Genomic DNA, 72,089 nt, shown 5'->3' with positions numbered 1-72,089 from the left:
TTTGCAAGAGCATTCAATCTTCAACTTTAATATTGAGTTTTGCACCTTCTCTCTATCGGTCGAAACAAAAACGGAGGCAGAATTTCATTTCACTCACCGCTCGAAAGCGGATTGCAAAAGGCCGATGCCATGGTCAGTAGAGGAACCAACGCTAGATATATCCCCAGGATGAAGGTCTTGGAATGTGTGGCGCCGTGTGGACATGGGTGGCAGATAGTCGGCAGTTGCTACTCGATCAAATTACTTATTGTAGTCGCGCCGCAGGATGCACAAGTGCCATTAATACAAATAAAGTGACACAAATACAACGAATGCCATGGCATAGACCGCACAGCATGGCTACTGGCTGGGGAATGACTTGGGAATGCCTTTCGGGGGCTTCCAGGTACGTAAGGCATCTACTATCGCCTTGCCTGAACCTGCGATTGCTATAACTTCTGCCACTCAGTGCTGCAGATTTAGCCAAGTGGAAGACTAATCTCTCTGAATTCGGACGAATTGAGGTATTGGGGGCGAGGTGGATAGCAAACGACCAGGGCAGAACGGAGCGTTGCGTTGCGTTGCTGTTGAAAAACTTTGAACAATGGGCAAGAAAAGTTTTTGCAGAAAACTAGTCCGTCCGTTTGCTTGGTGTGAGGCACGTCAACTGCGAGCAAGAACAACGAAAGCCATTTTGCTAGCCAGCGGGTGGTCCTGATTCTGGTCCCTGAGACCATCTACTTCATTCCCATTCAACGAGGCGTGAAAATAGCAGTAGCAGAATTTAGGCATAGATGTGAGGTGAGAGTTTTTGCGCTCTCGTTTTTAGCAATTTGCATTTGAGCTTTGGGTAAACATTTCGCATAAAACAAGCGCAAGAAGAAGAAGAAGCCAAAGAAAAAAAGGAATATTGCCCTGTACCCTTGACCAGGCTAAATATAGTTAAAACTGATGAGAAGGTCAGTTCTGGGACTATTGCTTGAGGGCTGCTTGCTTGGACATGTCCATGGAATTGAATATTTGCCCTAGGCTGACTGTCAGTTAACTTTCTTGGCCATAAAATGTCAAATGAGGGTAAATTAGCTAACAAAATTTAGACCAAACCAGGGTAAGTTTCATAAAATATTTGCAATGAACTGAAATATTTTGAATCTGTAAAAACAAGACAACATTTGGCTAAAAGTATTATAAAATGCTTGAATTATAGAACTGTTTATTCGGCAAAAGCAAAGGAGCTTCAGAGCAAATATTTGAAAGCTTTAAAAATCGTATTTGAAAAAAAGAAATGTTTACTAGTTCGCACTCTAAAAAATAGTCTTGCCCATAGCAATAACTTTTTCGCGTATACAAATGTTATATTAATGTTTGATTCTTGGTAAAAGTAGAGCATGCATTTTCTTGCGAAAATTGTTTTCGTCTAACCTAAGGATGCACAATCAATAGGTTTGAAAATCGTAGTTAAACTTATTTAAGGTATGTATTAAATAGTTGGAAAAGTAAAAAATATGAACATTTCATAGTAAACATTTATTTATTTAATTGCAGCCATTGTTATGATCTGGAGGCGTCCATATAAATCTTCACATTGAAAATGGGTTTCAGAGAGAAAGGAAATGAAACTCAATTACAAACTGTTTCAAATCTAGTTTTGCCATGAAGGTTTTTCTTCCATTTAAAATAAAATAAAGAACCGCTTAAACAAAATATAATGCTTAAAGAGTTGCGAGGAAATTTTTAAAAAATATTGCATATCAAACACAAATACATACAAATACTAATTACTATCTAATCTAATTACTGGTCGCTTATACATACATATCTTGTGTTTTCAAGTCATCAATTTATCCAGATTGTAATTGTAATTGTTATTCCAGTTTTTAATTGGCCATTTTTAAACATTGCAGTCTGCCCAAATAAGTAGACTATAATTTCTGTTGTATCCTTAACATTGTCTATGGCAGACAATCTCTCTATTTCTCGTTGCCGCTCTCCGTTCATCTACATATAGATTGGATCGTTTCAGTAGGGCGCACAAAATATAGTCCCAATTCAATAAATTTTCAATGTGTTGGCATTTAACTTTTGTGTTTTTACTCTTTTAGATGAAATGGCCATTTCATCTTTGTAAAGAAATTTGTAAAAAATATAACCTAAAAGATTTAACACATTTTTTGTATCCCTCTCGCTTGGCGTAGCAAACTGAAGCAAAAGAAGTGTAAAACATATTTTTGAACAATTCGTTTTAATTATAATTCATTTATGGCCAAATATAAGGTATAAATAATTCGTTTAATCCTCATAAATTTAGCTTGATTTTTGGTTTCTCTTTTATTTTGGTTGTTTTGTTTTGTTGTCGTTGCTGCTGTCGATATTTTACAGGCCGTGGCTCAGAAATTTATGTTTGCGCCTGTGCGCCAAGTCAATGAATTGCAACAAATTTTACTTGCCCCGTTCCCTGCAACGCTTCGCTTCAGCAACTTGCGGCTTGTTAGGCAGCATTTATTTATTTATTTATCGCGCGTTGCCTTGACAGTGTAATAAAGACACAAATGCTTTGGCTTTCGCTTGGGTTGGGTTTGGGGTCGGGGTCAGGTGTCGCATGTTTGCCATGTGACTTTTTCTCTTACTTGCCTCGCGGTGCTTTTGTATGTATGTTTGTGTGTGCTTGTGGTTAAAATTTTTAACTGGTAAAGTCGCAGAGTAAGTAGAGCTGTAGCATGTAATGTGTAAAAGGTGGAGGAGGAGAAAGAGGAGCAGGAGGAGAGTAATACTGCCTCATTTGGATTTATGTTGTGTTACGGATTTTTGTGGCCTATAAATCGTAATTACTTTAACGCGGCTAAATGAGTTTTTGGCCAGAAGGCATTAGCCCCTGCCTACGGATAATTTGTTGTGCTTGTTTTCTCTTTTTCTTGATCCAATGACTGTAGTTGCTGCTGCCGCTACTGCTACTGCTGCCACTGCTACTGCTGCTGTTGTTGTAATGGCCATAATTAAAATTGGTTGTTTTCTCATAATGTGATTGGCTTGACTGGGCTAAAATGTCCATTTGTCGGTTTGCCTACTTTTTCCTTTAATCAAATGACATATATCAAGTGGCCGAACATTTGGCGATTTATAGATCATCCAGCTGTTGTCTTTGACAAGTGGTTTCTAATGTTTGAAGCTAAATACCTCACACAGTTTCCCTTTACCTCAACTGCATACATGTACATTTCTCTTCACTCTCAGAACTAAACAAATTCACACTAAACAGTACGAAAACACGGGTTAAGAGGACCGGTAAGTTGGTTGTTGGAGCGGGAAAACACTTCAAACCTCTCAACCCATCATAGACTGAATATTTGTAAAGGGCCGAGTTCAAGCATGCCAACATACTCTGAATGGGAGGAGGGGTAAAGTTACGGCCCCCATTGCAAATAACATTTTGCAAAATCGGCCGCAATTGCCAAACTAGCCAAATTAGAGAATATGCAAATGCAAGCAACATTCACACGACGTGCCAGGCAAACAGGGGGAAGAAGCAAGTGAGTGACACAAAACAGTAGAGCGAGAAATAGAAAGAGAGAACAAAATGAGAGCCCATCGACTAGAGATGAGCTAAAAACCAAAAAATCACTTTGTGCTAGTTAGGTAAATTTAATTGCATTAAAAGTTGATCAATTATTGAAGACTGAATGCCTTTGCTCAAATATTTTATGTCTTCATACATATCAACTATTGCCCTTTGCAAAGTATACAGAAGCAGTCAGTCTGTTTGAATATAAAAACTACATTTATTTCATTTAAATTATTAAGTTCATGTTCACTTTATTTAATTTTTCGCAAAATTTGATTGTTGCCTTATTTTAATATTATTTACTATGGCAAACAAAAATAAATCTTTTGATATTTTATGAAATAATAATGGAAATTAATCTTCTTGTCAGAAAATGTCATCTCTAAACTAAAGTTTGAGTATTTGTGTTATTTCATGGTCTCAGGCTCTGTCACAGTCATTACCACCATCATCATCATCATCATCATTATCATTATCATCGCATCGCCCTTAGTAATCGGCAGTCATCATCTTATCGACCCCGCGCCACTTCTGACTATCTGTCAGTCTGTGGCCCTCATGACAAACAGTTGGTAACTAACTAGCAGAGGCATTTTGCAGAAATAGCTATAAGAGAGCCAAAGAGTAAGGGAGTAGAAACAGCCATCATCCGCATCATCATCATCATCATTATCATCGTCGTCGTCATCATGTGAACTCACAGTGGCAAAGGTTTATAACTGGCTGATGTGGTTCGTTTGTCGTCTTAATCGAGGCTGAGAACTTTCTGGCCAACATCCATTTTGTGGCAAGTCCCTGACCCTGTTGGTGTTGACATGTGGCCCAAAACCTAAATCTAAACTAAACTAACTAAAATAGCAAACACATTCGTCTAGGTATTCTTGTGTGTTTATATATATTAAATCTTGTCGAAAATTTCACAAATTGTGCAATTAAAAGTCAATTGCTTACACTCACCTGTAAAATTGAATAGATTTGTCTTAAAATATTAACTTGTTTAAGTTAATTATGATTTCAGAAATTCTGTTTGAAATTTTGTTTTGCAGGTCTAGCATTTCATATTCCTTTTGGCAATGACAACTTCTGGTTTGGCAAAGTCAAGGCTTAAGCATCCGGTTCAGACAGTTATAGGGCTATACGCATATGGTTGACTCTGTCCAAAAAGCGATTTTCTCCATAAATCCATGGCCATGGGTCCATGTGCGGGCACATGGCCATGGGGCCATGGGTCTCGACCTATACTCCGCTTTTGGCCTTTAGAGACACAACCACCAACAGACAGCCGATTGCATTTGGGTATTGGGGATTAACGTGGCTGAATCTGTTAAAATGAAATCCGTTCGTATGTTGCTGCCGCCGTCGTTTGTCGTCGTCGTCGTCGTCGTCGTCATTGTCGTTGAGACCCTTGTTCAAACTGTCGCTGGTTACAGCTCGAAAAAAAAAATAAAAAAAAAAAAACAGCAACAAATGACAAAAAAGGCATTTGTAGCCATAAAAACACTGCAATTTGTATTTGAAATTGCCGCAAAATCCCAACAGCAGAAGCAGTTCGCTTGAGTTGAGCCCAGTTCCAGGCAGATGAATATGTATGAAATTGACGTTCTCTTCGTCGTCGTCGTCGTCGTCGACGTTTTTGAGGCCTGTGAACGGCAACGGCAATGGCAATGGCGACTGCAACAGAGTCTTTCGGTTCTGCGTCAAATCCACTGGGTGTTGTTTCTGAATGAGACGATGCCATGTGAATTGGAGTTGGAAATTGGGCATTGGGCGAGAGTTCCTACTGTGGCTTCTATTGCTTCTGCTCCTACTCCTGCTGCTGTTGGTGCTATTGATGTTGCTTCTGTACATACACCAAACGCGTTTTGACGCTGCGTTTGCGTTGCGTGCGTGTCAGCTTCAAATTTGAGTTTTGCTCTGTGTGTATGTATGTGTTTTTGTCGATTTCAAGGTAAGCGATTTGATTGGAGTGAGTAGTGGTATGAGCTATGTGCAAAAGGTAGTGAGAAAAAGTGGAATGGCTGGGATATTTTTGGTAAAATGTCTGGGTTAACCCTGTGGTAGCATATTTCATCTGTTATGTATGCTGAGGTATGCTTGGAATTTTTAAATATTTTTAGCTAAAGGTCATTGATTTAAGAAAAGAACTATTAAAAAAATAGTCGTCATATTTAAACTTTATTTTGAAAAATCTTAAAGTCAACTCTTCGAAAGATAATGTTAGTTATGCCATGGGAAATAGTAAATCTTTAACTCTTTAATATTATATTTAAGTTTTGTTCACAATGTATTCGACTAAGGAAAGTCGTGTTTTATTACTCGACATGACAGTTGGGTTAAGTATAGCAAATTTTTGTGATAGTTTGCCATGAAAATTGAAGTTGAGGTTTGAAGCTGTGCAGTCTAGCAGCTGTTGCTATGCTTTTGTATGTATAAGTAAGATGAAAAAGAACCACAAACAATAAGCTGAGGCATGACTAAGACGAGAACTAAGACCAAGCTCACTCAAACTGGACGGGAGTGAGGAACGGGAGCAAAAATATAGACGAAGCCTGACACGCATGTTGAGCATTAGAATGAAAGCGCAGCGCAAACCGCAATCAATATTTTATCAAAGCGTTGCTAAAACTGCACGAGGATTTTGCTCTTCAAAAAACAGTTTTCTTTTTCTATATATTTTTAAGCTGCCCTCTTGCTTGTGGGACCAAAGAGACGGTGAGGGATTTGGGTAGAGCATGGTGATCTACTATTTACTATTCATGCTAAGCCATGGCGTGTGCAAAAAAAATAAAACACAACCAAAAAGAAACTGCAAACAATGAAAATCTAGAGCCAAGAAAACGGGCATGAATAATAAAAAGAATTCAGTACCCCAAAGGCATAAAAAAGAGAGAAATAGAATATAGTATATAGATAAAGAGAAGAAGTTAGGTGGACAAAGAGAAAGAGAGTGAGAGAGAGACTTTGGGATAACATTGGGCAAACTTTCATTAAGCGGCACAGATTTCTTTAATAAATGATTCGAAACGCAGTCTGGCCATGCCATCAATCATATTGCAATCAATTAATTTAGCCTTCAGCAGAAAGATGAAGCAAACAAAGTCGACTACTGAAATTGAAAGTCGAATTTGAATTTGATTTCCACATGCAGCAGGAGTCCAAGTCAATTGCATTGATTTTGTACAAAAACGAAAAGCCCAGGCTAACGAAAAATAGAGAAAACCGTATAGTAGGACTAATACATGGACTTTAGGCATTGACTGTCTCCGTCTCACTGTCCTTCTGTCTCAACTGTCTTTTGCAGCACATAACCAAGTGTCAATAAACGGATTTTTTTTTTTTTGGCAAAACAGTTGGAAACTCAATAATGTCTATGCCTATGACTGTGAGTGTTTCGATGTCTGGATGCTTCATCTGGTCCTCTGGTTGTCAAGGTAACGTATTTCTTCTTAAGACCTGAGTAAAGTTAATTAAGGCAAGTGAGGAGTGAAATGGTATTGTAGTTCGAGAGAGTACAGAAAACTTATCTACCTGAAAATGTTTGTGACAGAAAAGTCAAGCAGCAGTAACGGCAGATGACAATTAACAAAAAAATCTGAAACTGCAAATCCTAAATAGGTCATTTATTGGCAATTAAACGCCAAAGAAAGGTTCATCTTGAAATTGAGGAGAATCTAAGTAAATTTATTATCTTACAGAATATCTTTCTATCTTTTTTTTCTTTTAGATGAACATTTTAAAAATAATATTTGTTTTCGATGCCATCTCTTCATCTCAATGTCCTGATTCTGTAGATTTTATTTAAAATTACAATTCGAGTTAAAGATGAATTTAAGATTTATTTATTATGTGTCATGGTTTGACTCTTAATCAAATAAAGCCCTCATATATGTAGGTCTAAAAATATCATAAACTGTAAGCTCAGAGTTGAAATGAATTTCCTCGTTTTTAATTTTATTACAACACACACACACACACACACACACACACACACACACACACACACAGAACTGGAGGCCGCAAAAAGGTTTTTGCAATTTTTAACCTGTGATTTAGCAAAATCACTTTTATTTGTGAGTGGGCATTGCCACTCATCTTCCTTAACTGACCATTTCGGTCAGTTGGCTTGTTGACCTGTCCGCCTTTTTGTTTTTGCCTTGCTCGATGCCATTGCAGAGTGAACCGCAAAAGTTTCAAAGCCCAGTTATTTGTGTGGGGTGGGAGGAGGCGGGGTACTGTGAAAATTATAACTACTCTGGTTGCCACAATCTACTCATCGCTTGGCTAAGCTCTCTCTCGCAAACGCATATACACTCATTCCACTTGGTGGCCAAAAATTTGCTTCTGCTGCTTCTCATGCTGTTCCTGTTCCCGTTGTCCAAAAAAAAAGGAAAAAACAGAAAAAAGTAGGCTAATGCCACTTTCGAGTAGTTGGCCACAGAGTCTCGCTTGTGAAGTGTGTGGCTGCAAGTGCACTTGTTACCAATTAAGCTAATCCGTCAGATAATTAGTAACATAACACACACGCATACATATATATACACTCACACACACACACACACACAAGGATGAAAAGAGCGTAGTAGTCCTTCAGGCAGCAGTTGCTCCTGGTTGCCTGCCTGCTCAGCCTCGGCACATGCAATTTATAGCCGCACGTGGTTGTTGCATGTATCACGTGACACTTGATTTCCGGCACAGTTGGCTCCCTTCTGCCTAACCTCCCATCCCCTGTACAGTGTACACCCATCGCCTGCTCCTGCATGCTGTTTGCTTTGCTTTTCTTTTCCGACTTTTCTAATTTGGACGTTGGCACAACATGCAATGCCATCGTCATCGTCGTCGACTTCGTCGCGAAAATTTGTGGCTGCCACCTTATTAAAAGCACCCAACAGCTGAGCCCTCATCCCGAACAAAAACTTCAAGCACACAGCGAAAAAAGAACATTACAAATGACATTAATGAGAAGCCTTGATCCAAAGATTGCTTCTGCTTGCCTATATAGAAACTAAGGCTTCTGCGATGATCATCTTCATGTAAGTCATACCAAATATTTTCCAAGATTACTTGTAAATATTTTGTTATATTTAGATACCTCATATAACATAGACAGATTCATCCATGCATATTGAGGTACAAGTATTTAAAGACTTTTTCTTCAATTTCAGTTTATAAATACTTAAAAAATTATATTAAAATTAATCAGTTTATTACCACTTTATAAATTGAATTTTATTAGGATTTGCAATCGACTGCCTAAATCCTTTGAAACTCTTAACAAAAATTCGTTTTAATAAATTTCATAAGCGTCTTAATAACGCCTATCTATTGTAAAATCACTTTTTCTTAGAATGAATTATTATTTTCTTCAAGTGTTGTGGCCCTTCTCCAACTGCTGTTTTAACCAAAAACTTTCATCCAATGATATCTTACCAGAGTCAACAGTGAATTTCTATTCTAGGCCACTTTTCGTCTTCGTCAACTCTCAGCAAGTTGCAAATTGGCTGGCAAATGTCGTTGCCTGCTTTTAGGCTGCCTTATTAAAATTTCAACGTGTTCATTTGCCTGTAAGTCATCCACGGGAAAAAGAGAGTGAGAATCGCAGTGGGGTGAGGGTCCTGGGGACGTAGGATTGGCTTTACTTGGGCTTGGATAGCCTGGGATTAGGTGCAACAACAACGAGTTAATGTTTGATTTGCCTACCTAACACACATGGTTGCATTTTCGTGGCAAAACCGGCTGCCTCTTCTCTCTTGGGCTACCCTTTAACATTTTGTTCATCCATTTTCCCCAAGTTGAGCAGTTTGCTGCCTAATATTTTTCGCTTAATTTTGAAGAAGTTGAAGTAGAAGGAAAGAAAATTGCAAATTACCAGTCATAGTGAGATTTTTTCAAGCGAAAAATTAATAAGACAGGAAAAAAAAAACGAAAATTGATAAAAACGTGATTTTAGTTTTCATTATTGGGTGGAATGCATGAAAAAATACTTTTAGAGTATGAGAACGATTAACTGACATATTTTTTTTTTAAGTGGTGAGGGGGGGTAAGGGGTTCATTTTCCTTTCTCTTAATAGGTTAATTTTCCATCTTCTTGGTTAAATCAATAAAAAATTTTATGTCAAAGAATGTTTATCTCTAAAGAGCATGTTTTTCTTAAATATAAAATTTGAATAGACTTATTCTTTTTCTTATAATTAATCGTAAAATTTTGTTTCCTATTTAACTAAAAATTTAAGTTTTCGTTTTTATAGTTTTTTTCTTTGATGTTGTTATTTATATTTATTTCAACAAAATTTTCCACCCAAAAAAATTTAATTTCACGATGATTTGCCTTTCCATTTCCGTTTGCCATTCAATTTCTAAAAATAGACAAAAAAAAAAAAAAAAAACAATGGCCAATTTTCTGTCTAGGTATATGCCTAGTCAAGATTTCGCCCACCATCTCTTCCATTGTTGTGATTCAATTGAAATCCTGTAGTCATTTCGCAATATTAAGTATACGCCCTAGTGCCCTTCGTTTTGATTTTGCTTGTGGCCTGGCTTATTGTTAGCTGCTGGGTTAAATATAAATATCAATTTCGTTTTTGGCTTCTGAAAATCCAAGGAAAGGGAGGCCAAAATACGAGAAGGGGAAAAAAACTAAATGCTTGCCACGTCGATTGCCAGATCAATTGGCAAAATAAAACGACGTTTTGGTAACTACTATGTGTGACTCTGTGTAACGGTTTCCGCACCCTCACCCGCACCCGCATCTCATGTTGTATTTCTAGTCAAGCCACAACGCCCTCAAACAAAACAAGTTGAAGCTTTGTTGCTGCTTATCTACAGCCCCGATTTGTATTACACTCGACCCTTCCCCTCTCGGCATTACGTTTTGGCAACATTCCCAGAGAGAGTTTAGTCCCCCGTCTCCTACTTCACTCACCCACATCGTTGTGGTTATAATTTTGTGGTCTTTTCCATTTTGCGGTCAACTCCAATTGGGATTTAATTTGTACTTCTTTGTTGTCGTTCGTTCGTATTTTATTGTATGAAACCAGCCAGTAACAACAGCAACTACAATGCTCTCTGTGGCATTCGCCTTCGATGCTTTGCCATCATTTTCAGTTTTCTACCCCACCCTCCCTCTACTCACTTCTTTTTCTATGTCTTCTTTTCCCTCCGCTCTTACCACTTCCACTTATTGCTGCCTAACAACGCGCGAGTTTTTGAGTTTGAGCCCCGAACCGAAAATTCAATTTTTGTTTTGGGGAATATGTATGTGTGTATGTGGTTGTATGTGTGTGTGGAAATGCAAACCGAGTTTATCCACTCGAACTGTTAATGGGCATTTTGTATTTTATTTAATGTGAAAAGTTTGTGCTGAAAATATTTTTGCGGCCCCATTCTCAATTGTATAGAGCAGTTTCTCCACTTCTTATCGCTGGTCGGTTTGTGTTGGTAAAATCTGTTCGAAGTGAAAAAGTTTATATTGTAATATTTTAATATTGTTCGCCTGTAATTCAAGCGATTTAATTAGCCATTAGGAGGACATTGAAAGGGAGCAGCTTGCGGAGGGATTGGTGGGGTGATTCAAATGGAATTGCACTTAGAAACAAATTAGAGCAATGCTCTTCTCTCAAAGTGGAAATCTGAGTTGGGTAAATTGAAGAACAACGCCACCGGTTGTAGGTGGGGTGGAGGCAGTTAGGGTAATTAGAAAAAGGAAAGAAAAATTATTGTCAAGTTCTATGAAGGAGAAATGTTTAAGATGTCAGTTAATGAAAAGTAATTAAAGCTTATAAAAAAAAAAAAACAACAAGCAATGAAAACAAAAGCAAAGAAATAATTCTCTTTCCTTTCTCTTCCTGCTTTCCTTTTTTTTCCAATTACTTTTAAGTCTTCTCACACCTTTATGATCCTCCTTAACTCATCCCTTTCGGTTTTAACTTTGGCCTTTCTTTTGTTACGACTTTGTTGAAGTTTCTTGTTAGTAAAAATTAAGGGAATATTATAAAAATGCCAACTGACTTTAACATATATTTAATTGTGTTAATTAGTCGAAGGGCGAAAGCTTATCTGACTTTTTTAATGCGACATTTGATTATCATACATCTGACAAAATATCTATCTGACAAATTTCAGTTTTCAAGTCCAATGACACTGTGTTTTAAACCTGAATCTTATCCCATAGTAATGATTTATTACTTCGATGCCGTTAGAGTTTAGATCATTCACAGTATGTAAGCTATTGCCATCCAGAAGTTAAGATGAATACAGAGCAAAATAAATATTTATATAGGTGCATTTAACTTAAAACTAGTAAGTACTAATTGAAGAGACGTAAAGCTAGCAAGAAACCCATAAAATGGAGTCTTAAAAACTAGAAATAAATCAAATACATAAAATAAAGCCATCCAAACGATATGATGACTGACGAAACTAATATACCGTTGACGATTTCTTTACTACAGTATAGAGATAGCAATTCCATCTCTATTTAGGAACCTAATAAACGATTCATACCCAAATGGATTGGGGTCATTGTTAGGAATATTTTAGCTTAAGACCGTACCCTTGAGTGGTTCTGCTGTTTATTCATCGTTCGGTTGCGTCTCCAAGAGATGCAGTTTGCTATAGGGGCGCTGTCATATGGGTCATAGTCCGATTCAGTAAGCACCCATGTTGAATAAATCTTTGTATAGTGTACCCACAGGGTGCTTAATTACATTGCATTCGAAATTATATGGAAGAGGTTAAATTTAAAGGCATTGAATTTAATGCACTCTTGAATTCAGCTTCGTCTTGTTGATATTTAGAAGTGACTTTTAATAATTCTTGTCATAGAATGTTTATATTAACTGATATAATTTTCACACTAATTAGATAAGCTTGAATATGGAAACATTTGCAGCATTGCAAAGACTCATTATGCATAATTTGTATCGCGAAACTGTCAAATGCGTGGGTCACATTAATAATTAGCTGAACAACAATGACGAGCATAACAACAATAACAATTGTAAAATACAATTGTTTGGCTTGGACCCCTCCCCATATTTCCCAAACCATTTATCGTTGTCTCTTTCTAGCTAGCGTATGGGACAGCATCAAAGTTTGGCCTATAAATCGTATCTCAGCCAAAATTTAAATTAAAACCAAATAAATTAAACGCCTTTCATTGAAGATTAATGGCCTTAAAGCAGCAGCAGCAAGAGCGTTTTATGCCGAGACGTGAAGTGAAGTGAACTGAAGATGGCACAGAGACGAAGTGGATAAAGTGAAGGCTGGTGGCAGCCTGCAGCGTCTCCCTTTGTACGCTTGAGTGCGAATTTCATGGTTGATGGATTTTCAGTTTTGGTACCAGATCCTCGCCTGGCCTGCCCAGTTTTGGCCTCTCTCTGTTGGCCTGGCCCAATCTTTCTCAGTGACTTTAATAGCAAACTATTATTTGATTTGCTGCGAAATCTTTAAGACGGCATGCCAACGCGTTGCTACGTTTCACTCTTCAATCCAAGTGCGACTATTACGACACGTTCGCAATTCAATTTCATTCTTTAACGGATTCGAATGGATATTTGTATCACGTGCTATTAATGGCTTGAGTATCCAGCTGAGGCCAAATAGAGCCTGAAGCGTCTAGTAGTAGTAACAGTAAGTTGTAAAAAATGTGAACATAAATTTGTGTAAATTAAATGGTTTTCATTTTAAACTATTAGTTAAAAGCTTTTAATTTCACTTGGTTTCACATTTTAAAGTTTTTTTTTTTTTCAAACTGCTTTTGGTTTGAACATAGCTTTGGGCCACAGAAACAAAACTGTTTGGTAAATTTTTACAGATTTTTAACAGAAATTCCCTTTGGACTTTTGGACTCATCCAAGAGCAAAACGAGAAAGAATCAATTGAATGTGGCTGACCTCTGGCATGCTAAAGCTTGGATATCCTTTTGATTTTAAAAATCAATTTTATAAATAATCATAAGATTTTATTCTAAAGAATATAATGATGTCATTTTTAAAATTGTTAGTGTCTTTTGTTAATATTACATATTATTGTTTAAACCAACACCTAATGAGGTTATCTGTGTTGACTACTTTGAACAGATTCTCATAGAAGAAGCAAAGGAAGGCTTTATCATATCTACTGAACGAGACTATATATCTCTCCAATAAATGATATTGCATTTCTTTATGCATTGCAAAGTTCTCTACAAATTACAGTAACCCTAACTTTCAGTAAGAGTATCAAAAAAAAAAAAAAAAAAAGAAAAGAGAAATCTGTTAAAATAGTTTAACCCAATTGCAAATTGAAATGAAGCGAACAGAATTTTTTGAAAATTAAAATTTTACATATGCATATTGGTTATTTAATATTGATGTGAATGAGAAATAAAAAATTTTGTGGAGTGAAAACTTGTTATTTGATTTTTCATGGTTTCTCATTCCTTTTTGGCGTTTGGCGTGCATTCTAAACGGAAAATTCCCAAGCAACACATTGTGAAACTTTTACCGAAAACTAATCTCTCAAGTAAACATTTGGGTTTTTCTATTTTGTTTTCGTTTTCGTTTTAGTCTTAGTTTTTGGTAAGGCAGAATATAGATTTTAAAAATAGATTGCCAAGCCATTAAGTTTTCGCCAGTCTTGCCTATATAATCTCTACCACCCTTCAAAAAATATAAAATGAAACAAAAAAAAATCCACAACTTTATCATAGAGTTTTAAAGGCAATGGATAGGGGGAATATGAGAAGAGAGAACTTGTACTTGTGTAGTTGGAGCAGCTGCTTCATCTCTTCCATATGCTTGCAGCAAATTGTCAAGTTGCGGTTGCGCCTTTGAATTATGCAGAGAAGAGACACAGAAGACACGAGAAAGTGGAGGTGAGAGAAGGCCAAGTCCTGGCATCCTTTGGCATAGCTAGAGACGAGGAGAAGAGCAAAAGGGGGTCAGGGGAATTCGCAATAAGAGGAGCGGATTGAGAATGCGTGGCAGGGAAGGGAGAAGGTTAACAATTTTGAGAGCTACAGCCAGCTGAATTTATATGCAGCTTAGTTGCAACCCAAAAATTCTACAAATTTTAATAATAATGAGCTGCACACAGACAACTGAACAAAGTGTGCACCAACCAGTGGCTGAGCTCAAAAGGGATACCAAAGGAGTTTCCAAGAAACAAAAAGTATTTCAAAATGATAACCTAATTAATAAATTATAAACTGAATGCAGTTAATACCGAATAATTAATACCTATCGAACTCAGTGTTGACTTTATATAATGCTTAAAAGTATTTTGACAAATACCATACTTCCTTAAGATTTTACCTTTAAAATAACTTTTTTTTTATTTGATTGTATCTAAATCATAAAATGGTCAATATTATCATTTTCGTGACAAATTACAAGAACTTATTTATAAGAACGTAATTGCTATTATTCGTGTGGCTGGGAACAGATTTTATGTCCGAGAAAACTTTTCTTTAAAGCCACATCAGTCAAACCAATTAAAGTATTGCCTTTTTCCCTAAAACTTAAGTAAGCTAAATTTAGAAAATAACGTCGTATCAAATGTTTCAGAAGGTACAATTTTTCAGGATTAATTAACTTAGTCACTTCCTCTGACTCTCTCTCTTTTATTGTACTATTTTATACCCTTTTTTGAACTATTTTAATTAACATATGCTTGAAGACTGTATGAGATGTTTATCATTAAAAAAATCTTCTGCTAATGATAAAGATTAACCTCTTACCGAAACCCCTTCTGGAAATCTGCTTAAGTACGGCTTTCCCATATACATGTATGAGTGTTTGTTCGCTTGTGTGTGTGTGTAGACATGTGGTGCTAAAATAATAAAGCACTACGTAACACACACACAGACACACACAACACACACTCATACACACATTTACACAGTCTCACATATTGTTGAAGCTAGAAATTGGATTGCAGCTGACGCTAAGGCAGAAAAAATAGCACTGCTATGCCGGTGTTCCCTTCCCCTCATCTACCCAATTCCAAACCGGGCTCAAAACCCTCCTTCTACCTCATAATAATATTATGTTGCAGCTGCCAAGGTGCAGGGCAGGGCGAGATCATTGCAACAACTGTTTGAACAGCGAACGGAAGTGAAGGAAGCGTGGAACGTGGAAGTGGATTCATGTGCACGGCAAATGTGGCGACGTGTGGTCGCAAATGATATTAACAATTCATTAATTAACCTCATTTCGTTTGGGTTATGATGAGGAAAGACCTGCAAAAACGATGACGACAAACCTGTAGCAAGGTCCAAGCAAACTAAGGACGAAAGTGTGATGCACAGGGCAAGCAACGGCGGGAGGGTGTCCAAAAGCTTGGGTAACCAAACGTAAGCTCCTCTCTCTGTCATTGTTCCGGCAGCAGCAGCTGCCCCTAAAGCTTAGTCCATAGTGTGTGAATATTTATATAGTTGGTACAGTTTGGCTTCACCCCTTCCCCCGCGTATTTCCTGTTCACCAACAACTTCAAGCCCCTTTCCACAACTGCTTAACGCTAAGTTAACTTTGAGCTAGTCATAAAACTCATATGCGATAAAAGGGATGTTCTGCAAAATGTCCAAAGAGTGTAAACTAAAGAAGTATTTAATGTGACATGAGAAGAAATTTGAAACTAAGACTTTGTTGAAATTGAGCTAAATGAGTTGAGTCAGAGAACTAGATACCCTCTTCTTGTATGGCGACCTTGAATCGATTATTAAAGGTTTCCAAATATTCCAGATTACTTTTCATTGTCAGGCTGCAAATTTGTTTCATTTTGGATGAAGCATTTTTTATTTATAATAGAAAATGTTAAATAATTTCATGTGAAATTTGGTTGGAATTCATGTTGAAACCTTGATATAAGCATTTTTAAGCACCAAGGAAATGAAGTTCCCTATAAAAACCAACATCTCATCCTGGCCTTAGTTCGTCATCTTCATCATCGTCATGATTATCATAGTCAGAAACATCATCTCTTTGCCTAGTTGCTCTGACATTTTAAATAATTAATGCATAATACATACCGAGGACAGAGCTGAGCTGAGCTCAACTGAACTGAGAAGCAGAAAATGTTTTACTTCAAAAAATGTTTGCTACTGTTTAACAAAAATAAAACAGGGAGCTCAACTTTCAACTCAACAAAAACTGAAACTCTGTCAGTCAGAGAGCCCTCTGACATGGCCATGGACTTACACACACACACACGCAGACACCACCATAGAGACCCAAACTACAACTCGGACTCATTCGTGCTCACGTTCTCATAAATAAAGGAAATTTTAATGTTTTTACGTAATTATGGCAAACCAATTAAATATTAAATAACATTGCGTTAACTAGTTTGTGTTACCGCCAAGCTATGCAATTGTGGATGGGGGAGCACTGGGAGTTCTCTGGATGGTTAAGTGGCAAATACTTCATTTCCCCATCAAGAGAGATATAGAATAAGAGGATAGTAAGTGGAACCAGTGAACAGAAGAGGTACCAAGAGGTGACAAATCAATCAGCAAATCATTCGATGTAATAAACTGAAGGCAGGTCAGCAAATCAACTCAGACAGACGGCAATTTCCGTTTTGCAATTGCCATTGCATTGAATCTGTGGTGGGGGCACAGAGGGCGTGGCATAATAAAATGTCTGATGCTCGATAAAGCGACGAGGCTGCTTAAAGCACTCACTTCCACACACACACATACATACAGAGAGATGGAGCTTTAGAGCTTCCAATTGAATTCACAAGAAATGAAGGATTCAGACACTCCCGACCAGGAAAGACACCTCTCAGAAAATCTAGATAGATGCATGGCTAGCAAGGCCACCCATTCGGGGCAGTTCTCAAGAGCTTGATATTATCACTTCCTGGACATTATTTTGGTGCCATAGGCCAGAAGGCTTAAGCTCTCTAAATGCCAAAGCATCTCAAAGATGCTATAAGTAGGATTTGCAATGTATCTGTATCTGTCAGATGAACCGTAATCGAGGGTAGCTTTATATGTTTGTAAGCGAATAGATTACTTTGAAAGAAAAATGGATAAGTCAGGATAGGTGACACGCAATATTCAAAATTTTGTTGCAGATTACTATTTAATTGTTATTGCATTTAGATTAAACGAATCGTTAGTGTATAATGCCTTTAGACTCGCGCCAAAAGAAATACTATTATCTTATGGAATCAGTTAAAAAACCACAAAACGTTTTGTTAATCGAGTGTTCATTTTTCCTTCGGCTTACAACGATTGTTGAAATGATTCAATAATCGATTAAACCATTTTGGGACCATCAGTAAGTCAATAAACTATTTTATGGTTTACATTTTTTAAAAAACTCTTCAAACACCACTCGTTGTGCAGACTGTGTTCTTGGTGGATTTACCGACAAACTTTCGAAAGAAATTGCACTTTGACTCATGCTTATTACAATAAGCGAAGCTCCTTCTTTGTTCTTGTTGCTGTTGGTGCGGCTTTTGTTGTTGCTGTTGTGGGCGTTGTTGTTGCCACCTGACAAGTCAAAAGTGGTTGGCATTGAAGGACTCTTTCAATCTGTTTGTCTGCCTCGTTTTTCACTGCTGCCACCTGCTGCCCATCAGGTAAGGTATCTATTGCCCAGTCGAAGTCAAGTTTGAGCCTTGGTAACAAACGTAACGAACGGAAACGGATATTGCATACTTATGCCGAGTGCAAAATGGCAACGAACAGAAAATCAGACACTCAAGCAGACTGCGCAACGCCCCCGACAACCCCGGGCACTACCCCAGAAAGGACACACACAAACACACCGGCCGTATATATAGATATATATACATATATCTATATATATACATACATCCGTATAGAGTAATCCACACATTTGGAGTAAAAGCAGCAGCTACCAACAAACTTTGTGAATAGGGCTTGTAAAATCAAAAGCCGATTAGATTCCATTTCAATGAGCAGCTAGCTGGTTGGTCATTTGAAGGGCGTGTCTACGCCCTCAATTCCTTTGGTTGCTCATACATAGATACAGACACAAACACACTTATAGGTACAATATCCACATGCACTCGGAAAGCGGTTTATTGCTGTGCGATGCTGCTGCTGCTGCTGCTGTTGATGATGTTGCCCACCTTCGATTCATATGTATATACCTGAAAAGCAGCTTCTCGAGTACTCGAGATGGCCGCAGCGTTTGTATTAAGCGTTGTTTGGCGGAGAGGGAGGAAGAAAAGAAGAGAGGGACTTAAATTGAATGAGAGGTGCACTTTAGCATATGCATAGTTATCTGTACCCACTACTTGATTAGTTCTGATATTATACTAAGCAAATCATTTGAATACATACAAGAAACAGCAATTGCAATGCCTTCAAGGTAAAGTGTAATCGGGAAATTATTGGACAAAATAGTTAGAATGTCTATGCAAACATTGAGGATAAGCAAGAAATCGGGATTGAATTCTCAAGGTACATATTAGGAATCATATTAAAGATTATGAGCGTTGAGTTCCTAGAATTAATCAAAGATTTTTGTTTTTTTATATACACATGACTTGTTATGTTCTAATCAATTTTTTGAATATAACATAATTGCTCTTATGCTTTGTAAAACCATTTGACCGGGGTAGTCATGGTCGACTCTTGAGCCAAAGATTTCTGCTACCTTGGGTTTCATTTTCCCTGTTTCCCTCCTTAATTCGCATCTGCAATGCTCAGTCATGTATAAATTTGCCAACTGATTTGAGTTTGAACTGTGGTTCCCCCTGGAGGTCTGTAGCTGGATGCGACTCCTTGGCTTTGCTTTTGTATCCATCTTTCTCCCTCCTTCTCTTCTCGCTCTCTCCCTTTGCCAGTTTGTTTTAATCAGGGTAGTCGACCAGCGAGCTAATCGTTTATGATTTAGTTTTGATTTGCTTAGTTCTATTTGTGTGGAAATTAGTAGGATGTGGGAATAAAGTCTGTTAGGATAAGGAGGAGGAAGTATGTAAAAATAGTAAATATATGTATATACTAGGATGGTTGGAAAAGGGGAAAGGGGAAAGGGGAAAAAGACGGATCGACCCCGGCCAAGCCAAGCCAAACCAAACCAAAGCCAGAGCCACCGCTGCTGTGTGTTTTCGACTATAAAATTAAATTGCAATGTGGTAGAAAAGTTAGGAGCAATGCCCAGTTCAGTAACAGCAGCAACAACAGGAAACTATTGCTTACTGCCCCACATTACACATTTGGCCAAACACACAAACACACACACATACTCATTGATATATATGTATATAGAGAGGAAAAACTGCAGTAGTGAACAATTGTTCAGCGCATATCATTTGGTTAAAAGGATTCGTTTTACTCTTCGCTTACATACATACATACAAACTGTATCCTATATAGAGAAGAGAACCGCTGGACGCAGCTCTTTATGTGGCTCACTATATATCTCTATAAGAGTTTCACTCCGTCTGTGTGTGTGTGTGTGTGTGTACAAATCAACTAATCTGCTCCCCACGGCAAAGTTACGAGAAGACCGACAATTATATCCGCTCTCTGCTCACAATTTTTGCATGTCGTAAAGTTTGTAGTGGTGCCCAGACCCTCTTTCTCTCTTGTCTCTATCTCTATCTCACTCTCTCTCTTCTCAATCCTGGTCTCAGTCTACTACTTCGCCATGTTAGTAGTTGGTCCCAGCCGGTGCTCTAACGGGATTGTACCAGCTTTATACGAGCATATATGCATGTGAATGTTGGTGTTTAAGAATGTTCTTTAGATATTCTCGAAATGCTCTTTCTTCTCGAAAACGAAAGGAATCATTAGTTTTATAAAATAATTTCTTTAACTTATTACACTAGTTGAGAAAAATGAATTACATGAAATTAAATTGTCGAGAAAGTCCAAGGAAGATTTTTCTTAAAGCTATGTGTGATTTTCGAGATTTAAATTTATTTATCTATTTAAATTTAAAAAGAGATTTTTTTTTTATATATATTCTTAGAGCATTAAAGATTCGTTCGACAATGAACTTTTATGCTCTACGCAAATGTTGTTGCCTACTTTTCAGGAGCTTTGCAATGTGGCATTTGTATTGGCGTTTGCATGTGTCTGTGTATGTCGCCTTTTTCTGAGTGTGTGTATGTGTGTGTTTTTTGTATCTATGTATTTGTATTCAATGTCTGTGTCTGTTGTGTCGAGTGTGAATCTGCCCTGGCATTACTGTTTGTATTGCAAAAGTTGTTGTAACTTCGTTAAAATAAGCACTCTGCTAGTTTGCCCGTTGGTAGCTTTCCGTCTCCTGTCAGTGGGTTGGTCTTAGTTTTTGGATATTCGGACGCGGCGGGGTTGCAGCAACAGCAATGCAGCAGATTTGTCGGCGGTTTTTGCCATTACAGTTACAACACCAGTTGCCCCAGCCCTTCTACTCAACTACAATCTCTACCCACTGATAGCTGGCATCTGCATTAGTAATAGCAAGTGGCGGGTAAGTGGGCAAACGGTGGCAAGGCAAATTGGGGGATTTAGATTTGGCTGTACGTCGCCAGCTTTGACAGCAAGAGCATAGGCAGAGCTCGAATCTGTTTTTTTTTTTTACACTCTCCCTCGTATGTATGTATGTAGCCATGTTCAGGATATAAAGAGCCTTCGAGGTAAACTCACCGTTTGCGTTTTTGCTGTTCTTCTTATGTTTTTTTTTTATGGAAAGGGCGTGGAGGGGCTTAGTTCCTTTTAGCGCATTGGTGCAAGCTCCTTGGTGGCTATTAAATTGCAGTTCCTTTCGCTTTCTGAAACAATACCGATACATGCAAGGGAGTCAGTTTTACACACACAGCTCAGTTGAACAACAGCCATTCCCTGTTCCTCTCGCCCAGCCGACAAGTTGTACTTAGCGGCATTTCCTTCCGCTCAACACGGCACACGGAGAAACGAAATGGCGAAACGCAGAATGCAGCTCGTTTGCCAAGCGCTCTCTCTGAAATGCAATTAAGTCGCATCGACATGCAATCTCCGGCGCAAGGGGGCTATAAGGAGAAGAAGGGAGAAGACTCTGGAGGCAAATGGAGGAAGGGAAGGCCCTCAAACAACACACATGCTTCGCGGCCACACACATCAGCAGAAAAAAGGGAGAAAAGCCCTAAAAGCGCTGAAAGGTTTCAGTTATCCTTTACACAAAAAAGAAAAAAAGACCCAGCCAAACAACCTCTTGTATTTCCTTTTAAATGAAATTTGATTGGGCGAAGTTGTACATACCCTTAAAACTATAAAGATTTCAATATGTATATAAAGAATCATGTCATAGAAAATTTATAGCAGAAAACTTATTAAAATACCATTTTATAAACAAATTATATAACCCCTTCTATTCAGACCTTAACCTTTTAGTTTCAACTTAAAACGGTTGATCAACCGGATTTATAAATATATTATAAAAAATCGCGAATTTGCAATATTTGCAAAAGAAGGATCCAAAAAAACTTATTTAGGCAAGGAATAATTGAGTCTTTCCAGTTTGGTTTAAAAAAAACAGTACAAAATGCACAAAAGATTTGGCAACAATTCAATTCTTCATTGAATTTTGCATTAGAAAAAGATTAAATCATTATCTTTAGTCGAATATTAAAGCTGATTTGAATTTGAATTTGAATGTATAAATAAAGTGCTCATCAATGTAGAAGATTTCAATATGGAAATTTTAAACTGCAGGAAGCAAGCAACAAAAATAAAAAATTTTATTTTGTTATTGAATTAGAAAGCTTTCAATCAAGTTTATTATGAAATGCTATTAGCTTTCTTTTTTATTCTTGTTGTTGGGGTCCATCTACAACAACTACGACTCGAATCAAATTGGGCGCAAAGAGTATACGTAGAGCAAAAGGCCATGTGCAGCTGAAAGGAATGCATTCAATGGAACACTTTTACCCTGCCGATAATCCAATTATGGCTTGGTCAAAGGTTTGAAAAGAAACTTCCTTTATGTACGTACATACATACATATATGTATGCAGTGTATGTATGTATTTAGATGTATGCGTATATATGTATACATACGTTCTGTATCCTTTTCTTGTAGTTTTTCTCTTGTTTCCACACACCTGAGTCTCACACTAATACTTTCGCTCTCTTTCGCCTTCTTTGCACATAATTTTCAAGAGTTTATTTGCCAGAGACTTGGGGGAGAATGAGAGCCTGGGCATTATTATCAAGTTTCATTGGCCCCTAAACACTAAAATGTGTAAAAGGGTCGACAGGAGCAGAAGGCTAATGTTTGAGGTTCACCGCAGCTGGTAGAAAATTTAATGTATCCATTTAGGCCCTCCCATAATGAAAAGAAATGCTGGTTTTAATATTTCTAGCATTTTGTATTTATTTTTGTTTTTGTTTTTTTTTTTTATTCAATTTCATTTATATCAATATCAATTGGGTTTTTTTTTTTTGTTTCAGTTTCGTTTTTTTCTTTCATATTTCACTACTTTAATCTCTCCTGTGTTGCTCGATTTTTATTTTGTTGCTTTTGCATAATTGAAATTTTCATATAAGTGTATATATGTTATATATATATATATATCTGTACAATATTGTTTGACAAAAACTGTCTCAAACGAAAATTTTATATATATGTATATATATATATAATATATATGAAAAAAAGAAAGCGAATAAAAAATTCAACTAATGGTAGCAACCTTTCATGGCCTGCAGCCTTTTGTTTTAATGCAAAATTTCTCATTTATTTTATTTAAATTTGTTGTTTTTCCTTTTCTCTCATTTAGTTTATTTATTCAATATTTTTATTAATATTATTATACTTGTGCATTTTGCATCATCGTCGTGTAAACAACTACAATTAGTATCACGATTGTCATTGTTGTAACAAAAAAAAAAAAAAAAACCATACATAAAATTAAAACGACAGACAAAAAAATCCTCAAAAAATGCTTGAATAAAAAAATATTACGAGAGCAGAGTGTAAAGTATGTTTCGATTAGTTTGTAAAACAAATTTCAAGTGAAACGCATCTATTAATCCTTTTCATTGCAATAGGGATAGGGATCGGTAATGGGGATTCCAACTATATCTGTAGTTGACCGTGTCAAAGTTTAACCAGCTACAGTTGGTTAATGGTTAAGCCAAAGTGTCCATTCTGAATGCTTCACTAGGCCACTTACTTTAAAATCTGCCCTCGTTTATATTTAAAAAGAAAAGAGTTGAACAAAAAATGTAATAAATTTGCATTCCATTCAGTTGGAATGCAATTCTCTACCGCGCATTTGTGAAACGATTATGCTTTTCATTATGTTTATATTATGTTTTATGCAGTAGTCGTAATTTATTTAATTTTCTCTTGTAGTTTTATTGCATTTGTTTTTCACTTTTTAATGTTTTTCTTTTTTTTTTTTTTTTGAATTAATTTTTCTTGTTTTTCTTTTTGCCCAAACTGATATGTACTTATATATGTGTGTGTGGGTGTGTGTATGTTAAAAATTGACTGCCTGCAAAATGTTGTTTAGTTTGTTGTGCAATGTTTCTCTACATTTTTCATTTAAAAAACAATTTTTAATTGCTATCCAATAGATGTGTGAGAGGGTTCATACATATATACCTATATATATTTATATATATAATTCAATATGTTATTTTTTTTGTTTTCATTAATTATTGGCCTTTCATAATAATCTTTCTCAGTTTTCTCATTTTCTAAAAATATTTCATGTAAACTATTATTAACAACTTATCCATTCTAATTGATCTCTAGATATACATATGTAGATGCAAAAGTGTTCATTAACTACGCTCTAGATGGTGTTTGGATGTGAGTGTTTGTGTTTGTGTGTGTGTGTGTGTCCTTGTGTGAGTTATTAGGAATCATCATATGTTCGCCATAGTATGTATCAGTGTATTTGTGTTTGTGTGTAATCAATTGCATTAATTACTATTAATGTTGGCCAAGACATTAGCGCCATGCGGTAATGCGGGAGGTGTTTTGCAAATAGGTGTTAGTTGTTATTTAGGCGCCATTTAACAATAAAGTTCAACTCGCAAGTTCAAATTAGTTGGGTTAATTAAGCATTAGTTAACATACACATATCATACGTAATTAAACGCATTGAACAAAAAAACAAAAAAAAAAAAAACAACATATTGCTAACATTGCTAGAAATCGATTCTCGTATTGTGGCAGTGCTGAGAATGGAAATCAGAAAGAGATAAAGAGAGAAAAAAGAACAAAACATCCGCATGACGCCATTCAATTGCAAGTACTTTACTAAATTAGTTATAGATTTTATATATATTTTTAAGTATATACTATATAAAAACTTATTAATTACGAGTGGACATAAACCGATTTGCTTGTTGCTTATTGTTGGGTTCTTTATTTATATTTTAAATCGTTTTCTGTTATTCATTTCATTTGTTTATTTATATTTAATCCCAAAAATTCGTGGCTACCGATTAGTGATTTAATTTATTTATATTATTATTATTTTATATCTATGTACAATATCATACAAAATTATTATCCTTACTTGGCCGGCAACTACAGCCAACATCAAAGGGTCATGGTCATAAATATGGGTAAAATGATGGCCATTAGAAAGGATAATAAGAAAATGCGTTGACCTGAACTGCTCAAAGCACTGGCCTGGCAAAGCAGATCCTCGGGAAAGATCTCCAATATGGGCAGATGGCGTCCCGACGTCTGATCATGGCAGGTATTGGCACGTGCTCGCTATATAAGAAATAAACAAAAGCATACATTTTATCGTTTAAAATTTATTCATGATTTGTCAAAACAAATTAAAACAATCTTCGTCGAAGCGAAGTTTTCATAGACTTGCAAAGCATTAATATTAGTTGATAAATTTAAAAAAAAATTATTTTCAAGTCGCTAAGATTTCTCTCTATATAAATCCACTTAATTCATTTCTATTCAATTCAAATTTGTTTCTTTTCTTTTCTCCAATAGAATTAAATAATAATACTTTGCAAGCCTTTATTATCATAATATTGAGTATTAATTATAAAAGAAAACGTAATAAAGCTTACGCGCATATCGGCAACCGATAGAGGTAACTTTCGTGCAATAAATCAAGAGTTGTAAAGTTTTCGTTTAAAAATATATATATAGATTTTGTTTTTTTTTATAATTGACAAGGTTTAAGTGCATTACTCACCTGTACCATACGTTTCAGATCGTCCTTTTGAATGACCTTAATCTGGGCTGATTCCCGCAGCCAACGTCTTAGCCAATGGCCAAACCAGACGAGGCCACACTCACACTCCAATGGATTATGCGACGTGATAAGTCCACCCATTATGCTGCGGGTTCCCACCGTGTCCCAATAGCTTTTGTTGGGATAAAAGCTATCTGCAGCCAGTGCATTGATCCGATTGTGCGAGATGTCAATGGATAGATGCGGCACTTCACGGAGGGCGTAGAATATGCCTGGCGGCAAATCGGAGATGCGAGTGTGTGAGATTTTCACCTGCAGGCGTTGATTGTGAGAGAGTCCAGTAAAAGCATTGGGCGAAATGGTTTGCACATTACTGCCATACAGTTCAACCAATTGGAGTTTTGTGTTGTTGGTTAACTTGGCCAACAGTTGGTGTCCAATATTGGGCTCTAAGCAGTGTACTGTTAGTTGTTGTAGGCCAGGAATTCTGGATACAATTTCACCTAGATTAGCATGCGAACTGGCATGCAGTTTACGCAGTGAACGGAGTTTCGAGAAGGCCAATGGATTGACCACCTTGACATCAAGTATATTTAGTTCGGCGAGATGTCGGAGACTTAGGAGATCGTGGAGTGTAATGCGACGTAGTGGATTGTGAGCCAAGTCTAAGACTCTCACAGAGGGAGGTAAATGATCGACCGCACAGCTGGCATTGATAAGTTTATTATGCGAAATGTTGACATGACGCAGATGACGCAGTGAACCCAATGGAGATAGCTCCTGCAGATAGTTTCCACTAACATCCAAATAGGAGAGTAGAGGTAACTTTAGTGGTGGCAAAACATAAAGGCCCATGTGATGTAAGCTCAATTTACGGAGACGCGGTGTATGGACGAATACCTCTCTCAGATTGGTAGTGACCAGGGGATTTAGCGATAGATCCAGATTGGTCAGGTTATTAAGAAAACTAAACGTATTGTCCGGTAATATAGTTATACGATTACGTGCCAGACTTATATCATAAAGGAACTGCGAGTTGATAAACATCGAGGCATCCAGATATTCCAAATTGTTGCGAGACATTTGTATGGATCGTAAAGTAAAACCGATATCCGTAAAAGCAGGCACCGGCCACACACTAAGTTGATTATCAGAAATATCTAAGAATTCCAATCGAGTATTCATAAAAACCTCTCTTGGCAGAGCTTTCAAACGGTTCGAGCCAATGTGAAGTATTCGAAGTTTTCTCAAATTCGAAAACTGTTCTACTTGTAGTTGATCCAGCTGATTATGACTCAAATCCAACTCTTGCAGGCTATTCAAGCCCTGAAAACTTCGACGTCGCAATGAACTCAGATTATTGTGTGATAGATTTAAGATTTCCAGAAATTCCAAGTCGCCAAATGCATGACTCTGCAATGAACCCAAGCTGTTGTGGGCCAAATTAAGAAATCTCAAAGTATTTGCCAAATTCATAAAGCTATCTGACTTGCTTATATGGTTATGACTTATGTCCAATTGATATATGTACATATAACTGCTTAGTTCATCCTCAAAGTTCGCTAAATGATTGTGACTCACGTTCAGGCGCAAGGGTGTTGTGGTATTTGAGACATAGTGAAACGACTTCAGTGAAAGTGAACACAACTGGTTATGCATTAGATCTAGGGCAGCCAAGTTTGGTAAGATGGTGAAAGCCGCATGCGAAATGTTAGTCAGACGATTATGGGAAAGATCTATATAGCGTAGGAACTCCAGATTGTGAAATGCGTGACGAGCTATGCTCTTCAAATGATTCGATTGTAGATTCAGCGTTTGCAAATCTCCCAGGTTGTGAAATGTTTGTGGTGCCAAATGTTCCAGCGCATTATACGAAAGCTCAATTTCCACTAGATGACTATGGATGTCGGGTTGGAAGAGACCTTTGGGCAGCATTTTTAATTGGTTGAAACTCAGATTAATGTAACTCAACTCCCTCATTTGGGCAAATGATTCATTTGAAATGGTTTTCAAATTATTATTATCCAAGCCCAACCATATTAGCTGCGAGAGTGGTAACAGAGCTTCTAAGGGATCCAATGACTCCAAACTTCTGGCGGGAAATACGGCAAAACTTAGTTCTAGTATTTTGAGAGTTCTGGATACATTCTCAAACACCAATGGATGATGTATGGTTATGTCATTGAAACTTAGGCTAATCTCCTGAATTTGTTCCAATCCAGCAAATGAACCCAAATGCAAATGGGTTATTTTGTTATTCCTCAATAATATTGTCTGTAAATTACTGCCCCACGAATCCACGGCAAATATTCCCTCGGGTATATCTGTTATGCAATTGTAGCCCATATTTAAATAGGATAATTGTGTATAATTCTTGAGTCCCAAGACTGGTATCATGGTGAAATTATTTCCCACTCAAACTGAGTACGCGTAGATTTTCCGTAAATGTTGGCAAATTACTTAATTGACTTATTTGGTTCGATGTCAAATATAAATATTTTAGGCGATGCAACGCGGAAATGGCCACTGGAACTGCGGTCAGACGATTTCTTTCCAAATCCAAATACTCCAAAGTCTCCGTGAGACCCTCAAATGCCTCTGGATGGACTCTACTGATGGCGTTAAAGGCCAACACAAGATGAGCTATGCCCGTGGCCTTGAACACAGCTGGCGGCAGTTCTGTTACAAAATTCTGTTCCAGATTCAATGCCCTCAGATGGACATCTGAGTAGTTCTGTTGAAAGTAATCAGACTCCAAATTCTCTATACAATTCTGACCCAAATCTAATCTCTCTAAGTGCATTCTAAGTGGTCGTACTTGCAGCTCCTTCCACTGAACACTTTTAATCAGATTATCCCTGAGACTCACAATTCTCAGTTCGGGCAACTGCTCAAAAAGTTGCTGAGGAAATATACTTAAGAGATTACTGGACAAATCCATGGTGACCAATGACCGGGGAAGATAATTTCCAGCCACCTGATATATCCGATTATTGGATAGATCTAACCAAAGTAACTTCTGTAGTTGATCAAATGGTCGCCCTGTTGTACGATCACCAGAACTGGCCGATGGTGAGTAGATTGAATTACTCGTATCTCCACGTGTTTGCACAGATGTCAAGCTGGAGGGTTGCGATGTGCTATCATTGTGTGGACTAACAATTTCCATTATGCCACCACCAGGAGCGATTTCAGTTATATCATTATTGGACAGATGAAGCGAACGTAGTGTATCATGTTGGGCTTCCCAGTTGCCATCCAGGTTGGTTATGTGATTTCTAAATTAAAAAGGAGCACAGAAATTTATCAAATGGGAATCTTTAAATTAGATAATGTCGAACTATTCCATAGGTAGGGTATTGAAAAAGTCTGATATATTGGGGAAGCAGTTCTTTGATACTACCGTAAGCAAAAAAAAAAGTGGTTTTAACTTAGTTTTTTTATTTATAGTACTTTGACATATTTAATTCTTTTCCCCAGTTTGTCTCTTAGTCAAATAACCTTAATTTTCCCATTTTTATACGATATGCCTTCAAAATCAAAACAATATTTGTATCAAAAAAAGTAAATATAAAAACAAGTAAGGAATTCTTTACAGTGGTTTATGAACTGCTTCTGCACTGTGGTCAAGCATTCTTGTTTTACATACACTTGAACTGGATTTCGCTTAATTAAATTCCTTTTATACTGAAACGTGCCGACAAAAGTTTCATAAATATACACGTTTATTGACGCGAATGAGTCTTTTTTATAAAGAGTTGTGTTACTCACCGCTGTGCCACTAGCCTAGTAAGTGAATGTAATCTCTGTAGGGCATCCAATGGCAGTTGTTGCATTTTATTTCCTGAGATGTCTAATGTCATTAGAGAGTGTGTCATCGTACTGAAAAGCGTAGTAACAAAACAGAAATGAGTGTGTGTGGAAAGTGAGATATAGAGAGAGAGATAGAGGGAAATGGTTATCAAAATTATATAATGGTTAAAGTTTTCACTAAACTTTTGCAACTATCAACAGTTTCCGCTGCTGCTTGTTGGCTCGCCTCCCCTTTGGAACCGTCCTTTGGTTGTATTGCCACCCCTTTGCAAATTGACGTGCTGCCTGCCTTTTGACATATCCTAACACACAAGTCAGAAAACAAATATTTAAACTTAATTAACGCGTCGCAGTCCGACCCAAGCGACTCCGAAAACCCCATTTTCCAGCTAACCACCAAACCACCACCAAACACCCACCCAAAGCTGGCTAACATTAATAGTTATACACACGCACTACAAAAACAAACACACATATATAAAACACACTCACACACACACAAAAGAGCGAAAGAGAGCGAGAGAGTGGCATAGAGGGGTGTAGCTTGGGAGCGACCTCAATTATGAAAACCACGAGGTTTTCCAAACAAGGCTTCAGCCTCCTTCACCTTGTTGTTCTTGCCGTTTATGTGACGAAGAATCAAACGCAAAACCAAATTTTTGTGGCTCCTTTTTACTCTGACTGCCATTCTGTATTACTCCTCTTTCTCATCCCCATCTTTCTCTTCTGTCTTGCTCTCCTTTCTCTCCAGTCTCCATGTTGGGTTGGCGGCTCTCTTCGGTTGGTGTTTTGGTTTGCCATTTGCCGGTAGTTGTTCTGGTTGTAGCCTTTGTTGTTGTTTTTCTTGTGGTCGGTAGTTTAAGTTGCGTGTGTGCGTTTTGCTCTCTTTCTAAGTGTGTATGCGTCTGTGTGCGTGTGTGTGTGTTGTTGTGCACGTGTATGTGTTGGGGTTTTGTCATCAAAAGGTTCCTAGTAAATAAAGGCAACGTTTGGATGTACTCGACCATATAAACCGAGGGTTGTCTCATAAGTAATTAAAATTATAACAAAAATTTTTGTTTTTTTGTGGTCTTTGAAATAGTTTTTGATGGATCTTGAAAGGGTTAAATTTTAGCTACAAACATGGGCGTAGGCGTAGGCATGGGCGTCAACCAAAAACTATTTTCAACTTTAATAACATTACAGAGATAGGTAAATATTGTATTTAGGTCAAAATGGTAAACGTGAAAAGTTAAGAACTTTGCTTTTATTCACATTCACTGAACAACGTTTTTCTTGCTTTAATTGTTGAGTAACACAAAAATAAGTTGACTCCTTTAAAGTTCTCATAGAGGTCAGTTTTTTCTTCAATATTAATTAAACTAGCTTTGACTGTATAATGATTGGATTGCTTGGTTCCAAAGGAGAATCCTCAAAGATGTCCTCCTATGTTCATCAATTCGAGTTTCAAATCATGTCCGTTAAAATGATTTTTACACAGAACATGTTTAAATTATTGTGTTATAAATGAAATAATTCCGTAAATTCCAATACATTAAAATGTTCCTTTAAGTTGGATAGTTAAATGGATTTTAATAATAAATACTACATTTTTATTATATATTTAGTTGTCCTTTAATAACTTACAATAATATAAAAGTTAAAGATTAACATTGATCACTTCAACAAAACAAAAATTTAGAGTTTTTTCAGAGGATTAATTATACATTTTATATGAAAAATATAATAAATATAAATATCTCGTTTAACTAAAATTAATATAGGGAATTTTCTATCTCCCTCTTGAACATATGTGTTATGAAAGAGTATGGGTATATACATATATAATTTTGCAGCCCTCGTTTGTATAGTTTGTATATATATCCACTCTATATATAGGGGCAATCAGAAATGTGCGCATTTAACGGCACTTTGCAACTGAAACACGCAAGAAATACGCAACATAACAAACAAAAAATAAAACTGAAACCTCACGCACATCTACCTTAACACACACATAACACTCTCACATATAGAGAGAGCGAGAGAGAGAGGGGAGAGAGTTAAACTTATAAATACATATGCTATACGTACATACTTATGTATATAATTTAGCAACATTGCATTGTAAATTATTAATTAACAATTTTTGAAATACATAAGTATTTGAATATTTATGAGAAAGTTTTTACATATTAAAACACTCACACACATCAACATGCTCACATACATAACATAAATATGTTCATATTTGGCTTCGTGTACTCAACTATGCCGTATCATTTGCCTTAACAGGATGAATGCAAATTCTTGATGTAATTAACAACAAAAATGTTGCAATTAGGTAAATTGTAACTTTAGCTAGCTACAGAATATCATATTTAATTACATATATAGAAAAGTTTTTGCAAACCATAAATCGTCACTGATGTCTATATTACATACAATTTCCATGTTGTGTAATATTTTTGCTCATTCAAACTTGGTTAGATTAAACTTGTTTATTCTTTTTTAATCAGTCAAGATATAACCATACGAAATGCATCAAAACTTTGCTGATTAACAGATGCCATAGAAATGATGTGTGTCAGATTACGTTGCATAGTGCAAGGGGCAGAAAGCAGTAATGTTGATTGCCACATAGTTATGTGTGTGTCGATACCCTTTTATCTTAATTCATTTGCCAAAATATTTTTACAAAGTCGATGGGAATCGTTTTTGCTAAGATATTAAAGATAAATGGATGGCGAATATATTCAAAGTTATTAATTGCCCTGGCTGAAGTAGGGTATTTAAGAGTCGATAAGCTCACCATGTAAGTTGGGAAAAGTTTTTTAAACCACATTTGCCAGGTTTGTGAACATTAATTAGTTTGATTTAAGTTCTTAATGTCGAGAGACTGTCTTTTCTCGCTGGTTTTTTCTCTCACTTTCAAACTCATTCTATTTACTTTGCTGTGCGCACAAAACCGTTAACGGGCATCCATTTAACTTTCCCCAAAACGTACTCTGTGTATAAAAGTGGGCCGAATGTGGTAAGTGGGCGGGGGCGGTCTTATGGTCGGAATGGGCGTGAACTGGCCTGCATTGGTATGGGTTTGCTCTTTGTGCTCGTTAAAAAATTTCGCGTTTCATTTCATACCAACACAAAAAGAAATAAAATCAACAACAACAAGAAGCAAAAAACTCATGGCTGCCAAATGCGGTCTACTCACTCACAGACGTTAAGTGAGAGAGAGAGAGCGAGAGAAATGTATAAGAAGAGAAGGAGGTGAGACGCCGGTAAACTGGAAGTCACAGTACCAGTCATACGTTTGATGCGCTGAACGTGTGTGGGTGTGTGTATGTGTGTGTTGTAAGTGTGTTTGTACTGTCATAAAAAAACGGCTGACGAAATATATACTTATGTATTCACTGTACTACAGTCTGCACAACATGCATATTTTTCCACAGAGTATTCCATTTCGAAAAGGGTGGTCTAATGACTATGTGGAACAAAAATAATGGGAAAAGTATGGAGAATATGTGTGTGAGGGTGTGTATGTGTGAGGGCATATCAGAAATGAAGAGTCCTTTATTTCTTGGATGTAAAAAAAACTTAAGCACTCAGAAGCACATGTTTAACGAAAATTTTTCTCTTACTGCATTTAATAATAATAATATTAAGCAAATAAATAAACACTAACTATTTCAAGAAAGATAAGCTTTTCCAGAGTACAAACTATTAGCTATTATCGTCGAAGCTCTTTGCTCTACTCCATTAATTCGATATCATACACTTTGCACAACTAAATACACTTGCATATATGCCTTAAGGTTTCTCATCAGCTTAAAGTCAGGTGACTCTATTCGTACTCGTTATTCTTTTAATAACATTGGATTTGTTTTGGATATACCCTTGAAGCTTTTAAACGTTATGGCAACATTTTTTATTAAAGTTTTAGTTCTTAACTAGTTTAAGCGTTGAAGACTTGCATGTTGATGCAAAGCTTGAGTTTGAAAAATATAATAAATAATTCTATAAAATGTTTTCAAAACTCTTCTATACTTAAGAAGATAATTACAAATAAGAAACAGCTATCGAAATGTTAGTGATTTTGTTTTGGCGAACTTTACTTTAAAATGTTGTAATACAATATATTTATTTTGTGTAAAAAGTGTATCTTTTGCATCGGCGTCTATAAAAATAATTTCTTGCACTCTTTTGTGATTATTTACACTCAAACAAATAGCGCTTGAAAGTTTTTTCTGGGCTTCTTTTTTTTCCGCGTTTCATGCGTGGTTTGAGTGTGTATATGAATGTGTGTGAGTTTGCATTTCCCGCTTGCATTTTCAGCCTGAGTGCCCTTGCCAGGACCCTCCCCTCTAGAGTCGATCCCCTGCTACCGCACCCGCTCCCTTTGTTAAACTTAATTTTACGCCTTTTTTACAACTTGCAGGTTTATTGTATGTTTGTAAAAATTTATAGTATACAAAGCCCCTACCGCAAAGCGGGTCATTCATATGAACACACACACGCAAAACCCAAACGCATGTGTGTATCTGTGTGTGTATGTAAATATGCAACATCAGTATCATGGCTCAGCACTTTTACCATCATTTGCTATTTTGGGCACAACTCACCTGAAACTACGTTCGGAAATATCCTGAAGTTCATTGTCGATTAGCTTGAGTGTCTTTAGTCGTAGGCCCTGAAATGTTTCATCATCGACACTCTGCAGATGTGTGTTGGACATTTCGATATAGCGCACGCTGCTATGCATGAACTCTGTGAAAGAAAAAGAGCAGAGATGGAAATCAAGTTGGATATATTGGATATGGTCCTAACCGCCTCAAAGTGATGGCCATAACAGTTTGCCCCGCCCAACACTCTGACCATTTCCCATTCCCCCTGCCAAAGTTGCCATCAGTTCATCATTCAAATTGATTTTAAACGGCATTTCGAAACGCTTCCCCATAAACGGGACGCATTCTGCTCTTCGGTCTCTAACGATGATGGCTTTTGTTTTGGCAGTTTTGATCGTCGGCGCGTTAAAGCAAATGGGTCATCAGCGAACCACCAGACAATGGACTGACTAGAAGAACAACTTCCCCCCATTGGCCCAGGCATTTGATTTTTATGCGCGTTTTCCGTCAGGGCAAAGGACAGAGACACACACCGACCTACCAAGAGCAATTTAGAAACGCCACTTTATATATATTGGCATAGACAACAGAGGCAACATCCAAAATCGACATCGACATCTTGATGGACTCAACAAGCAGCTCAAGAGCTGAACTCGACTGGACTGGACTAGAGGGGACAATTTATTAAATTTTTATCGAGGTTTGTAAAAAATTGATTTAGCCAGTTGAACAAATACTTAATAGAGTAAACTCTCATGTGATTGTTGGGGTACTATTGAGTAAATTGTTGAAATAATGAGAAAAAATTTCTAAAATATCCCAAAAAGTATGCTACAAAAGATTAATTTCAGAAAAGTATAGACTAAGCTAAAAAAGTCTAACCACTAAAATCAGGATAGTTTTGTTATTAGAAAAGCAAGCAAAGAAACGCAAATCAATCAAAATAGAAAACACTTCAAAAATAAAAGGGAAATTTTTCATGTGGATCAGTTTGAGTTGATTAAGTAACCTAAATCTGTATTAAGGACTTTATTGTCAAACCACAGAAAGTAATAATATGTGAATAAATAGTTATATAAAGTGTTAAAGTAAAAAAAAACAACTTTTTTTTGATTTCAAGTAACACCGATTACCGTGTAATTTAATAGACTTTTTTCTTTTTGGTTTTTTCTTTTTATTTTAACTGCCTTTGCACACATCAAGTTGATATTTAATTATTTTGCCATTCAGTTTGAAATTGCATTTGTGTGGGTTTGTCTTTTGCATGATTTTATTTTAAAAACGTTCATGGCCAAATCAATCCCAACAATTCATTCTCACTAAAGCTTTTCACTTTGACTTTTCCGCTACACGCAGAGCAAATGTATCCATGAGATACAGATACGAGCCACATGCATATTGTATTTGTCCATTTGTGTTTATGTGGCAGGCTGTAGGCAGACAAAAACAGGCTGCTAACTAAAAATATATATTCCAACACCGCCAACAAAACCTTACCCAAGCCCCAGCAAACAAAACCGAACCCGAAAAAAAAAAAAAAGTAGGAATGACAATTCAGAAGGAAACAAAAATACCAAAAAAGAAAAAAGTAAAACAAAAACCAAAAATGACGTGAAAAATAGAAGAAATTTTTCAATTAAAAGCGAAAAGTGCATTTTCATGTTGCACGTCAGTCTCGCTCTGCCGCAGCACTTTTTTTTGCCGCCTCCAAAAACAAGGAGGGGCCACGCCACTCGAACAAAAATGTGTTGTATCCTGTTGTATCTATAAAAGACAGAGAGAAAGAGAGAGCGAGCAGTCGGGGGGACATTCTTAAGGTAAGGTCAGGCCATAATTTAAGTTGACAACCATGACATGGAAATTCCCTTTGGACAGCAGCCATCCTTATAATCAGGCTAAAACACATGGTCATATCCGATTATGTGTGTGAGTGTGTGTATATGACTGAATGTGTTTGTGAGAGAGAATGTGAGGGGTGTATTTTTCTGTATGTATGTATGTACATATGTGCCATGAGTACCAATTCCAGGCAAAAACCCGCCTTGGGTAACCTATTCCTTTGAGGGCTTAGGGCTCAGTGTATTCCAAGGACTACTTCTGGTTCTTGTTTAATTAACACATGCTCAACGAATCGTAATTTAATTGCTGCGTTGATGTTTCCCTCGGGCGGTTTTCGAGTCACTGCAATTGAAGGACATTACAAAATGGGGAACGTTGAGCCAGACCAAGAACCTGAGCAAAAGAAGTGTCAAAAAAAATTCCATTTTGAGGCTGACAGAGTTTTTCATTAATTTTCTCTCTGACAGATTTTTAAATCTTTGGAACCCTTTGGGACTTTTGAAGCGTTGCGAACTAGTTGTTGGAAGTAAAATGAAGACAAAGTAAATGCAAGTGCAAAAGAAAAATCGATTTTCTCACGATAGTTCAACAAAACAAAAAATAATAATAAAGTTGAAATATATATATGTATATATAAAACAAAAGCAACTTTAATAAACACATTGAGGTAAATCGCAATTTACATGTTGTTAAAAGATATAAACCATTATTCTATATAACGATTAATTCTAGTTCAATCCGATTTCAAACTCCATGTTCAACTTTTGTGAACATGTTTTCAATTGATAAAGCTTAGGCCTGTGTCTAACAATAACGACTGCTAATTGGTAAAATCAATGGCAGGAACTACATGAATTCAGTGTGTAGTAATGCAGAAGCATTTCAATTGTTAGAGCCTTTCACTTTGCCACTCAGGGGCATGTACAATGTAAGCCAAAGGCGCTGATTGTTTCCTACATCGCCTCCACCACAAGGAACTAATGTTGAAAAGACGCGGATGAAATGGAGGAGATACACTTTAATAGAGAAAGTAAGTACATTAATAAAGACGACGGTAAACAATTATAATATCCAAGTTAATACCAGAAGAGAGATAACGTTATGAATAAGTTAATTCAATTCAATGTTCAATCTGAAATTTTGATTATGATAATATATGTACGTATGTATTCATGTAGATAGGTAAATGCAGCTGGTGGATATATCATAATGTTCGAATGCTACTCCCTACCACGTCCACCCAGGATATAATTCAACTATGAACCTTGCGGCTGTTCATATACATACATAAATATCAGACCGCAAGTAACTTCTACAATAACAAACAGTTGTATATATATATACACACACACACATATATGAGCACCGAGAACAGCTTACATCTTAATTACATATCGCATATTAATACAATATTAATCATACGCCCTGTTGACACGCGTGCTTTGACCAAAGAAGGAACGTGTCCACTGCCCAGCCAGAGTAAACTGTAATATATAAACTATATGTGTACGGGTGTGTGTGTGTGTGTGTGCATATCTAAGATGGCTGTTTGTTTGTTTGTGTGGGTTTCTGCTGCTGCTGCTGTGTTTTGTTATAAGTGTACAAACCAACACAACATATGGCGTTAATAAACTTCTAGCCATTGCCCCCGCAGCCCTATAACAGTGGGTCACAAACACTGGAAATAAAGTAGCAGCTACTCCCCCTATACCCCCACATTGTCCATTGTACGTTGTTGGCTTGACTATTTTATGGCCTCAAGTCAATTCTCTGACAAATGCCAAGCATATTTATTTATTTACTCTTCGTTAGCCCTCCCTTCGTCTGCTTATTCTAGCGAGCCATCATTTCACTCCTTGCTGTGCTGTCGTTTTGCGTCACTTGCCAAGTGTTTATTCAACTTGGCCAACATGCCAAGCAAAAAAAAAACACAAAAAGTCTATATAAACAATATAAACAAAATGGAGGGGCAGAGAGCGAACAACAGTAAAAGTTAGACGAAGATGGACACAGGCATGCCAAGATGCTAAATTAACTTTCGTCTCAGCTTTATATAAATAGACCAAACCAGCACATAAAATTGCAAAACTTTACACAAATATACATATGTGCATGTAAATATTCATATGTACTTGAAATTTCTCACATATAAAAAAATGCTCTAGGCAAACTTTGCACAATAATAAAAAAAAAAAAAAGAAAACAGCAACACAATATTAATATTTACTTTTGTGTATTAATTAAATTCAATTATTTATTCATTATCAAAAAACAAAGAGAAAAAAATACATTTGTTCAATATGAATTTCATGACAAATAAACAATTAAATCAAATATGTCTAAAATACATAATAAATCAATTTAAGCGTGCGAAATTAATAAAGTATGCTAAAATTAAATGATAAATTTACAAGGTCTTTAACGAAACTCAACTCAGTCGGCTCTTTAAAATCGGCTTTAAAAACACAAACAACTTTTGTATAGTCCCATTAATATAGCTTAAGAGGAATATAATTGTAGTACAATATATAAATACTAACAAAAAACCCCTATAAAAACCAAAAAATATGGAATTCTTTTTTAAAGTCAGTCAGAAAAACTAATAAAATACTGAAAAATATTTTATTGCTAATTGTATTGCTGAAACCAATTCGTTCACTTCAACACTATCCCATTTAAACAATCGACATTCTTTTATTTAAAAAAAAAAATATTTATATATGTATATAAATATTCAAAGAAATGTCAACTTGAATGCAGAAATTTATATTTTCAATTTTCTTGACGACACAACGCACAACGAGATTGCATTGAAGGAATGTTGCAGTCGGCAAACTTTTGGCAATTAGCAATTCTAATGTGCAAACAGAGCGACAAAGATGGCGAAACACATAAAAACAGTGAGAGAGAGAGATAAAGGGAGATAGACGAAAAAACACTTTGCTTGACAGGCTGGCTAATTGCGTGCCACTCTACCCTGCATGGCTCCATCACCACCTCTTCTTCTGTCCCATGCTTGTCCACTTCTGTCAGCATGTGGTCCTGAATCGAAATGCAACCAACGTGTACTATACGCAAAAATACACAAAAATATGCATGAGGGATGTATGAGGAGTGAGGAGGCATCTCCAGGGATGCCAAACGACAACTTAAAAAAATTCATTAAAAATTCCCCAAAAATTGTACACACACACACACAAGCAACACATGCATATGTATGTCTGTATGGAATACTGACAGAAAAACATATGCATCATTCTGTTTCTATTTCTACATCTCACTTTGTGTGTCTGTGTGTGCTAAATTTAAACTTAAAATTTCTATTGTAAAAATCCAAGTCAAAAAATGTGCACTTTAGATTTATTTTGAATGTTTTCATGTCCTTTTCTCTCTCCATTTTGAACATTTTCACGCTTGCTCAGCAAGAGGCCTGTTAAGAGGGGGCCAGAAACATTCTTCGTTCGATTCATTCGTTGGCAATTTTCATGCCGAAACTATTTTCCCAACGATGAGGACGACAACGATGGCCGTTTTGCAGCACACATGCCGCACGTTTCCTGTGTCCTGCCATCCTGTTTCTCATTTTCCTTTCCTTTTTTGTTTGCAACACTCTCGTCGATTGGGTATAGTTCGTTTGATTAAAAGTTGGTAGCTAGTAAATGGATAAGCCTTGAGAATTGGTACAGCCAGTTTATAAGTTTTATCAATGCAATAAAACTATAAAGTTTGGTACGCATAAAAACTCTTGACTTGGCCAAATTATTCAACTGCAAGCCAAAGACTTTAAATTAACATTTTACAATCATAAGACATCTAAAGGCTTATTAATGCTTTAAACCAAAATTTAAAAAGTGTATTTAAGCTTCGTATTGATCAAAAGAAATCTCCCATATTGTTTTTGTTGGTTGACTGCTGCTGCAGGACACAAACTATATGGATATAAATGAATTCAGCTCGACTACCAACCCATACATCCTATTACACTGCCTTTAGTGCCTTTCCTGAATGCTTGGGCAAAACAATAATTTAGCTGACGTAATCTTCATCAACACACACATACAGACACATAAGAACATTCACACACGCACACACACACACACACACACACAAACTCTCTTGTATTAGAGACTTCAGGACTTTTGCTGTGGCAAAGAAAAAGGTAGCCTTTAGGCTGTTGCTTTGCTAAATAATAGGAAATTGTTAGAGAATTTCATATATGAACGTATAATACATATCATTCTAAGTGACTTTCTTATCGTAATATTGAAAGCTGCAAATTTAAAGCAAATTAATGTTGATTTAAAACTTTGAACATTTTAATGTCTTAAATTTCAAAATGATCTAAATATCTACTTAAGAAGTAGAACTTGGCCTTGGGAAACATACTTTAAATTTAAGATACACATTAAGTAACGGTTTTTCCTATAGACCGATAAACACAACTTGCTCTTAAGGTGAGCTTATATTTAGTTTAAAGTCAATTAAAATAAGTATGTAGATAAAAAACTTCTGGCAATATGCTCGTATAATTATACGATGAATTCCATTTTTGTCATTAACAGAATATACCTATATTGGCCGTAACTTCTAGCATTTTAACTTCTAATTAAAAGACTTTAAAGCAACTTGACTAAAGATAGTTAAAAAAAAGTTAGATTTTGTCGGTGTATTGTCTTTTGGATGAAAATATTGTTTAGAAATCTCTTAAAATTGCATATTCACGTGAAAGAAAGCACTAAAGCCGAGAGCATTTCATTTTGGCGCAAAGATGTTAAACCGTCTTTTTTACCTACTGAAACTCTTGTCCATAAGCCCGACCTGTCTTAAATTTTCATCACTTTTTCATATAAAAACAGTTACCAAAATATTAGCCAATTCTTCACAGATGTGATCAGCTTTTCGAATTGAGTAATGCCAACATTCATCAGAAAGCCAATAAAAATTCTCATGATACAAAACTTTGTAAGACATATTAGTTTTTGTTTTTTTTTTTTTTACTTTTGGACAGCCAATGCAGATGCAATTTAAAAATTTTTCAAAAAAGAAAATCGGTGGATAAATTACCAATGCGGAAGAGTCACAAACCGAAATGGGGAGAAAGGGGGAATGAAAAGAAACCCAAAAATAAGAAGAGCCAACAGCAAGTCCAAAAAAAGCCAAGTCAAAGTTTTCAATAGTAGCTGCCTCTCCTATATCTCACTGACTTTCTCTCTGCCCCAGACTATCTATCTGCATATCCTTCCTTGTTGTCATCTCACTCTCTCTTCATCTCTGTCTTTCTCTTTCTCTCTGCATTTGTGTTGCCTGCCGATGTCTGGCCAATTTTTGTGTTTGCCAGTCAACAACTTTGTTTATTATTTTGTGTTATTTTTTTGTTCTTCCTGGTTTTTGGGTTCTTTTTTTTTTTTGCATTTTTCAACTTTATGCGGTAACTTTCAAAGGCGGCGGTGGGCGTGTCAGTCGGTTATTTTTGTTGTTGTTGTCGTTATTTTCATTTTGCAATGGTAATATTTTCGGCACGAGAACCAAGCCACAGCCCAAGCAATGGGAATGAAAATGGAAATGGAAAATGACAATGGAGCACAAAACTTGCCATTCATTACTTAAAAACTACAAAATTAGCGTGGAATTTGCCACAGCAATCGTTAAAAACTTTCTGGGGACGAGGAAAGGGAATGCAACAAAGCGATGGTTCGGTGCGGGAAAGGCGGTGAAAAAACTTTATTTTTACAACTAATTGGCAAACTTAAATATAAGATTTAATTTTGTTGTGGGTAGAGCCCGAGGACAGGGACACAAAACCACACAAAAGCCGTTTGAGTCTTCATTAAAAATGAAGTAAAATCAAATAACAATGTTACGACTATTCAAATACCCTGCGAAAAGTGAATTAAAGCCACATTAATATACATTTTGGCAGTGTCAAACGAAACTCATCAAATGTTCAATTAGAAACCATTTTTTTAATAATTGTCAACTCGAAATTAAACACTGTTTGAACTAATAACAACAAATTCGATTAATTATTTCTTTAAAAAGTAAGGTAAGTAAACTTCTTTCTCATTTGTAAGTATCCTACTCATGATTTAAGTATACCTTGTATACCTCGCATGTTTTACAGGGTGTAATTAATTTTTTTCTTTTGGTTTTTGTTGCCAAGGGGAAAAAGTTGTCATTTTCGGTTTCATGTTTCGTTTCGGTTCAGCACAGTTCAGTTTTGGTGCGGAGCGTTTGCTCGACTTTCAATTTATGACCACCAACTGACGATGAAAATATTTGCCACATAAATAAACGTGCGACAAGTTGCCTAGGACATATTGACAAGGAGGAATGAGAATGAGAAAGCTAAGGGAAAGAAGGTAGATAAAATGGTTGTGGAAGCGGATGGAGCTGTCGCTTACCTGGAAACTTATACAACGCCACCTCGTTGCAATTAATCTCAATCAGCGTGCTTGTCTCGTTGGGCAACCCGGCACACTGGCACATCGAGTTCAATGGACAAGCATAGAGCACATCCTGCTGTTGAGAGCCCAATAAGGCTGCAGATCCTCGACCAACTGCTGGCAATGGCGGTGGACCACGTGCCAATATACGGGCCTGGGTATTTCGACGTAGCCTTTGACCACTACCACCACCTTGTCGGCCACCATGCCCATCTCCATCACTGTCACGACCACCTCCGCCTCCGCCTCCACCATCAAACTGCCAACAGTGGGTTGAGCTGACCAGGCACCAGGATATCAACACTAGATACAGGTGCATGCTGCAAATAGATAACATAGAAAGCATGAGAAAGGTGGAAAAACTAAACAAAAAACTGAAGAGTAAGTGTGACAGAGAATAAAAAGAAAATTCAGATGGTGAAATCTCAAAAAGAAATCCATTAAAACTTCTCGTTTACGTATAGGAGACACCGTTTTGCCTTCACTTGGAATTTGTTTATTTGTTGCTGCTTTGCATAAATCACACGTTAGAAAGCAAATGAAATGGCATAAAATTAACGTTAGCACACACGCATCAAACAAAGTCCCCCAGCCCCATTCTCCTTTACAGTGGTCCGAAAATACTCTTTAGTTAATTAATTTTATCTAAAGCCTGTGATTAAGAACCATGTAAACAACTCTATGCAATAATCTTAGGTTTCATGATGTCAGTGGTCAATTTTGGGATAGCATATTGTAGGTGGAAAAGCTATTTTTCTAATAATAATTGTTTACTAACAATAACAATTGGCATCAACTGATTTCCAGCAATTAGATTGAACCAACTAGGTATAACAACTATATCCTAAGAGGGCAACCTAGGTGTTTCTTACATAGCTTAAAACCTAACCTAATCGTAAACAAATAAATTCAGTAAATTTATTTTCATTTAAGAACATTCAAAGTGTATAATAACTTTAATTGTTCTCCAAATAATGGAAAACTGTTAAAGCAATAGATACCCATAAGAAATCTGGACTCAGTATCGTATACAGAGTCATTTTCTGTAAAACACAAAGTTATTAGCTTTGTTAAAATGCTAGAATTATTATTAGAATGAAGAACTGACCTGTCTGTCCTTTTTGTACTGCTTTTGGTGTAATATTCATACTATGTAATTTACCTTAATCTGGCTTGAAAGCAAGGGTTGATAAGGTGTAGATCCTTTTTAGATCATTATTGGCATAACTTTTAGTGATTAAGTCTCCGCGTGCACTTAGATTCGATGCATCACTTTTTTTTTTTTATTTTTTTTTTTTTTTTTTTTTTTAAAAAAAAATTTTTATTTTAAAAATTTTATTTTTCTTTCAATTAAGTAAACAAATGAATCGTATATTTTTTGTTAAAAGTTTTATTTGGAGTAATAATGAATTTAATTACTTCAGGGAAAACATAGATTTTAATTCGTAATTTAGACCTTTCTGAACTTAACCAATGGTTGGTTACTTAGTTTAGCAGTTTCTTTTATACGAAGGAATTTAAATTATTATATTTTTGAATTTTAATTACTGAAATTTCATTGTGTATATGAAAGCTTATTACCAAGGTATTGAGGTTAATTACCTTCGCTTAAATCATTGTGTGTGGGGGGAAGTGAATTTCCTAAAAGCCTGCGACAACTCATCAAATGAGTCGCAGTCACACACACCACTCACTGTGGCACTTTCTCAAACAATTCCTGCTCACACACATGGCCATGCCTAACCTTTAAAAAATATAGTAAGGAGGACTAAAAAGATACTTTTCCCCTACAACACATAGAGAAATGTGGCATATAAAAATGTTTCATGACGCTAGATGTGTGATGTTTATTTGACACGCCAAAGTATATAATAACAAATAAAAACTTTGGCATACCTAGACGTATTGAGGCCGTATAAGGAGATGATTACTACAAATAGAGAGCTGCTCGGCTTCAATCAATACATATAAAGAATGAATGGACTCGAATTGAATTGAATTGTGTGAGTGCTTGCTAATACTAGGGTGAAAATGTGTGAGTGTGAATGTATATTGCTTCTCATAACTCACAGCATCCAACGAAAAAAGTGCGAATGAATGAAGTATAAAACCGAATGAAAATTTGCTAACACAATTCGAATTCGAACTCATTCGAGTTATAGCTTAAAATTTTGTACAGTCATTCCGTTTGTGTCGTTGAAAAAATTCTCTGACCCATTGGCTTGGTGGAATTTCATGGCCATGTTTTTCCTAAGCCTTTATAAGACAAGTTGCAAAATATTGTGTATTCCAGCCAGCCACAGCACTTCGAGCGAACATTTTCCAACGCTAGGGAAATTTGATTTCAGAAAAGACGTTGTCTTATTTCTAGTAACTGAGAAAATATAAATAAAATTAATTCTTGCATTCCAATATAAAATAGAAATAAATGTAATAAAATATATGCAAAAAAACATAACAGTTTACATTTCATTGGTTTTTGTGTTTTTCTCTCTTTGACTTTTCTAAAATATATAATAAATGAAATGAAAAACTACTTGGCATACCTAGACGTCGATTCGAAACCAACTCGCTTTTCTTTGCCTGTCAGGATTCATTCATTTTTTTGAGTTTTAGCTTTGTGAGTATGGAGGCCTGTGCTAGAGCACTCACCACCATACTTTTCCTCGGACTCGAACTCACTCAACTCATTTTGAGCATTGTCAATTTAATATGGTTTTTTGACTACTCATGCAGCTCTCTAACTACAAATGCGACAAGGACGCCGACGACGACGAGTACGGCCCATTAGCACGATTGTTGAGCTTTAAGACTCCCGGTGGTTTAGATTGTGGGGGATACCTGTGCACATTACGACCGCCCATAAAACTAGAGCCACACAAAAAGAAAAAAAGAAAATGTAAAGGATAAAATGTATAAAAAAATAAAAAAAAAGTCAAACTTAGAGAAAAGTAAGGCACGGCTTTTATTCACTCTCTCTTCAACTCACTCCCTCACATATGTCCCCAACTTATTTAAGTTGGCTCAGAAGTTTTTGGGATAAGTAAAATATATGTTATATATATTAATAAAATATGGCCATAGACTATGGTTTCGATAACAGTAAAAGAGGATTAACTTTGGCTGTCTGGCAACGGTGACTAAACTAAAAGTAAGGCTACTTTTGGCAGATGTAAAAAGTGTGAGAGTCAAGTATTTAACTTTGAAATGCCAAAAATTACTTAAATTGAAGTCTCAAGTTTAAAGTGTGACCAAAGTATGTCAGTTAATTGGTTTTTAAGCAATTCGGTCGGAACATCTGTCAAGTAGTCTACTGTCTTTGACCAAATAAATTTTCTTTTGCTAAAAGTTTTCAAACAGTGAGGAAGCAAATCATTTCGTCATGTCGAATAACAATAATAATTTGCAATCTGGAGGCAGATCTGATAGAAATATTATGAATCTCACTTTGGGTAAGCGAATTTTAAAGAAATTCGAATTTTAAATTAAAGCCACCAATTGCCTTTAGACGAATACTATGATCGCTATGTGGTCCCACCGGCAGGCAGGGGCAATGGATTCATGGCCCAGAATAGACGTCACTATCATCGTACACATTATTTTAGTCCTGGGTATTTCAGAGAGCGTTCATCCCGTCACTCTGTTCCAAAGCCATCGACCTCATCTCAGCAAGATTGTGCTGATGTAGTCGTAGAAAAGGAAGCCAAGGTGGATCAATGCGCCCCAACTGCAGAAGAACCACAAGAATCTATTGGAAAATAATTTCTACAGTTTGACAAGAACTGTCACATTTTGCATTTATTTTTCTTGGATGCTTTTCATAATGTTGGCGTTTTAATAAATTCCACTCATATTCATAAATCTCACTCGCTGTGCCAAATTTCATGCTGTTTTCTTAATCTTTAGCTGTCATTTGCCATATGACGAGTGAGACGAGGCAAAAAAAGCAATCTTCAGCTTCAATTACCGCCCAGCACTTTTACTGATTGTTTTTCATTATGTTGATGGTGACAAATCGAAGTCTTTGACCATGTAAAACAAATGATACATCACACAGTCGACTTGCCCTGGCCACGTTCTGTATTTTTATCAACCTTTATGCACCTTCCTTCCACACATATGTATACACACATACAAATTCACAGTCAGGGACAGAAAGTCAGTCAAGTTAGGATGTTGGTCGACAGATGAACAAGAGGAAGAATATAACGAAACGAAACAACAACAACAACAAAAACGACAACAGAAAAAAAGCAGAAGATAAATATGTCGTAAAAGTTTTTTATTTGCGTTTTATTTTTGATACAGCAAATGACTAACTTGTTGGCTGACAGACAGGCAAACCGACATCGCCTAGAGCCAATGGAAAAAGGGCATGGGCATTATGGCAAATGGTGGAGAGACCGATGTCTGTCACGCACACAAGACCCAAATGCGGGTAGCAAGAGGTAAGACGGGCCGTTGGTGTTACTCAGAACTGAGGTACTATATAATTTGTTTGTTTCTCTTTTTTTAACAACAAAATAATTATGAACGAAAAATGTATTTAAGGTTACACAGATGCGACAACCCGTTAATGGAAAACTATATTTTATTATTATAAAATAATGACTAGAGGCAATAGTTTTCAACATTTCCACATTTTGTGCTAGATGGTGTGTTGTCAATTGGTTTTTATCTCGTATTTTTAAGAGTAATTAATATACTTAAAATATTATTTATAATGTTCATAAATTAGCATGGGAACTCTTCTCCAACATTGTCAAAAGAAAGGTTTTTTTTAATATATTTCAAAATTTCAAAGCAAATCATTATATCAGTTTAACGGATCGCAGACGTCTTTTTAAACGTAAGTTAAAAAGTTGTAAAGGTTTTCTTCCTTTTTATTGTTCGATAGTTAGATAGTTTAGTTATTGATAAATTGTTTCTTATCGTTCAAGATAAGCAAAATACCTTTTTTCGTTTAAGTGTATAGTAAAAAGGCAAAATACAATACAATGCCCTTGTCCTTCTTCATACTTTTCTCGCTCTCATCATTGCGCCAGCATTAAGAGAGAAAAAGATTGCTACGAAAAGGTCAACAACAGGCACTGGCGACCACAAGTTTTTATTACGCATATAATGCCAACGATTTGCCAGCAAAGAAGTTGGCTCGGATATGGCTTGGGTGGAGTTGCTCCAGTGTTTTTATACTTTTAATTTTTTATGCCGGTGACACAGTGACATGAAATGTCAACGAGCTGCAAAAACAAACAGCAGTAGAAGCAGCAGCAACAAAACCAGTAGCCGTCTACCCAAAAGTCCTGGACTGAAGTCCTGCCAGCCAGCATAAATATGATGAACGTCCGTTGGGGATGTCGACTGTTACTAGTTGCCTGACGCAAAACACCAGTGGCAGAATTCTCCTGCTTCTGCTTCTGTTTCTGCTTCGAGTGCTTCTCTACTCCTGGAGCAAAAAGAGAAAAATTGTGGAAAAACGTAGCATACATTTGGGAGCCGTTGGCTGAGCTCTCCCGCTCTCTGTCTCGCTCTTTCTCTCCTGGTTGTGTCGAAAATTTGCGAGTTTGTGCGATAATAACATATGTAAGTTGCTTCCCTGCTTGCGTGTGAATATTCGAGTCTATGGCATGGGCAGGGTTTTAAATTTAGCCCATAAGCTGCCGGCAAAGAAAAACGAACTGTGGGGTTATATAATATTTTAAAGCCGCCGCTCAGACCGAGATCAGAACTTTAAATGAACTTAGCGCAGAACTCTGGGCGTAAAATATATTTAGCGCAGTCAAACATGAAAAAGGAGATGGATCAGTGTGTGCGTGTGTGTGTGGTGTGGTGTGTGTGTGTGTACCTGGATGTAGGCGTAAAGTGAGTGGGTTACTTACAGGATACATTTGAGTTAATCGCCAGCAAGTCAATTAACAATGTGCAAAGTTCACGTAAATTGTTTACCCTTGTGGTTAGACTAGAGGGAAACTACAATTTTTTTCTGTATATATGTTTATGCAAGCAGTTTGTTTGTCCTACAATGGATAATAACTCTGAGCTATTTTTAGTTTTCACCCAATTTGTGGTTTTTTCGATCAAATTTTGAAGTGTTGATTTGATAGTTGAACTAATTTAAATATGAGAAAAGCGAAATGAACAATTAATTTAATATTCCACAATTCAACCGCAAACCAAATAAATTGCATAATCCTTTAATTCAAAAAAGGTAACCGGATGTCGCTTACACAAACAAATAATATAATTGTTTCAAATGAGTGAACTAAATGTGAATGTACAATGCCAATCTATCTATGTATGTATATACATACAAAGTGTATACATATTGAATAAGACAGCTTTTTAATGCCATGGTAATTGTTGTTAAGGAGGTGGTCTGTTTGATTTCTCTGATAATTAAATTTGATTTGCAGCTAATTAAACGAAAGACGGTTAGACCAGAAAAGGTAAGCTGACCCTGTTAATTTATACCTGGAATTCATATATACATAGGTATAAGTATCTTACCCCTCACTAACTAAAACAAAAAGTTGTACATATTTGTAGAAATACATACAGCCACAAGGCAGTTCGATCATTTTTGAAAAGTGACTCAATTGAAAAGTGTAAGATGTTTAAATAATTAACATCCTTAAACTAAAAGTTGATATTGTATTTAACTGCAGTCACCGGTAGATGAGTTGACTGAGTGGCCCAGCAACTGGCAACTGAATCACGGGGATCCGGGTTCGAATTCTTTAGTTATTGTCTGAGTCGATGTTCACAAATATATGTATATCTCTCTCAAACTCTCAAACAATTACCACCCTTACACAAACAAGAACAACAAATTTTGTCATAGCTGCCACTCGCTTAATTTCTTACTAATTGTAAGATTTTTCAAAAGATTTTCCACTTTTCATCATTGTGAAGTTGGATTCTTGGCTTTCTAGAAACCTTTTTCAAGTACAAGACTAACAATTCATTGTCGTGTGAATTTCTTTTTTTCTCTTAAATTTCACTTTGAACTCTTTCAATTTGCAATCAGCTGCCACATATCATCATTCACATGTGTAAAAAAAGAAAGAAATAATCTAGTGAAAATAGGACACAAAGAAAACTATTTATCTTCTTGGCATTTCTCTGCACTCCATTGGGATGCTTATGGAACCATTAGCGGAATGGCTAACTTGTAGATACATTCATCTTGGGCTCGGCTTTAAAACCTTAACCCACTAACATCAACCACCCACTCTAAACGTGAGAGATTCAAACAAGCATATGAATTCCAATGCATGGCATAAATCACTGGCAACACTCTCAGTTCATTCAAGTGTCGTTTATCGTTTTTGCTATTTTGGCAAACGCCTTACGTGAACTGCTTCGTTTTCGCATTGGTCATAAATATGCCAATTTGGCAGCGAATACCAAACTTTAACCCTTGCGTCTGTTACCAGGTGGAGAAGGTGAAGCCAAGAAATTCAAACTTCACTTGTCGCTCGCTTGGCAATCAGCTTCGTCTGTCGGTCCGTCACTTAGACGGAGGCGAGTCAACGAGTCAGCATACTGAACAATAAAAATAAAATTTATTGCACAAAGTTTATGGCAAAGCAATAAATGTATCTTTTCTTCTGTTTTTGGTTTTTTGTTGTTGTTGTTGTCAGAGTATCCTTAACCATAAATATGCACCCATTCGCACCTAAGAGGGGGTTATGGCCACATGTGGTGCTCCTGCTGCTTATATTGTACATATAGTTGCCTGCTGCTAAAATTATTATGTTGTTGGCTTCCCACCGACATCCCCTCTCTGCCGCCAATCAGTGCTTTTTTTTTTTGGGGGAGGGATAGAGCGACGAACCCTTGATTCGGAATCCCATAAAGTTGTCGAGTTGGCGTTACTGTTGCTGTGATAGTTACCGTTTATATGGCTGGCAATTGCCGCATCATTAATCTTACTCACGGAAACGGCGCTTAGGTCAAAGTTTTTGAGTTTGGGTAATTTATCTTCGAGTTGCCGCAATTATGTGCCAAGGGAAAAAACGAAAAATTCAACAAAAAAAAAAAAAAAGAAAGCAAAAAATCCGGTACAACTTGCCACCCGCACCTGAACTTGAAATGCTGATGGCAGACTTTCATCAGCGAATCCAAAAAAGAAGAGAAGAAGAAAACAAAATTCTCACCGCTTCTTTGGCGGGTTTTCGCGCTGGTTGTAATAATTCTTTCGCCTTAATAATTTAGCAGCAATTTCGCGCCCAAGGCACTAAAATTAAATTGAACTGTTTACAAACACATGAATTGCTTATGAACAATGCGACGCCAAACTATGCATAGACCGCAAAATGGTTGGCGATGTGAGGCGGTATGCGTGTGAGCCGGGTCGAAGAGGCGTGGCATCAAGGCAGCAATTTGTTTGAGGTGAAGTGTGTGTGTGTGTGTGTGTGTGTGTGTGTGTGTGTGTGTGTGTGTATGGTTATCAAGCAAATGACAGTGCACAAATGAAACGAATGATGACCAAGCAACCCGATCATAAGCCTGGCTTGCACACTGCCACAAAAATTAAAACAATATCGAAGGTCTATCTTTAAGACGTCAAGGGGTAAACAAAATTTAGCTACCTTTCTACTTTTAACGAGCCCTTTAAAAAAGTATGACCTTTTTGGCTAAATTTATTAATTAACAAACTTGCCGCATAAAAATTTTGCATTTCACCCATTCCACCATGAATCTCATACCACTGTAATGTTGGCCATAACTGTGGCTTTTGCTGTTGGCTCAGCCGCACAATTAATTGCGTAAACAAAACGCTATGCGGTCGGTTCGGGTCGGGGTATTGAATTATTCAAATCGTCTATAATTACAGCTGGCAGTGGGCCACACCATTGGCCATTGGCCTCCAATGCCCAATCCCCCAGCATAGACCCAATCCCCGCATTGCTCAATTCTCATTCCTCTATGCTCTTCCGCGCTGGCTTTATCCATGGCTGTCGCATTTATCAATTAAATGCAAACGCAGCAAAAATCCAGCAATTGTAACAATAATATTTTGTAAGAGCCTAGCAATTAAATTATTAAAAGTTTGTCATAAATAAAGGCAGGCACTTGACAATTATTAAAACGAATTACATGCAAGTTTTTCCCAGCATGTGTGTGTGTGTGTGTGTGTGTATAAGGCCAAAATGATTGGCCCCAGGCCAGGATCAATGAAAGAGCGTAAAAGGATTGAACCAAGGGAGTTGTGCGTTGGAGAGAAATGAAGGGAAAAGGCCAAAGCGATATATGAGCTTTTAAATTTATGCGTTGCTTTATGGGCCATATTGGTGTGTGTGTGTTTGTGTGTGTGTCCTGCGGGTTTATGAAATGCCAAACGGCTGCTTTTTTGAACTGTTTAATCTCAATTACCAGTGCGAAATATGCAATAAATCTGTTATTGTTTGTTTGTTATACCCCCCGAAAACACAAGCGTTGGCTTAGATCGAGCATTTTAGATTTGTATTATGAATGTGACAGCCGAGACAAGCACTCCGACATGACTATGATTGACATAATACACTTGGTTAAATCAGTTTAACTTATTCACAAGGCGTTCAATTCAAAGGAAAAATAGTGTAGAACATTTAGCTGGAATTTCTCCCCCTCTTTCCTAAGAAGGTTGTCTTATACAGTTATTTGCCTTTCGACCAAACTCATCTAAGTTTTCAATTTCACTCTTTTGTAATAACACTTTCTTAAAGTCAATTGTTGTGGCTTCATTTTTGCCAGTTACTCTAAAGCAAGATTTGAAACATTCTCAGTCAAATGTATACTCTTGTTTTTAAAAACATTTTAAGATTTTTCTGTATTATCTTGCAATTGCACATATAAAAGCTGTTTCCTGGTGACCCAAAAGTTTTTTTTAATTCTTTAACTCATTTTTACCATTTTTCGCTTGTTTATTATATCCTATTTTAGTTTCTTCAATAGAAGTTTGCATTTATTTTGCTTTTTATCTTTTGTTCTAAGTCTCTTTTTTTCTTCTTCGAATAAAGGATTTAATTATGTTCATTGAGTTTCTGCTTTATGTGTGTTTAATCCTTTGCTGCTGATCCTTGCCTTCTTGAAATTCTCAATTTTCTTTGTTTAACAATATTTTGTTGGCTCTTGTTCTATATTTTCTGTAGACTCATCTACATAAGTTTTCCTATTGCCAGAATCTGTGGCCATCTTTTGTTTAAATAAAATATTCCTTATTCCTCCTTGTGGAAGGGAAACCTTTCTGCAATTGTACAACTTAATCCCTTGTTCTACTTTTCTTTTATCTCACGCTTTTCCAAAGAAAACCTTTTGCAATCTTCACTTGGGTATCAGCTAGTCGAATCTCGGATTTGTAGTATTATTTATGATTATTTTTGTTGCCTCTGCTGCTACTCCTACAGTTGCCACTGATGCTTATGTTGCTGGTGTTGTTGTTGTTGGTGTTGCTATTGCTGCATGTGTCAGTGTGTCATCCATTCAAGTGCCTGCCGCAGTTGTTGCAAATTGCGGGTCCCTTGCTCTCTTTTTTTACTCATTGTTTTTTCCATTTTTTTCTGTTTTATTTTTTTGTTTTTTTTTTTCCATTTTTTTTATTATTGTTTCATGTATTGCGCAATAAAAACAAAAATAATGGCAGCAGTTGAGAGAAAAATAACACAACACAAAAAAAAGAGAAGAACAAAAAAATAACCAGGCAAGTGGAGTTGGAAAACATACGCAATTTGTGCTGCGTTTGGGGAATTGTTACATCCCTGGTTTCAGCTTTTCTCTTTTTTTCAGCTTTCTCGTATTTTTTTCTTATACCCTATAGCCATAAGGTAAAGCGGTTTATAAAAGCAGTCAAAAAGTTTTCTTTTTTATAGCAAAAGTATTGCATTCTCAAAGCTATTAAGTTTCTGATCAGTATCAACAGCCAAAAGGACCTATAAACAATTTTTAAGTATCCACTTTTAGCAAATATTCAGGTTTCATTAAAATGTGCTAAAAAAAAAACTTTAGATTTTTATTTAAAATGTATTCAATTGCTGGAAATTTAAAGTGTCTAGTAATAAAAAAATGTTCTTTAAGTTTAATGCTCCTGATAGTATTATCGATATCAAATAGCAATCAGTATTTATGAACAGATCACCTTTGCAAAAGAGAAAAGAATTTAACAAAGAGCATTTCAAAGTCGTTCTAATGGCTTTGTGATTTCCATTTATTTGTCTGTGGGTTTTTTTTTCCAATGGTATTTGTTTTCATGTTTGTTGGGGCTGAGTTAAAGCCTTTAAGCACATAATTTCAATTGCCGTACATAACACAAAGGGATTAACTTTGATTTTGACGTATGATTTGTATCTGTGTGTGCGTTTGGGCGTATTTGTGGGTGTGGCAGGTATGTGTAATGCGTTCTACATCTCCACTCCAAACATACTTTTGTTTGTGTCGGCAAGTGTGTGTAAATTTTCAGAAAAAAAGGAACAGAAAAAAATAATTTGAAAATGTTTCACGCAGATGTTGGGGCATATTTTCCTGCCAAGACTAACTAACACAATGTGAGAGAGAGAATCAGAATAGTAAGAAGCCAAAGCACACTCACAAAGCCTTTAAAAGTCAGACCAATATGACCAAGATTCCTGTTGGTTGTTTTTGTTTTTTTTTTTTTTTTGTTTTGGTTTTTCTTGTTTGTTTCTCTACATTCTGTTTTCCTACTTTGCAAATGTCGAAAAATGTTTTGGTAAGCTCCTCTTCCTTGCTCCGTCTTGTATGAGAGTGGTAAGTAAAATTCTTTATTTTATTTCCACACATGGACATTCCGATAAACATGAAAATTATTTGAATATGTGTAAAAGTTACAGAAACAAAAAACTAGGTCAATTTTTATAGAGAAATAAAAATCAGCAAAAATATAACTGACAGAAACTAAAGAAGAAACAAAAATCTCAATCAAGTTTGTGGTAAGAAATATTAAGATTTATATCTAAATCTTTTGCAAGTCAGGTTACCTTGTGACTAGTGGGCAAGAAGAGTTCACTAGGGGTTAAAAACCAATTTGATTAAGCGCATTTACCTTGGAGATTGAATCGATATGTTTTTATGTAAATATGAATAACTAATTGAGAGTTACATAAAGAAAAATGAACTGCCAAACAAAAAGTAAATTTAAATTTTCTATATTATTATCAAGATTTTAAATTTACTGAATAGGTCTCAAGCGCAGGGCTTTTCGACTCTGTGAAAGTATTATCATTAGGTCGCACATTCAACATTTGAGTCCTTAAACAAATGCTAAGTACATACATATGTATGCAAATATATGCCACAAAATGGCGACAGTTCGCTCACTCAATGGCTTCATTATGAATTAACGCCACACTCGCGCCCTTTGTAGAAATTTATGGTGTTCTAGCATGATTTGGGCTAATCACGTGCTGCCATTACCCAAAATTATTTCACATATATTGTATATAAGCCAAAAACCGCGACCCAAAGAGTGAGAGTAAGGAGGAGTTAAACAGAAAAAGAAACATTATTTAAATATCTTAATGCCTTAAATTTACGATTGTATGCCATGTGAATGGTAGAATATTCAAATTCGTCTAGGTGTAGAATTAAATTCCAAGCAATTTCTGGGCACGCACTCAAATTGTTTGTCGTTAAGTCCGTTTGCCCTTTGTTGATCGGTTGCTGTTGATGTTGTTGTTGTTGTTGTTGTGGGCAACCTCTCTCATTTCGAAAAAGAACTGAGCCTATCAGATAGCCAATGGATTGCACCTGGAGGTCTCAATGGACATTTGCCTGGATGCCAGCGGTTAATGCCCAAGACCATTTATTCTGGGCTACTTTCTGATGGCTACCCGAGGTACTTCTGTTGATGTTGCTGTTGCTCCGCTGATGAAATGTGTGTCAATGACGCCCTTGGGGCAAAACTATGGGGGAAAGTGCGGACCAGCTACTGGGATGATATGCGTGAGTCGTTATAAACCTAATGAATGTATTAAAGTTGCAAGATGTGACTGTAAGTTTTGTGGCTCGTTCAAGTCGAGGGTCGATTGAAGAGCGTGTTGAAGAGATAAATGTAATATCAAGTATAAATAAGATTTACTTGAATATTACTTCCATTAAGAGAATTTTCGTTAATTAATGTAGCAACCCTCGCTTGCATATGCGTGTGTGTTGTGTGTGTGAGTGAGTGTATGCCATGTTTCAGGCGCTTTTCTCATTAAATGCGTAAATTTAATTGCCTTGAACGTAACACGTGGCGTATAATTAATGACGTGAGTCAGAAGAGTCACACAGAGTCGCAGTCAATGTCATACACAAAGTGAGAGAAAGAGAGATAGAACGGAAAACTCAGTCCGAACATCAACTGAATAAGTCATAAGGTTTTGGCTTTCCAGTACCAACAACAACAACAACATCCGTAGGACACAAATAAGCCATATCACTGGCAGTTCGTATTGACTGGCAGTTAACATGGGTTTCGGGCCAACTTAAATAGACTAAGAAGAGTCGAAGCAAACTTTTCTCAGGACTTTTCCAATTGTGCTCGTGCATACCAAAACCAAAAAAAAAAAAAAAACAGAGAAATAAAAAACGAAAACCTGAAAACACAATTGCAACTGTCATACGCATACAAGTGGAGTAGTGTATGAGAGAGGACAGGGAATCCTTCCACATACACATGCATTTGGCAAAAATTTATAAGGGCAATACGTGCAGGGCATATGGCCGGGCCAAGACATCCTGTCGAGGACAACTAGAACTCCAACTGCTGAGGACAACTATGCGAAGTCCACGCGTGTGCATACCAATGTACCAGCAATGTTGGCAAACATTTAACAAAAAAAAAAAAAAAAAAAAAGGAAATAGAGCAAAAATCGTATACGAAAAGAAAAGGCAACGGGAATCATCCAGGAACTGCAACTTACGCCGGAGGTCCTGGGTGGGTTTCACAAAAACAGGAACTTGGGCGGACTTGAAGTTCTTCAAATTGCTACCACTGCGTTGGCATGTGCCTTTCTCCTGCCCTTTGCCTAACTACTTCTCCCTCTACTCCGTCTACTTTAGAGCTTCTTCTTCGTCCTTCCGTCTTACACAATTCGATAATAAATATTACAAGCTAGACAACAAAAGAACAACAACAACAACAAAAAAGAAAGTAAAAGAGAAAAGGAAAAGGAATATATATATATATATATATATATATATAGTATGAATGTAGTATGTATAAAAGGAATTCAACGGAAAAATGAAACGAGGGAAAACAAATTAAATTCGGTTTGCCGTTTTCTTTTCTTGACTTTTTTTTTAGCAATTACATTTTCAGAGGGGCGATAGGAAGGGGCATGCAGAGGAGGCAACGATTTGCATAAGATGGGTGTGGCATTTTTTGGGGTAGGTTCTCGCATTGATTACAAGCGTGAAAATGAATTTCGATTATGCGAAAATGCGCACGGATAAGGGGGTAAGAAAGGTAGGACCGGGGGAGGAAGAGGCACGGTTAGACGACAATGTTGTCGTTAGCTTGGCTTGCCTCATTGTCATTTCGAGTCCTTGCCGCAAGGTATAGCGAATGCCATGATTTTTGCACCAATCTGTTGGCATGTTGGCGGATGAAAAAGTCAATAGAAGCTGGCAACGATGATTGGAGAATATGCTTGCCTAACAGATTGGTACCAACATATGTAATTTGTGGTCGATAGATTGTAATGCACAATGAAAATGTGAAAACGGACGAAAATTCTCATGGAATATTTTTACCTTCCAACGTTATTAACTTTTAAAATTGTGTCAAGTCTTTAACGAAATTTAAATGAAAACCACCAAAAAATTCAAAATTACTTGAAAATCGTTGGAACTTAACAAAATATTATTAATCTTTTTAAATAAATTTTACATTTAGAAAAAATATTTGACAATGAGATATTCTTTTTCTGGTTCCTCTTTGATTCTGGTTTTTAGCAATAACTTTTGACACGCGTGAAAATCTATAATGCAGATATCAATAACACAGGCCGACATTTTTGAGGTCATGAAAAAGTGTTTGAAGTTCAATAGGGTCTCCTATAAGTAAGTGGGGGCTACACGTCCTGTTTTCTCCATCACCGGATTAAAAAAATTCGTTCAAATTACTTCAAAATGACCTAATTTGAAATATATTTTTCCATGATATAAGCATAATATTGTACTAAAAACATTATTATTTTATCCTATTAATATATTAGGCTTGATTAAAAGGAATTTACTAAAATATGAAAGAGTTATTTCTTTGTTATAATGGATAATATCTTACACTCCGGATTAAAGTTCTATAATGAGTAAAATTTCAACCAAAAGTATGCTATAGGGATTTCAAGAATTGTCTGCTTTTAAATTTTAAATAATTGTGGGAATTTGCTGCGTCTTAGATATTCTATATTAGTTATATGTGCAAACAAGAACTAATTTTCTTACACAAAATATTCTAAAATCCGTAAAAAGTTGAAAATTCTGGTTTCAAACTTTCTATAGTATACTTTTGGGTGCCTTTTTTTCAACCCCAATTTCCAGATTTCACAAAATCTAGACGTGATGGACAAAAACCAAGTATGCAGTTATAATACAGAGTATCCAATAACCCAATAAAAAATAATGTATATAAATTTTGCATCTCTTATGAATGAATTTTTGAAAGCACCAACAAAAACAATATATTTAACATTTTTAAAAGCATTTCTTCTAAATGGGTCAAATGAGCATTAATCTTTTCAGTCATAAATAATTACATTTTTTCTAGTTTGCTTTATAATTCTCAATAATTAATATGAGTGAAGAGCAAATGTTTTTTTTTTCCAAGGGCCTTGAATCGATGATGAATCTCTTCTTATATTTCAAGCAATTTTCTTAAAGATAATGTTTCAGTTTAAGGTATCCTATTGGTAGATTGAAATGACGATGAACATCTAAAGCAATTTCTTAAAGGTACTGCTTCTGCTTCAAGCTTATACAAATACATATGTTTAGTATCTATAGATTGAAAAGGCGTTGAACTTTTGGTGCGCTATGTATTAAGTTTCCGGTGTATTCGCTTTATTGCAAAATACTCCGTGCTGAGTTCTCGGGTGCACTTAAGTCAAGTTGAGTTGAGTGAAATGTGTTCTTGTCTGTAGGTTTGAATGACATTGAGTGTTAAAGTACTTGGCGAACTCTGAGTTTTAAGTTTTGACTTTTATTTGTAGAAAAATGCAGAAGAAATTGTTTTTTAAATAGAGTACAGGAAATCTTGTTTTACTTTGTTGAAAACATTCATTAATTTTCTATAATTTAAGCCAGTCTACATCTCTTTCCCTTTTATTTTGTTTTCTTTGGTAATATCAACTTTCATTTTTCTTTTCTTTCTTATTTTGGTTCTTTTTTTTTTTTTTGTCTTTTGTTTTGTGTAGCAATTGTAGTTGTTATTGTTGGCGTCTGGGTTGTATTTGCAGTCGTCTTGAAAAATGTACTTTTTATGCTTCATTACATCGCGTCTTCCGGTTGTCAGTTTTTCTTTACATTTCGTTTAACATTTGTCACTTTTATAGCCGCATATGTGTGTGTGTGTGTGCCTGTGAGAATGAATATCTGTGAGTCTGTGTGTGTGTGTGTCTGCATATGCCTCGCAGCTGCCCATCTTCATTTTGGCATGTTTTCTCCTTGCCTTTTTGCCGCCCTGAATAGCTATTGCTCTTTCACTCTGGCACATCATCTCATGTTTCTGTTTGTTTTTCGTCATTCTCGTTATTATTGTTGCTGTCGTTTCATCAACAGCTGCTGCCATTCCCCCACCCAATACCAACACCAACACCAACATCAAAACCAACACCAACATCAATGCCAACACATCAACACAAACACAAACTGAACACTTTGGCCTCAGCCTCTTTACAACTTGATTTAAGGTTCAGTTGATATGTCGTCCATGTTCGTTTTGTGTCTCTCTGTGTCTTTCTGCTGACAAATGTCATGTTCAAATTGCAGGCTGAACTTCTGACTTGGTACAACGTTGCGTATACTTGATATGATACGAAGTGGATTTTTGCGCCGCACAACAACAACAATACAAGTCAAGGTCGTCACAAGCAAAGAGATATATGAAAGTTGTCAAGAAGAAGGTCATCCATTGATTACTTGCACAAAATTTGATTCGATTTCGATAGCTTTTAATTTGGTAAAAACGTTTTTCATTTACTAAATTGATCTTAGTCACAGACATAATACATAGTTTATTCAGTCAAGTACGTTTATCACTGTCATTTAATGTTATTTCATTTATAAACATCTCTATTGCAATCATAATAATACATAAACATAATCTGCATATCTGTAGGTACATGTGTAAGTGAGCCATCAAGCAATTTGATCAAATTACCGTTATTGCCACAATGAAATATTTCACAATTTTCTTGCCAATTTATTATAAATTGAAACTCAATTAAATGTCAAAACAAAAATTTCACTAATCTCTAGCAATAAACATAATTGGCTAGTCATGCAAAAATAATCTCACATAAATAAATCTAATAAATATTTTCATTCTATATTGAGGCAAATTTCATATAATGAAGAAGGTGCAAAACTAAATTGATAAAAAATTATTAAATTCTCACATTGCTAGCTCGATTTTCTTTATTGTAATAAAAATTTGATTGATTTGATTTAAGGCAATTGTTGCAATTGAATGAAGCGAACTAGAAATCTAAATTGTGAATTTTTGAGTAACACATTTTGCATTTTGTAATCATCTATTCGATACACTAATTTAAAGTGTGGCGCCTTTGCTATGAAGAACTGATATGCCTAATACATTTATTAGCACGTTTTTATTATGCTAAAGCAGCTTATTAGTTCAGCTTATTATCTATCATTAATTTTGGTATTTAAATTGCTTTTATACTTAATCTGTTTTGTATAGACCTTAGCATATGTATACTATAGGGAAGTGGTTTACAGTGAACTCTGGCTATACATGGAACTGTGATTTATTTTAGAGCTAAACAAAATTTTAATTAGTGGTTATAAGTTTTCTATACTGTATTTTGTGTATAATTTGTACCAATTAGTTGTCACTGCTTCATTTGTCGTTGTTAATTTCTTAATATTTATATGTATGTATTTCTCCTTCCAGCGATTTCTTGGCGATAATATCATTCATGGCCAGTCGTTGATTCATTCATTTATTTATTGATTTCCAATCATCAGTTATGCTAAAAGCGAGCCCTTAGCATTGAAGTCAATCACATTAGCGTGTTAAACTACTTAGCACACACACACACACACACACACATAGCGAGGACCTACATACATGGTAAGAGAGAAGGATACATGATCCACTTTTACTTCCATCCAACTCTACTCGTATTTCTCATTTGCTCAGATTGAATTAATCAGCTTCATTATTTTGTACTATTTGGACTTTAATGTATTTACGAGCATGTTTCAATTAGGCACTGGAAGAAGTCCAAGTTGAATGCGAAGTCTTGTAACTTTTATATGGCAAATAAATACATAGGCAGATGCCGAATGTTTAATGTATGTAGAAAAGAGCTTTAGAGCCTTGCATATTGTACATATACATATATAGAGAGGAATTTATGTGGCTACGTGCTAGGCATTTGCCAGGACAACAAGACGACAAGCATTGAACAAGGACGAGAGTTTTCGGCATTTGTAGTATGCATATTTAATGCTAACCATTATTGAAATTGGTTCACAATAACAAATATGTATATATGTACATGCACACACACACATAGAGAGAAAGAACAAAAAGTAAACAACATCGTGTAACATTTCTATGATTTCCATAAGACATATTCAAATAAATATTTTCATTGGTTAATCAAAAGTTTCCATTTTCATATTTTATCAAAGGAATCACTATAAATTACAAACAATTCACATTGATAATCATGATGAAATTGATGAAGCTGAAAGTGATGCTGATGCAAGCACTCATGATGATGATGATGATGATGATGTTATTATTCTTGTACAAATTACACAATCAATGCTCTCGCAGGTGACAATATCGACGTACACAAAAATATCCACAAGATATTTTACCCAACCAAGTGCAGACAGCAGCACACACACACACACACACACACACACAGAGCCGCATATATTTTGGCACACACAGAGACACAGGAATATTGTATTATTTTCAATAAGCAGGCGACATATTGATAACAAAGGCTTTGAAATATATATACTCCCCACCCTCCCTCTTGTCACCCGCCCTTTATCCTCCTTCTTTATATGGTATGCCTGAAAAATATTGAAAATCCCTTCCCAAATTCTGATATCGCTACACACACACACACATACAACACACACAAAGGAGATGAGAGCATAAAACATTTTGAAATTGTCAATGAGAAAAGATGAACAAAATTGTATGGCCATGTCATTGTATTGGATACATTGTAGATACATACATACATACATATATATTATACTATATCCATAGTCTAATATGGACTCTCCGCCCTGCTGCAAAAATTCCTATTCATGCCAACAAGAAGAAGGAAGAAAGGTAGAGATGATGCCAAAATGATATGAATGCAATGACAGAAACCACAATAAAGAATGAGAACCACAAAATAAGAATGGAGAATGGAAAAAAATGAACAAAACAAGAAAAAGCATTTAAAAATCGGGCTGGCAAGATGCAAATGAATGTGTTTTATTTTCCATCATTTTTTTTTTTTTGGACAAAAGTTAACGGGTTTTTCACAATTTATCTCGCTCTAACTTCATGTCTTTCCATTGATATTTCAGTCAGTCAGTCACTCAAAAGGTGGTGGTAGGGGGAGCGAGGATTCATACCGTCTTCGATTACATAGAAAAGAGTGACATTTTTAGGTGCTGTGTGGTAAAAGGATGGCAAAAATAATAATACATACATACATATTAAAACCTGGCATACAGAGAGCTCTCGGTTTTTCTCCGGTTTCCCTTGGTTCTCGGTACGCTCTCAGGTCGCTTTTGTATGGCGTCTGCTGCTGTCACATAATCCCCTTTTTTCAATAAGATTTAAATTTGCATTTGACACATATTGGTACGACGACAATGACGCACAAACAGCCAAACCAAAACCAAACTATACCAAAACCGAATGCGAATGAGAATAGAGAGCAAAGTGAATATACACACCCACACCCGCACAGTTTGTATGCATATATACGAATGCAGATATATATAATCGATGGAATACAAATGTGCAATATTTGACTGCAACGAAGATTACATGCCCTTTAAATGTTCAGTCCTGGATTTACCGACAATAACTTTGTGGTTCAATTTCAATATATAAAAGGAAAATATTGGTGGAGCTAAAGCCTGAAAATACTCAACAAAGCAACAGAACCAAAGATAGAATCGTCTGTCAGCAAAAACAGATTACTTTAACATCTATGTGTAACTTTTGTTATCAACATATTTCTTTATTGAAAGAAAATTTAAATTTCTCACAATGCATTGCATTGTTAAAATAATTTTAACTATAACTATATACCAACCAGTTTAATAAAACAATCTTTAGAAATTCTTAAAGCTTAGAACAACTCAATTCTGAAATTCGAGAAGGATCAGAACAGATTGTGCAAACTAGTTGAATAATTGTTCGCTTTATTTAGATGGAATCTATTCTTATTTATAATAATCTTATGTTTATCAATTACTTAACTTTTTAACTTAACCACAAGAGCATTTGATATTCAGATGAGAACTAGAAGTGACTTCTATTTACCAGGCAAAACCAAATTGCGTCTAGATGCCAAAACAAAGGTGCAGCGGAATGCAATAACCTAGCAAATTAGTAGTTGGATATGGGGAGGTTGAGGTTTCAAAGTAGAAAATAAAAACAACAGTGGAAGCTAACCACAAGGTAGCATAGAATGAAGGAAACTGTGTGTCATTAGCATTAGCTAAGGGTATATTGGGTATAGATGGCTGGGTTATACGGGGAGGAGAATGGGAGGAAAGGCATACAATGTGATGGGCTATATATGTATGTAGGTAGACATGTTATGTGATTTGATTTCGTTTCTCTGTCACTCTATGCTCAATGGCAATTGGGGGTAAGTACACTTTGGTTTGAAAACCTCATTAGCCATGGCATTCGAAATATGTCAGGTTTATTGGATTGAAAAATGCGGTTAACACAGACACAAAGGGAAATAACGAGAGAGAAGGAGAAGGAGGGTAAATAAAAAGCGTTAATTGACAACTGAAAATTATGAAGATTATGAATTATGTTAAGAAAAAAATTTCTTCGGGGTCTTTAGTTGTTTTTTGTAACAAGAAAAACTAATGAAAGTAATTAGGAAAAGCCACTATAATTATATTTCCAGCTGTCATAATTCTAAATTAAATTTATAAAGAATAATCTCTAAAAAAATATATTTTCGGTCTATAAAAATCTTTTCAAAAAGTTTTTGCTAATAGAAATCTGGTTTTTAATAGGTTAGTAATAATGTAATATGTACTGATTTAAAGGCTCAAAATGTTTGTTTTTAAACGTATATTTTTTTGCCCATATTAAAATATGAAATATTACATTTCACTCATTTGCATCGTTTAACCAGTTTGAGGAAAAAAAGTATTACCAACTACCCTATTATTCCCTGTCTATTTATTTTCATTGCTCTCACTATTTTGCTCAGACCTCTTAATTTATCAGCTTTCGCCATCTATTGTAGAAAGGACTCGCTCATATTATCTAGCATTTTCTCTTCATCTAATTGCAACTCATCGTCACATTTCAATTTCATTTCTCACTCGTTTTTTGTTTATTTCGATTTCTATCTTTATCTCTGTATCGAATATGTTCACAATTTCCTTTTCCTTTAATATATGTATGTTGATTCTGGGCCAACGTTTGTGCCTTCTCACACAGAACATACATACGTATACGTATATGATGCCTGGTTGGATATCTGGTGGCTGGTTGCCTTCTTCTTGGCTCGCTTCATTAAAAAGTAAGCCCTTTTAAATTGGCCCTTCATGCCGCCGCCAACCAATTGGCATTCATAGAAGGCAACGATTGCGTTTTTTACTCTCTTATGACTTGGTGTTTTTTTTTCCTCTTCCTTTACACTCTTTTTGCCTTTTTTAAGTCCCTCTTGGAATAGGACTTTTTCTCTGTGTGCGTTTGTGTCTGTGAGTTTGTGTATGTGTGCCTTTCAATTTGCTGACTGTGTGCCCAGTTAGAGAAACATAATCCTGAAACGCTTTTCCAGCTGTTTTGGCCTGGCAAATTTACTGATATTTTTGTGTGTTGGTATTTGTATACGTGTTTGTGTGTGTGTGTGTGTGTGTGTGTATATGTCTATTTTTGGCTAAAACGAACCGTTGAAGCATCACCGAGAAATTGTCAAAAGGGTTAGATGATAGAATTTTGTTTGGGCTTTTTCGGCTGTTTGTCATCAGTCTGCCGGCCAATTTACATTTACGAGGGCAGCCGTCAAATATGGTAAATAACAAACTATTTTGCATTTTTATTCTTTTGTTGGTGTTTCTTTCATTCTTTTTTTTTTTTTTTTTTGTATTTGGCCTTGTCAGCGTATCAATGGCCAGAAGCTTTTGCCAAGGCATTAGGCAAATGTTTATGTGCGTCTATGGAATGCCTCGGAAAAATTTGTGTGGCTTTCTTTCCTTGTTTTTCCTCGTTTTGTTTTTGGTTTCGTCTTTTTTTTTTTTTTTTTTCTGTTTGCACAACCATGTCAATTTAAATCTATGTCAAAACACACGACTTAGTTGAGGTTTATTTATGTATGTTGGTCTGCCTGGTTTTCCCTTCTCCCCAAACTTTCTCTCTTACACTCTTTTGAAACCGAATTCAATAAAAATGAAAATGGTTTTTATTTGCATTTCCGAGTCACGTAAATGGATCTTTTGCACTATCAGGCATAATATTCGATTCGATTTACCCCTCACCACCAGCCCCAGACCTAGTATTTTCACATTTCCACAGGTTTTTCACAAAATTGGTTTGGCAAAATGCAAAAAAAAAATATACATTTAAAATAAATGGTTTAAGGGTCTAATAAAGGTCTAATTTCCTGTACGTTCTTTTATTTTATCTGCAGCGACTAAAGTGGAAATCACACTCAAATGTATGATTAACATCAATCACTGTCGATCGTCGATTGGTCAGATGATGGGTAATTAAAAATCAATCATTTGAGCGCAATAAAATTAAACGCTAGTAAAAGAGGGGTTGAGGGGTTTATTGTGTTGCCTCTCGGCAAATGTATTTGGGCCTGGCCAAGTGGCAATAATCGTTCAATTCGTTCGCATGTTTATAGGGAATTTGGTGTGGGAATAATATTTGATTTGCATCGCTCGTATATAAAATAATTACAACATTTAACATTGTCTTAGTCGGTATTTATAAAACATCGAATAAATGATGTGAGGGTTGCGGGGAGTGAAAGAGTTATAGAGAGAGTGAGGCTTATGGTAACCTTTTTGAAAATTAAACTAAATGTAAGTAAAACTAAATTAAGTACCTTATTTTTGAGCATAACTAATAGTTAAAACATAAGAATTAAGATTTCTCTATAAAAACCACTTAAAAGTTTCCAAATTTATAAAAAAGTCGATTAATATTTATAATTTTTAATTTCTAACATACCTACTATAACGAACCGAACAGTGATTCCTAGGACTTTCGGCTCAAGAAGACTCAAAATTTTAACAATTTAAAAAAAAAAATTATGAATAATTATAAATGTTTTTAAAGATTTATAAGTATCTTTATAGTAGTAGTAGAAGTATACATTTATTTTTTAACAATTATACAATTTCTATTTCCTTTGAGAATATTTAAGACTTTTTATTTAGAAAATAATTTGATTTATTTTCATGTAAGTGTTACAGTTAAATGTTAGATTAGTTAAGTGCTGGGAAACACCATACGAATGTATTTGGATGTGCAACTTCATTTCGATCAATTAAACTACATTTTAAATGTAATAACTAAGTCTCTAGAGTCTCTCTCTCTCTCTCTGTAAAAGAAAGAAAAGAACAAAAGTGTAGCTTTATTTCAGATAAAACAGCTATAAGGTGTTTATTTTAACTGAAATTAGAAGAAATTATTCAAGCAACAACAAACCTAACAAACAACTTAATAACTAACAAATTATGCCCATTGATTATTTTCTTTTCTTTCATTGATTAGCATTCTATCAAATATGTTACATCAGAGTAAAATCACAAAGATTGTTCAGCACTAAAATTATTTGCTTTTTGGCAATTCTTTTCGTAGTAAATCCTTTTTATTAGAGACATTTCAACTTTAAAGAACATCTTAAGGGAAACAATTTAACCTTTTCACACAAAGCAATAACATAAAAATTTGCTAACAACCTTTGAAGTGTATAAATTTGCATTGCCTACCTTTGAAAAAACTATGTATACAGAAAGATTTGTGGTTGAAATTATAACTAAATTGCCTAATCGGCAATAATTTAAAGCGAATTGTGCAACGACCTTGCAGACATCACTTTGATGTTATTTCTTTGGAAATACACACATACACACACGCACAGAAAAGAAAGCAACAGAAAAATCTACCCATTACACATTTAGCTGACAGCTCAGCATGTGAACATGACGTATGGGAGTAACAAAGGCTTAACAACAGCCTCGAGAGTATAAAATCAAAATGAATTATGGCTCTTTATACTTTATACATACCTAGCCATATATGTATGTATGTTACGTATAGTATGTATGCAAATGATAACTTAATTATAAACACGACCAGAATAAAGTGGAAAAAATTATACTAAATTCAAGGTGGGGCAGCAAGCACACAAAAAGAAAATTTATAATTTGGGCAGCTAGGACACACGAACAAAAAAAAAAAGGAATCGAAAAAAAGCAGAATATCCTTGTTTATGATTACTTTTACGCCTGTCTGGCCGTTAACCTCTAATAACTTCTAGCACATTTCGGGGACAAAAGCCGCCTCCACGAACCGTCGTCTTCCTACTTGGCCGTTAAGGAAGGGAAGGCAAAGCCAAGCATAAACAGATCAATAAAACAAAGCAGAAAGCAACAAAACAAAAAAGTTAGGGACAGGCCACAAAACTACCCAAAGGACAACAATAACAAAGGCAACTGGAACAGTTCCCATGCAAATTTCGCAACCAACAAAAATTGTTTGCCTGTCTATTTGTTTGTACAAATAATGTGTAAGCAGGCATATTTTTTGTCAACGAGGCTAATTTCTGTCAGAGATTTACGTGACAATGGCCCACCAAAAGGAGCCATAAGAAGAAGACATCGTTGACGACGACAATGAGGTTGAAGAAGAAGTCAAAAGCAAAGCCAACCAAAACGACTCGACACAAAAAACAATTACGAGAAAAGTTCCATCAAAAGGCGTTCTGTGGGTTAAGGTGCTTTCAGATTTTCTATATCCTCTATACACCTCTCGGCTTTGTCTCATAATAGAGTATTAAGAAAAAAAAGAAAACTCCAATTAAACAAAAAGTATACACTTCTTTATTTCAAACAAGTTTCGATTAGCAAAAAAAACTAAAACGACTTTTGCATTGAAGACTGTTTGTTGTACCTTAATAGATTTGAATTGATTAATTACTTTTAATGCAAAGAGTATTTCATAAACCGCTTTCAATTTCTGCCATTTGAAGTTTCTTTCACTTTTTGTTTTATGTTTTTTTCGTTGGTCTGTTTTTGTGGGCACTCAGTCAAGTTATAAATGAAAAGAAAAGCGAAAAAACTGGGTTAGGTTAGTTGGCGAGCAGAAGAGATTTCATCATTCATCCAGCCCTCAAAAACGCCAACGCCACCGCCACTGCAACCCATCCAACCCAACCACCCACCTTCACATTCACATTGCCTCCTCCATCATCATTGTTATGTGTGTTCTTCTTCTCGTTGGTTTTTGCACCTATGCCATGTTTTGCGCTTTATGAATGATGTGTTGTTGCCCGAAATAACAAAAAAAATATATATGTATATATATATACCATATAGTGAAAAAGACATTGTTGAATGCATGACACATATGCAGTAGTTGTTCTACTTTTTTATGGGCTAAGCATCTTATCTTTAAGGTTTCTGTAACAAAAATAAATGTTGGAACAAAAAATAAATCACCTACTACCTACAAAAGAAAGCGAGATTTGTCAGCAAAACAAAAAGTTTTTGTTCCACTTTTATGATAAATTAGATTATGTTGACTTGCATATATAGATAGATAGAACCTTAAAATAAAATCAATTCAGTTCTGTTTAATTATGTTTAGTAGTTCTCTTTTGGCTTTATTAAAAAACAAGTCAACTACATGACATTGGGGATTTCGCTATCATTTGATATTAGAATCGTTAGCAATGCATTCAAATAACCTGCAGCATATCTAGATTTTACACAGATCACTGGCATTTACCGCAAAAAGGCAACAACCAACTGTAGTCTATATATATCAGAATGTGCATTTGGCTCATCATAATCATCACGCTGGTCATCGTCAGTCAACCACTAACTGGATATTCAAAAAGATGCGATACGATGTGAAGCCTGCTGGATATGTACGTTAGAGAGACAGTCTATGACAGATATGGAATGTGAACATTTCATTCATTTTTCTCATCCCTTGACATCTGTCGACCTTTTTTCCCTATCCACATTCATACACACACACACACACACACAGAGAATGGCTTGTTTATTGGCTGACAAGTGCTGCACATCCGGGTTGCGTTTGGCGGAAATGAGCAAATGACTAATGACTGACCACCGTCATCAGCACCACCATCGCCATCACCATCACCACAAAACAGCACTAACATAGCCATGGGGATCTCTTGTGTGTTCATCTTGTTGTTTGCTCTGCGCTTCAATTAAAGCGTCTTGCAGGAAATTGAAGTTTTAGTCAAGTGGATTGAGAAGTGAAGGCTACATACTTGATTTGGTGGCGGTTGATGGTGGCTTAAAGCTTAACGTGCGTATCCGTATCCAGTTTAGTGGAGCATGTGTTTAAGAATTTTTTTCTTTTACGTTCTGATTCAAAGATTTCTCTGAGTTTTTAATTATCACTTCACTGCACACTTTAGAGGATATATATATTTATATATTTGTATATATCTGTTAAGCACAATTCAAACACATTCCATTCGGCGTACGGAAGCTTAAATGCCAATGGGCATGTTTGGCTTTCTGGCCATGTTTACCGCTAAACACTCATCTTTCACTGGCCTCGCCATTATCACGGCACCGCAACAGAGACACTGCTGACACACGTTACGGTGATTCAACGTTTTAACAAAACAGTTTTCTTTCTTTCCGGGATTGATGTTAACCCGCCAAATAGCAAACGTGTACTGACACATCCGTGCAACATTATGCGGATTTTTATGGCACGACCATGACGAAGTCGACGACGACAACGAGTGACCGACTCCATTGGCGACCTTCGTCACATTCATGCCCCTTCGTTTCAACTTTTAGAACAAAGCCGAAGTTTTGCCAATATGAAAATTGTTGTCCTAGGCGCAACAGACGACAACACGACGGCTTACATCCAAATTCATTTTCGTGATGTAAAAACCAATCTGAGCATTAAAATGAACTCTAAGAGCAGCTAGAGAGATTGCCCATGCGCTGTCCGTGACTGAGCATTTCATGCGGATTTAAGCTGGCAATGCTGGCGAAACTCTAAAGAAAACATCGGACAGTGATTTGATGACGATGAAGATGAATGAGAATGCCGGTTATGGATGTATGGAAGGGGGCAGATGAAATTGGATGGCCTAGGAGCTTCGGCCCTTTGACCGCAAAATACCGGCACCAGTCTAGCTAATAAACTCAAGAGATTGCCCAAAATAAAAATTGCCTTTTTGGAAATTTATTGTAAAACATTTTCTTCCCTAAACCTCAAACTCACTTCTAAGACTGATAAATGGCCACACGCAAACAGAGAAGGAGAGGGCAAGAGAGATGGAAGCAATTTTGCAAGTTTCTAACCCCAAAGTTTGTTGTGTTTTTAATATACAATATTAGCCGGTAGTGATGTTTCAATTAATTTTTAAGGTTGACCCACCCGTACCAGCAAAGATGGATAGTTGAAATGAATGAGGTGAAGAGCAACTGGAGGAGGATGAATGTCTTGCCAGTGTTGACCGCATGCTAAGATATGATGGCAAATGCCAGGGCAGACAAATAAATGGCCAAGATGCAAACTCTAAATTTTTCATTTGTGGCTTTGGGGGGACTTGAAATAAGCTTTAAAATTTAAGACTTTAAGACGAAAAAAACATGAAATAAGTAATCAAACATTTAAATACTTCATACAATGACCACAACTGGTTTCTTTTTTTAAATTCAATTGTAATTGGTTGAAAATATAGGAAAAATTTCCCTTGCAGTAATCAAATAAAGGTTTTCATGTATACGAAACAGTTGAGATAGTTTTCCGAATAGGTAGAGATCAATAAGCAATTCCATTCAGCCTACAATGCTGGTACAGATAGAAATAAGGCAAAAAATAATGATAAATAGTGAGAAAAGTCAGGAAGACCAAACTAGCGATTGAAAACAATGAAAAAGCAACTTGTTGTTGGCTAATTAAGCTTTTCCGTCATTTCTCGCCCAGGTGTCCCTCCCATTCTACCATTGTTTACTGTTTCACTCTATGATACTTTATATGCCAGGGCTAGAATGGATCTTACGGATATAGATATTCATGTATATTTACTCCAATTTGTAAGTAATAAACTCTTAGTTCGTAGCTTAGAGATCGATACATTGAGACTTGCTCAGATCTTTGGTCAGCTTTGAAGTATATCATTATAGATATTACATAAAGTGACCAATGTGATTATTCGTAGATCTTTCTACTCAAGAGAAACAATTGTTTTGTAAAAAGTATATTGAAAATAACAATTTTATTTGGTTCCAGCTTTAAACGGGTTTTGGAGTTGCATTAAGTTCAAGGGGACAATATATATAGCTTTGTTTAACAACCAAAATGTGTGTAACTCCCACAGATAATCCACATTGTTTATAGCATTTCACTGCGTTGCGCTTTTGGGGAAAGCTTACTAAACAGCATTAGCTAATCCTAACCGAAAAACTAAAAAGAAAACGAAATAATAAAAACAAGTCCCCTGTTAGCCAATTTTTTTACACCGATATGGATATATCCTTTTAGAAACTTGTGAGACATTTGGAAAAGATTATGACTTAAAAATAGATTTAGTATTTTATTACTCAATGGAAGATTGATTATACTTTTGATGGTAAGCGTATATCCTTTTATAAACTTGTGAGACATTTGGAAAAGATTATGACTTCAAAATAGATTTAGTATTTTATTACTCAATGGAAGATTGATTATACTTTTGATGGTAAGTGTGAATATAATTGATATGCCAAAAGCTTTTCGAATTAAAAATTATTTACTTTAAAGTTACTAAGTTTCTAACAAACAAACCCCTTCTTATGGCTCTCAGTAAGGGTATTCTAAAAAGAAAAAAATGCAAAAGCATTTGCAAATGTCTTTCTCAGTCTCTACTGTACTACAAACAATTTTCAGTCAATTGTGTGAGGACACATTTTCCTTTCCTTTCCAGTAGCTACCTGCCCCTGCACATCACAACTGTACGCAACCCTCGGCTCTGGCCCTTTTCTGTGCCCCCTGCCCGACACTTCATGCTTGTTGTGGTTTAATGGATTTGCAGTTTGCAGTTTCTTAACAATTCCAACTTATTTTCGCTCTTT

The 72,089-nt window shown here is 36.0% G+C and overlaps 1 protein-coding gene across 1 annotated transcript; it reads right to left on the bottom strand.

The window, feature by feature from the left end:
• Nucleotides 1-23,433: 23,433 nt before the first annotated feature.
• On the bottom strand, nucleotides 23,434-69,659 carry LOC137572949 (chaoptin). The gene is given in 7 exon segments (XM_068284803.1): nucleotides 23,434-25,200; nucleotides 25,646-28,057; nucleotides 28,059-28,923; nucleotides 29,417-29,527; nucleotides 34,060-34,204; nucleotides 42,303-42,664; nucleotides 69,275-69,659. Coding segments are annotated over 6 exon segments (4,074 nt in total). The 5' UTR covers nucleotide 42,664; nucleotides 69,275-69,659; the 3' UTR covers nucleotides 23,434-25,020.
• Nucleotides 69,660-72,089: the final 2,430 nt, after the last annotated feature.

The sequence above is a fragment of the Drosophila tropicalis genome, unplaced genomic scaffold (genome assembly GCF_018151085.1).
Source record: "Drosophila tropicalis isolate 14030-0801.00 unplaced genomic scaffold, ASM1815108v1 contig_393, whole genome shotgun sequence".
In the NCBI taxonomy this organism is placed as follows: Eukaryota; Metazoa; Arthropoda; class Insecta; order Diptera; family Drosophilidae; genus Drosophila; species Drosophila tropicalis.
This window is presented reverse-complemented; position numbering and strand designations above follow the sequence as displayed.